Source organism: Porites lutea, chromosome 4 (assembly GCF_958299795.1).
Source record: "Porites lutea chromosome 4, jaPorLute2.1, whole genome shotgun sequence".
NCBI classification, from domain to species: Eukaryota; Metazoa; Cnidaria; class Anthozoa; order Scleractinia; family Poritidae; genus Porites; species Porites lutea.
The window spans coordinates 33,926,274-33,998,362 of NC_133204.1; the positions used below are offsets into that span (position 1 = coordinate 33,926,274).

The 72,089-nt window shown below is 39.6% G+C and overlaps 4 protein-coding genes and 1 long non-coding RNA gene across 5 annotated transcripts in view; 2 read left to right on the plus strand and 3 right to left on the minus strand.

Moving 5' to 3' along the window:
* Nucleotides 1-4,165: 4,165 nt before the first annotated feature.
* On the plus strand, nt 4,166-7,859 carry LOC140934562 (uncharacterized). Its single transcript, XM_073384167.1, has 5 exons — nt 4,166-4,906; nt 5,039-5,150; nt 5,261-5,522; nt 5,793-6,069; nt 6,498-7,859. Exons 4-5 carry the CDS (start codon nt 5,956-5,958, stop codon nt 7,857-7,859), a joined length of 1,476 nt encoding a protein of 491 aa, XP_073240268.1. The 5' UTR covers nt 4,166-4,906; nt 5,039-5,150; nt 5,261-5,522; nt 5,793-5,955.
* A 23,088-nt stretch (nt 7,860-30,947) lies between these two features.
* LOC140934563 (uncharacterized) lies at nt 30,948-32,285 on the minus strand. The gene has a single exon (XM_073384168.1). The coding sequence runs from the start codon at nt 32,283-32,285 to the stop codon at nt 30,948-30,950; it is 1,338 nt and encodes a 445-aa protein (XP_073240269.1).
* A 16,019-nt stretch (nt 32,286-48,304) lies between these two features.
* Nucleotides 48,305-51,988, minus strand: LOC140934564 (prolactin-releasing peptide receptor-like). Its single transcript, XM_073384169.1, has 4 exons — nt 51,916-51,988; nt 51,444-51,477; nt 50,176-50,407; nt 48,305-49,195 (listed from the first exon to the last, which is right to left on the minus strand). The coding sequence occupies exons 1-4, from the start codon at nt 51,986-51,988 to the stop codon at nt 48,305-48,307; spliced, it is 1,230 nt and encodes a 409-aa protein (XP_073240270.1).
* A 4,563-nt stretch (nt 51,989-56,551) lies between these two features.
* LOC140934565 (tachykinin-like peptides receptor 99D) lies at nt 56,552-57,412 on the minus strand. The gene has a single exon (XM_073384170.1). The coding sequence runs from the start codon at nt 57,410-57,412 to the stop codon at nt 56,552-56,554; it is 861 nt and encodes a 286-aa protein (XP_073240271.1).
* An 8,285-nt stretch (nt 57,413-65,697) lies between these two features.
* LOC140933369 (uncharacterized) overlaps nt 65,698-72,089 on the plus strand; it is an 8,580-nt gene continuing 2,188 nt past the window's right edge. The window contains exon 1 of the long non-coding RNA XR_012165042.1: nt 65,698-66,209. This is a non-coding gene — a long non-coding RNA (uncharacterized lncRNA). The remainder of the gene's footprint in view (nt 66,210-72,089) is intronic.

The window sequence follows — 72,089 nt, forward strand, 5'->3', positions numbered from 1 at the left end:
TATTGAAACTGTAGAAGAATCAATATTTTCAAGGCTTGATAATTAATAAACAATGAAGAAGTACAAAAAACAAAGTGAAAGAAATACAACTAAGGCAGATTTTAACAGAAAAAGCGTTTAGCGAGTTTTCTTGAGTCTGAGTTTTAAGAGTGCATCCACGATACGACCAGGCAGGGGCGGCACAAGCCATCTAACCGATTTCGATGAAACTTGGCCAGTTTGAAGGGGTCCACCCAAAACTACTTCACTCCAAGTTTAAGGAAATTTGGTCGAAACCGGGGGGAGTTGACCACCCCCCCTTGTTTTTTTTTTTAAAAAATGACCAAAAAACACCTAAAAATTGGTCAAAAGTATTAAAGCTCTACTGCTAAAAGAATTCCATCAAATCTTTTCATATTTTCAGTGAATGTTATCCTATCCAAAGACAATTTATTGTAACTGTTTCGTTCTTCTACGACAAGTTCCTATGACACAAGTCATCTCAGCCAAGACCCCCCCTCTCACCCAATATTCAAAACTGTTGAAATATCAAAAGTTTAGCCCAAAATATCTCCAATGCCGGAGCTTGCTTCAGAAAACGGAGCATACCGTCTAGAAGACGGGACTTCATACTAACAATATCTGCAAAAAAATCTTTGGGCACTCATTTAATTATTCCACAGGAGGACTGCAAACACGTCGTCCACCACAGGGTACCAGTGTCAATTTTGTTTTCATTATAACGCGCTAATTCGGTAATTATCGCACAAGAACGGACAGACAATGCCACAAAATGGTTACACGCCATACACTTTAATGAAATAGAACCATTTCTATGTAACTGCCTAAATAAAAAAAGGGCCCACCACAGGGTACCCACGTCAATCTTTTTTTTTTCCTTTCATTATAGCGCGCTAATTCGGTAATGATAACGTAGCAACAGACAGAAAATGCCTCAAAATGGTTACACACTATAAACGTTAATGAAATTGAACCAATTCAAAAGCTTTAGTTTGTCCTAAGCCATGAAAATAAGAATCGGCGGCCTTATGATGACCTCTATTATTGTATAAGTGAACTTCGTGACGAAATTTACTCTTCGCTAAGTCAAACACCTGAGTCACAGAACACTATCAAAATTACATTGTCTGTATTTGAACTTTAGAATGATTGTATAATAAAATTTGCTTTTGTTCGTCTGGTAAAGGAATAGTACAATTGCTTGAATCTTGCACGCCACATTGCATCTTGATACAGAAAACGTTATCCAAAAGAATTCCCTTTTCTGAAAATAAATTGATTTGCTTGCGACTCAAGTCGGTTGCCTAATACGCCTGAAAAGGAGAAAAAAAGGAGAAAAGCGTTTGGCTGCTTCTTTTTTTCTAATCCCTGGAAATTACTTCCTGGCAAGCGCATACATCTCTGTAATTTAATAGCTTGATTCGATTTTCCATAATAACTACAAACAGAACAAACGTTCGCTGTAAAAATACAAATTGACGCGAACGAATTGAGTTGTTTTGTTTTCTTCTTTAAAAACGGAGTTTTTACATGTATAAAGGTTTGGCGATCGTAAATGTTGAATTCGGGCTTAGGATATGTAATAGACCTAACAGCCCAGTGTTGAGATTCACACGCTTTCTATAAATAGACCGTTGATTGGAAAAAGCGTGCACGCGCATGGATATTTCAAAGTGTTCCTCACATGTGCCGATCGGTTAGAGGTATAGGATGTAGAGGTGAAAAGGTCTCTCGTTAAAAACGATGTCGCAGTTTTCGTGCTCTTTTGCCGTGCACTGTACCAGTGAGTGTGACGTATCAACTAGATACCCCGATCGTACACAGTTTTTTCCTTTGAATTCTTGCGTCAGTGATGTAAAGGCGCACTTGAGAGAATTGCAAACAACACAATCATGTGTAGCCTCTGAGAGAGAGCTGATACTTGCTCGTGTCGGTTTGTTTGACGAGGAGGGTAAGGATATGGTTATTTGCCCAAAGCATCGCGTTTTACTTGGAGCAAAGTATTGTCCTTCAAGAAAATGCCAGCATCCGCGTCATGGTCGCCGTAAGGGTAAAGTGTCCAGAGGGGTGAACTTGAAAATGTCGAAAGAGATAAAGGAAACGTGGGACGTTTTGGTTCCCGTAGGCTCAGGTAAGCGTGATCACTGAAGGTAAATACGGTACTTATACATGCTTTGGTTTCTTGATGATTAAGCCTCATGTAAGGGAATCAAGACAGGATTCCAATCACTGTATTCCAGTATTTGTCAGGGGACTTGGGTTCTTTTTCAATCATTAGTGGGATTCCGGATTCCACTAGCAAAATTTTCTAGGATTCCGGAATCCGGATTCCCTTACATGGGGCAAATGATTGACTAATACACAAGCTCAGTCAATTGTTTTATTAATACATACACAAGTGGAAAGGAGTTTTTTTGTCTTTCTTTTTTTTTTGGCGGAGGTGGGGGGAAGGATGGAAGATCTTGTAAGAAATTAATTATGAGTTATAGGGTATGATATTTATTTCGCAAAAGAATAACAAACAAACAAACAAATAAGCGATTGTGTGGTGAATTTTGATCTACAAGAGTTTAAATCTATTTTTAAATTTACCAGTTCAATTTGCCCTTCCGTTGTTTTCCTTTCTGTATCTTAGCTAGTTACGTTCTAACGGTAGCCCATAGTTTTAGGTTCCTGCTTCTAATCGGTCATTTTTCTCCAGGAGGGGCGGGGGATAGGGCAATTCTCTCAAAAGCTACAGTGATTATACAGATTTTTTTGGGCGAAACCTCAGGGCCAGGCCTTTTAATATAGAGCCCGGTGTCAATTAAGAATGAGTGTTCTAGAACGGGGCGTGAAAATAAGCGCCTCACTGAAAAATTATCAGATTTTTGTTTAAAATCCGCACTGGAATTGCCGCTAATTATACATTTACTGATGGCCTACGCTGGCCTACCACATCGCGCGGACTTCTAGTATTTTCTACAGCACTAATCACTAATACTTCCAACAGGGGCCCTCTTTTGACTAGGAATGGCGGCACAAACCTATTTAGAATCTAGCTTGGTAAAATCTCTCCCTCTAGGAAATATTAGAATGCCTAAATGGATGCAGGCAAGCCGTTTATTGCTTGGGAAAAGTTCCAAACAGGTTTGTTCTATTCAGCCTGTTACCACAAACTAAAAAACCATAATGCTACCAAAACTCATTTCAGTTTTATTCTTGTACGCAGGGGTTTGTAGACAATGCCGTGGTGACCATCTAAGAACTCTAGGTTCTACTGACGCGGATTCTGAAGTACAAGATCCCGGACTGGCGTCCACGTCTCACCCAGAGCCTCAGATTCACGAACCTTCATGTTCTACGGAGTCTGCAGAGGAAATAGTAGAGCCACCACAGTTACTACCGCCTGCTACAGAAGAATCAGAACAATTGTCTGCTACCCCTGTCCTTCACGTAAGATTCCAAGAAGATCTCATTAGTGAGGTAAGTTCTTCTTCGGCAGTGTGTGAATGAGTTTACTGATTTCAAAGGGGCGGGACGTTTGCGTCACTTGCTTTGTAATTGTTGTCATAATCCACTGATCTTTAGAACAAATCAGGAAAGGAGGGAGAGGGGTCGTTGTTGCTTGATGCATTGGGCGTAATGTTGGTTCTCACACTAATTTGCATAGACTTTGAATAAAATCGGAATAGTTCGTTAAAATTGGTTGTTATACTGAGAGTCACTATATGGTTGAGTCATAAAATTTTCTCCTTTCAAAGAATGCCTGTCTTCGAGTATGCTTTGCGGTCGTGGTTTCGAATGTTGCTCACTCTTATTTATCGAACTTCCTTTGAAGCATAAAGCGCGAAATTTAACAAAATATAATCATCAATAACTCGTAACAATTACTATTCAAAGCTCATTCTACTCCTGTTATTAATCTTACAGAGGTTTGAGCAGATTCATATAGCGTTCAGAAACAAAGCCAACCGGCGCAAAGCATACCGGCCAACAGGAATTCTTTAATGTAAAACTTGTGCACGCTGACTATACGGTAATGATGCCAAACTGATGGAATAATTAGATACTTCCTAGATACAGCTTTTTTCTCTTCCAGCATAGCGATCGCGACTCAGACCCCAGCGATCGCCATTCAGATGCTTTGTCGCGGACGTCTTCTGGATCCCAGGAATCTCTTGGCGCAGCAGAGACGTCGGCAGAATGGCAGCCCACCCCTCAAATACAGCACCGCCTTTATTACCTTAATAATTTCCTCAGAATGGCTACTGAAGGCAGGGTCAGCCCGGTGAGGTCACAGTGCCAATGTGACGTTCTTACTATGTCATCCAGAACCCAGCGCTACTACCGGAAAAAAGCGGAGCAGGCTATCGAAGGCGTGCTTGAATCCATTGCCCCTGGCAACGCCTCCTGGCTCTACCACCAAGTCATGCAACGGCGGATTCGTTTACAAGCGGCCGAGGGTATAGTCGAAGACACGCTGGTTGCCAGACTGGTGATTCTGTATGAGGAAGCCGCCAATTGGTACACGAGACAACAGATCCTGTCGCTTTTCGTGAACGACTACTCGAAGAGCGAGCTATTGGCTTTGATTCCGGGTCTCTCAAAATGGAGAATCGACGAGGCAAGGAAGCACGCTTTCCAAACTAAGCCCGGGCAACCCATTGACCCACCAAGGATCACCAGATGCCGTTTGGATGCTGTGAAAGTTGACCACTTTCTTGACTTCTTGTCCAGTCCATCAGTTCTTCAAGATGTGGCATATGGCACCAGAACTCTTAAACTGGAGAGTGGAGAGAGCTTAGAGATCCCGAACATGGTGCGCACACTTATATCCTCCCACCTAGTGCGCATGTACCTGAACTTTTGTGTAGAGTCCAATTTTGAGCCTCTCGGACGCTCCACGCTCTTCAATATAATCAAGGTACGGATTATAAAACGTTCGTAAAGGACGAATTTTGATCAGGGTTAATTGTAGTTGTAGTAGTGGTGTAGTAGTAGTAATGGTTTGCATTTAGAAATTAGTTTGAAACGAAAGCATTTTGTTTCTCTTCAGGTTTGTGGGGCTTCACTAAAGAAATCGTTAGCCGGTCTTGATAGCACTCAGACAGATGGGGTACAGGCGCTCGCCACTCTTGAAGACATCACTCATCAACTCAAACAAGCCGGTAAGATACAAACACCTTCCATTATTACTGTAGGTGCACGAGTTGTCACAACTTTTAATAAGCTGACGGAGTATCAATATTTATTATTGTGTGTATTTTTTCTATCACAGGACTGGATAGCACAATGGCCGATAACATTCTAATGCGACTCAAAGCAGGTCGGTAGTATCTGAAGACGGATTTCAAGATCCACACAGCCAGCGAATCCCCGTGCGCAGATCACTGCAGAGTGTTCGCCCTCAGTAGGACAGAGAAAGAGTACAACGGTCAGTGCCAACATCAGCATACCATAACCTGTGACCGGTGCGAAGACCTAAAGAATGCTGTCTCAGATCTGCAACTAGCGTTGGATTCAGGTGAAGTACATCTAAGGTAAGAACATCTTTGTGACAGAAAAGCAGAGTTTAGCATTTATTGTCAACTAACAACCTAATCCCCAGGGCGCTTTATATGAGTTTCAGTTAGAAATTTTAAATTGCTTTGTGTGGTTCTAAACCTAATGAACATATATGTTTTAAATGAAACGCAGTTTACGAAAAAAGTGAGATAGTCATCATTGTTTTTTGATAAAACGGCTCCAAAGAAAAATTTCTGACGCTATCGCGCCGTGATGTTGACAAGCTCTACTCTTTCCCTTTTTAGTCCTGATAAGCGAGAGGAGTTACAGCATGATTTGAGCTGCGCTGCGCCGAGCATAGAAGATTGGAAGTCGCACGTTCTCCGTTCAGTTCACCAGGATGCGGCCAAGAGCGAAATTGTTGATAGCCTGAAACCATCACAGGTTCTGCTAATAATAGACTGGGCGATGAAGTTTATTCCCACCAGCTTTCGCGAAACGCAGCGCGACTGGTTTGGAAAGAAGGGGAAGTCCTGGCATCTCTCGGTGGCCATCACTAAAGCAGAAGATGGAACAATTGAGGTAGAAATCATGTGCCTACTCTTCTGTCTTTATCGCTCACTGACCACTATAAACTAGTTTCTCGTGAGCGCGGTCTTTGTTGCGCTAACCGATTGCAAAATTGGATAACTGATAAGAATGCCAGGCCGAGAAAAGACGCGAAAGCTTAAATTCCTAATCGTGAATTTCAACATTTCATTGCTTTCGACACTTATATCAAGATAAAACGTTGGCGACGCACGTAAGCGCGCGCAAAAGCGCATGGGACGGAGTACATTTTTAATCCAAATAAAAGGCCATAAACATTCTCGAAAAAAGCAGACCTTCCCGGGTGTTATCTCTGTTTCAAGTCAAAATGCGCAGGTTAATACTCCATTAGCCCTTGACTGTGACCAGGTCCCTTGGCGCACTATTCATGGTAAAAAATGCTTTACTATTATGATTTTCAGACACGTACATATATCCACTTATTTGATGAATGCAATCAAAACTGGTTCAGCGTTGCCTCCATCATCGAAGATTCACTAACCACCATGAAGCGACAGAAACCTAGACTGAATGAAGCTTTCCTAAGATCTGACAACGCAGGCTGTTATCACTGCGCATTTCTTCTTCTCAGTCTTCCAAGCCTTGGACAGCGGGTTGGTGTCCGCATAGCTCGTTATGACTTCAGTGAGGCCCAAGCTGGGAAAGACATATGTGACCGCCGAGCCGCCGCATTGAAGAGCCACATTAGGCGCTACATTAATGAAGGCAATGACGTCAAGACAGCAAGTGACATGAAAGCTGCTATTGACTCGCATGGGGGCGTCAAAGGCTGCTACTCAGTGGTGTGCAAGGTTGACGAAAGGTCCCAAAACATGACCAAGCACTCGCTGAGTGGCATACAGTCTTTGAACAACTTCGTGTTCACTGAAAGTGGAGAGATGATCGCTTGGCGGGCCTACAATGTCGGACCCGGAAAGGTCTTTTCCGCGGCGTCGCTAGCGCGTCTCGGTACCCCTCAAGGCCCGACAAACTTACAAGTTCTCCAGGCATTCAATAGTCCTGACATACTGACTGGTGTCTTCCGTGCATCTTCCAGCACGCAAGAACAGCAGCCCGCAGCACCTCCAACGGACCCTATAGCCGTAGAACGGATTCAGCTTGAAGAAGAAGAGCGTGTGGCCTTTAGCTGCCCAGAGGAGGGTTGCATAAAAGTTTACCAAAGTCACAGCAACCTTCAGCGTCACCTCGATGCCGGGAAACACCTTCTCGCGTTAGAGAGAGAGTCTACGTACGACGTGATAAAGAAAAAGTGGGCAGAGACCTGCAAGTCAATTTCTGGTAGCTACGTGGAAGCAGCTCAGCCGCCCACATCTGCATCCGCCTCAGTTTCCCACAGCCAGTCGGAAGACCCGCTGCCAACAGCTTACATGGGCTGGGCATTAAAAAAGACCAAGAAGTCTGTTCATTTCACCACTAAAGTGCGCCAATTTTTGCGTGAAGTCTTCCTTCAAGGAGAGGACACCGGGAATAAAGCAGCGGCTGAGGATGTAGCAGCACGAATGAGGTCCGTGCGAACCGCTGAGGGAACGAAGGTATTTACCAAAGACGAGTGGCTGACATCTACCCAGATCTCCGGATATTTCAGAAGAATGGCCGCATTAAAGAGGAGTGGGGGTCTTCATAGAAGAGAGGAGGTGAGGCCAGCGCCAACAGAACCGGTACCCGAGGGAGGAGAAAGCGAAGATGAGGAGGAAGACCCATATGAGGCTGAAGCTCCCCTTATCAGAACACGGCTTCAAATCAGGAGGGAGCTAGAACTGTAACTTTACTTTCGATGAGAGTGTTTGTCTGTTTGATTATATCTATTTTGACTTTTGTCTTTGATAGTTCTTACAAAGGACAGTTCTTTAGGGCACAAGTCACAAAAACACGAAGTTGATTTTGTTTTCAGTATAGCAAGGTCTTTCTGATAAAGTTTTCTGCATCAAGATGCAATGTGGCGTGCAAGTTTCAAGCAAATGTATTATTCCTTTATTAGATGAACAAAAGTCAGTTTCATTATACGATCATTCTAACCTTCAAATACAGACAATGTAAGCATTGTGATAGAGTTCTGTGACTCTCGTGTTTCACTTAGCGATGAGTAAGTTCCGTCACGAAGTTCACTTATACAATAATAGAGGTCATCATTAAGCCGTCGATTGTCTCTTTCATGGCTTAAGACAAACAAAAGCTTTTGAAATGGTTCAATTTCATTAAATTTTATAGTGTGTAACCATTTTGCTGCATTTTGTACCTGTTGCTGTCTTTATTACCGAATTAGCGAGTTATGATGAAAAAAAAAATGAAGTGGGTATCCTGTGGTGGGCCGAGTTTTTTTTATTTTAGCTATTAGATAGAAATGGTTCTATTTCATCAAGGTGTATGGTGTGCAACCATTTTGTGTCATTATTTGTCTGTTGCTGTGCCATAATTACCGAAGTAGCGCGTTATAATGGAAAAAATTGACGCGGGTACCCTGTGGTGGACGACGTGTTTGCAGTCTTCCTGTGGAATAATTAAATGAGTGCCCAAATATTTTTTTGTAGATATTGTTAGTATGAAGTCCCGCCTTCTAGACGGTGTGCTCCGTTTTTGGAAGCATGCTCCGGCATTGGAGATATTTTGGCCTAAACTTTGGATATTTCAACAGTTTTGACTATTGGGTGAGAGTGGGGGTCTTGGCTGAGATGACTTGTGTCATAGGAACTTGTCGTAGAAGAACGAAACAGTTACAATAAATTGTCTTTGGGTAGGATAACATTCATTAAAAATATGAAAAGGTTTGGTGGAATTCTTTTAGCAGTAGAGCTTTATACTTTTGACCAATTTTTAGGTGTTTTTTGGTCATTTTTTAAAAAAAAACAAGCGGGGGTGGTCAACTTCCCCCGGTTTCGACCAAATTTCCTTAAACTTAGAGGGAAGTAGTTTTGGGCGGACCCCTTCAAATTGGCCAAGTTTTATCGAAATCGGTTAGATGGCTTGTGCCGCCCCTGCCTGGTCCTTTCGTGGATGCACTCTTAAACAAGAGCGTGGGATTGCTGTAGGGGTAACCTACGGTGTGGGCGTTTTCTTCGAGCACGCAAATGTTTTTCCTCGCGAAAGTGCCATGACAGCTGTCCAACCCAACATAAACAAGCAGCTTTCGCACGCCTAAAATACGCCTCCACTGCATGCTAGGCTGATTGTGATTGCATCAGGGTTTGATGGTTATTTGCCACTTTTATGGCTTCCATACATTTCAATTGCAGGGGAATTACTGTGATAGTACCACAGTAATGCTCCAGTAAAATTACGGTGTTTTTATGGGGTAAAAAATACGATCGTAAGTTTTGTAGGAAATACTAAATAAAGGTCAATGAAACTTACTCTGCAGTTAGTTGTTTTTGTCCTAAGTGATCAAACGAAGTTTCATGATAACATGCCATACAATAATTATAATACACAAGGTAGGAGGCACGAGATGGCATCTCGGCTGACAGTTTCGAAACCTATTTTACAAGGCAAAATATAGCATCTAGGAAAAACTCTCAAGATTTTTTAGCGTCGCAGGTTTCCGTTTTGAGGAGAAATAAGGCCACCAACTCCATTACTTCTAACCGTCCATTTTTCGGCTGCACTGAAAGCCTTTGTGCTTGGTAATTTATTCAAGCTTTTTAGACTTGACATCACATTCGCACGGGAAGTTTGCCACTTGGGGATAAAGATGAAGAAAATATGACAATCCTCTTATTCTTTTCATTATCCCCAATGACAAACTGCTCGTGCGAATGTGATGGCAAATCTAACATGTTTGGATAAGTTACTTAATACAACGGTTTTCATTGCAGCTGAAAATGGATCGGTTGAGGAACTGGGGTTGGTGGCTTTATTTCTGCTCAAGACGGGAACCTTTGGTGCTAAAAATTGGCAGGAGATTTCCGAAGATGCTATATCTTGCTTTGTTGAGATTTTTCATTCGAAAATTATAAAGAGAAGGGCAAATACACGGTAACTTTGATAAATGGGTGTTCATTAATCTTGCTTCAGCATTAATCTTGCTTCAGCATAAAGTTGTTCTTCTTGTATTGCGAACTCTATTCGCCGTAGGTTTATGGTTACTCAGTTTCTTGCAATAATAAAGCTTTGGCTTAGAATACCCTTGCAGACACGGCAGTTTTTCTCTATTTGTGCGTCAAATTTCACAAATGTGTTAGCGTTGCATTTTAAGGTTAAATTTGACCAGCTATTTGTGCAGCGAGTTCTACGGTCACGATAGACTTCACACTTGCAGATATAAAACTAGAGAGCTCAAAGGCTTATTTGCTGAAGTTAGAGAAAAATCTGTCTTAGGGTTTCGTAGTTACTGATATTTTTTGTAAAAGTGTGGTTTTAAACAGATGCCGATATCTCAAACGTTTTTATAGCTACAAGAAAATAAATAACAGTTTCTTGAAGTTTGACCATTCTTTATTGACGATCCCAAAACTCATAGAAATCAGCATTCCTGCCGAAAAACCCAAAAACATAACTAACGCGCAAATAAGTAGGTCCGGGCCGCCTTAAGAAGTAATTAAGATACGGAAGACTGACTTTGTATGATTTGATGATTTGCATAATTTACACCTATACAGGAGCCTTGCCGCTTGCACCTTGCACCTATCCCGTAGTCATGGCGACCGTTGGAGCGCCACTGACTTACAAACACTTAGCATTAAGGTGCGGTAAAACGGGCATAAAAAAACATGCAGCTTGTTCTGCAACGTTGCTGCCAAACGAGTTGAATAGCGATGTTGGGCGTTTTACCACCCTCATCAAACCTGCCTTGCAATGAGTCACCGAAGTTGTTAACAGGTATGAACGAGGGTGGTAAAAGATCGCTTTTTAACTCGGCGTTTTGCAGCAATATTGGAAAACAAGTTGCATGTTTTTGCTGCCCGTTTTACCGAAGCTTCAATACTCTTGGCACCTTTGGCGTTTAGTTTTAAGAAATATTCCTATCTGGTATCAAAACCGCCAACTGTGCATGTAAAAGCAAATGTAGTTGTATGGATATGTTTAGACAGCTATCTAAATTTATTTGACCTTTCCCAGCCACATTAATCCTGTTAATCTGCCGAATTTGCCAAGGAACAGGCAAATGCAGACGGGAACTCAACATCGATTAAGGTAAGCAATTATACTTTCCTTGGAAACTGCCTACCTATCCTTACCCTAAATGAGAAGTAAGTGTTAATGTTGGCTTAGGGGAGGGGTCGGTGGGCAGTTTCCCAGAAACGTGTAATGATCCGCATGTCTTAGATTGTTTTTAAAGTATGGATTATTTTGAACGAATGTTCAATAAAACGGTTATTGAAGGCAGCTTTTGTATGCCCTGAAGAATTATCAGATCTCAAACTGTGTTAGCGACCTTGGCCGTCGGCCCATCGATCTGCATAATTCTTAAGGTTATACTCAGGCTCATCCAGTAATTGCTACTTATGATAGGAAAGGGGAATGCAATTATTGCTTTATTATCCATATAAGATATTCAGGCAATCATTTTCGTCTGAGTGACTGACATCTATTATGGTGTAATGTATCTTTCAAATTTGGTGAGCGTCAGCAGGTTATGAATAATAAATGATTCTGAATATTAACCCGCGGATAAATATTTTAAATCGATCATACAATTATAATTATTTCTACGCTCTGCTACGGTAACGTTTTTAGGCTACTGCTGTAACTCTATTTTCTAACCACTTGACCATCATTGATTCAAATACAGGAGGGACACATTCGATCACATCGTATATTTGTTGTTGTTCTTTTATAAATATGATTTACTTTGTCGATGCGTGGAATTTGTTTTCTTTGGCGGCCATTTTGTCGGTAGGACCTGGAACCAAGAATAATTTGAATAATCTGCGAACGGATCTGAGAAAGTCGGAAAACTATCGGAAGGTCCGATGCTATGAGTGGCTCCAAAGATTTTTCGGTTCCAGACCTCGCACCAGCTGACCGCAAAATTCAAAATGACCGCCAAAGAAAACAAATTCCACTCTTCGGTAAAGTACGTTATCTTTTTTTTAAATATTAATTTAATCGGATGTGAGAGCCGCAGTGTGTTAAAATTTACCGGCCGGGAGGAGCACCTAGTTAACAAAACATCTTTAATGAAGCCGATACTGATGCAATCACGCAGCGATTTAGAACTTGGTATCCAGACCTTCTCCTTGAAACTCTGCAAGTTCGTTAACGAATGCAACTCTTGTACATGTATTATCAATGTTTGATCGGACAAGAGAAGGAGAGGTTACATCTAACTCTATTACGTCCTTGTCTTGTTCGGCTACGCAGGCGGTCCCTCAACAGGTCGAACTTGTTCCTACACTTTCCACTGATGTCCTCTCCCGACTACTTCCCATTACCTCAAGAAATCTGCTTCTCATAGAACGACAGGACTTACCGCAAACGTTGAAGAAGTAAATAAAAGGGTTAAAGACTGAGTTTGATATGCCCAGTCCATAGGTTATGAGACTCACCGGATCCATAACGTTTGGAAATTCCCTGAGATGCTGCACCAGTAGCCCAAAGTAGACAGCGAAAGGCAACCAGCAGACGACAAAACAAACAACTACAATCACCAACACGCGAAGAACTCTCTTTCTGGACCTTTCCAGCAACTTGGCATTTGTGATTGTGGGATTGGATATATCCCCTACAGTCGCAGAAAGTCTGCGATTCCTGGTCGATATCACTTTTATAATTCTGCGATATGATATAGTTAAGACTGCTAAAGGTATCACGAACCCAAGTAAGACTGAGGCAACGAGGTAAATCGTCCCAACAAGAGACTGGCCGTGTGTAGTACTGCAGTAGTAAATGGTGCTGTTATTATAATCAAGAGGAATGAAATTGCTTGTATAAAAAATCGGAAGGCATTGAACTGTACCGTATACCCAAGCAAAGAAGATCAACCAGGCCGGCCTGAGATACCAAGATCTATTGATGCACGTTAGTTCCTGCTTCACAAATGTCATGTATCGATCAACACTTATTGCTGTCATCAGGCTGACTGAGATTACAGGGTTAAGGTGCTACGGAAAAGGAATAAAGTAAATATGCAATACTGTGGATATGGTTTGACTACAGGTGAAGAAGATACGAAAAGTTGTATATTATTACCATATTTCGTACTGTAAAATAACAGGCAAAGTTTGCACTGGAGGCCAGTGGTTTTCGCATTTATAAGTGTTTTCACATTGAATATATTCAGGGTATTTGGATTCTCAAGCGTTCGCCTACATCGATAAATCCAGAGACATTCAAGCGGGAACTTTTACGCCCGTCATTTTCCTCTCAATTGGTTTTACCGCAAACTCATATGATCACTAGCGGAAAAGTATCCGGATTCGTTGGAAGAATTATTTACACTACAAAACGTTGTACAGTAATCACTGAACACGACATTCGGCTTTAGATTTCCGATTAAAAATCTCCTGACTTATAGACCAAACCAATCCCGGAGATAACAAAAGGACTTGCCCACATAATAATGAGCAACAAAATCGCACTTTTCTTGAAGACTGGAAAAGACGCGTTTATTAATTGTTACTGATGTTTCCTCAGTGGGCGCAGGAGAAAGTTCCGTTTGTTGTCTCTGATTGTTTAAACTATTTCTTTCCTTTGTCGGGGCATAAAAGTGGAAGTTTAAACAAAGCGTTTTGGTGACTCACGTCAAAGGAAAGTGAGGTGCGCTGCGGTTTTCCCTTTTAATTCTTGACGTTGCCGACGCTGAAATTTGTAATGTTTAGCTATAGTGTCTTGGCTCTTGTAGAGAGGACTTGCCAAAACATTTAGGCGAGACATTACTGCTAAATATTGCAAAAAGGCTTCTTCTAGTTGACGTGCGTCGCTTGGAAACGAATGAACTGGTGCCCTGGGAACATTATTCCCGCGAGATTAAAGAGCTTTGATCTTAACTGTTTTCATAGTCTGCTACACAGCCGTTTTTAGAGTCGTCACGCAACGCTCTTCCCCACTAATTGCGTGACGACACTAAAAACGGCTGTGTAGCAGACTGCTGTTTTCACTGAAACATTACTTTTAATTATTTTGCTTGATTAGTGGTGTGACGCCTATCAGTTCCACCAGGTCCTCTGAAATCGTGGCAGTTAAGAGCGAATGTCTGTAAAAATCGAGCAACCGGCGGCCACGGTCAAAAATTAAATGTCGCTCATTTCTTGTCCATACATACTTATTAGTAAGTAACTAAACGTGGTGTAGTTTGTTTTTCAAAAGGCCTCTTGGATTTGGAGAAAATCGACAAAATCAATTTTCGTGGTCGGCGACTTGAAAACAGCCAAAATTTGAGGCAAAATGAGGCGGTCTCAAAACTTCACTCGCACGCAAAAAGGAAGAAAGCGTGGTAAAATATTCCCCGATAAATCAATTTATAAAGGGTTTTAGCCCTAGTATGGCGGTTAATTCTTATCTTAACGATAATGTGGAAGGTAAACAATTTTATTTTAGTTTTGGTTCTTTTTCAACTCAACGAAGTTTAAATTTAGACCTAAAGTCGCGATTTAATTTTAGGCATGTGCTACACCTTGGTTTTTCCTGAAACTCAAGCTATAAGTTAGTTAAACATTGTACTAAAAGATATGTAAGAACTGGCTTGGGTAATTTAATTTGCGCTTCTGACGAACCTTCTGAACTTGAACAAATTTTGAGTGAAATATGATGTATTTGCATAATTCACCAACGGCTTGCTGTTGCCGAAAGGGATCATTGGCATTTCTTGAGAAGAAACCTGATGTACCTCTATAGTACGATAGTTAATTTGCTAACATGCAATAGGAATTAACTTAACTTTATAGTTTGGGACACTTCTTTTACTTTTTCTACTCTCGAGCTCAAAAATTCTGCCGGCGCTAAGGCATTTTGTAATTTGACCTCTAACGAGAGGTCATTGGAGATGGGCCAGGTTATTAAAATGTCACTCAAACCGAATGAGCGTTATGATCTAAATTCTTAAGGTGGTTGAACAAAATATTTCACAAGAAAAATATGTTTTTAAGACATTTTCGGCGATTTGAAAGATGTTCTTACCATTTAATAGAATCAGTTACAACGTACAGGGAGGAAGTGTGAGAAGACAAGGATTGGTGTTGTGTGACAACGAAAACCATCCTTCGAACAGAAAAAAAAATTGTTTATACATTTCTTTGATGCTTCCAAAGTTATTTGTTCAACTATACAACAACTGAAGGGTTGCATAGTCTGGCTGCCAACAGTACTTGATTTAAAAGTGTGAAGTGGTGGTCAGTTTTTCGGACACCTGCGCGTGTGATAAAAGCAATGACTATTAAGGAATTTGGAAAACATCAAAATCATACACCCTGCCAGTACATACGAACACTTAGTAGGTTTTAAACTTTGAACAACCTGGATAAATGATCTCGGAAGCGTTTTTTGTTTGGAGTGAAGAATCACAATAAAAAAGTCACGTTATTTCATATGTATATTTTGGGGAAGGATAGGTCTGAATCTTAGTTGGGTACTACCTAGTAAGACTCCGTTGGAAAGACCGTTGAGGGAATAGAAGAATCCGTCGAAAGGGTTACGCTGTAACTCTTGCTCAAGGATGGTAGGTAAGCAATTCGCTCTAAACCCTGTCTCCCCCTTTCAAATGCTTGCACAGGCTAACCAGCGTTAAAAACTTACCTTAGCACACGCAACTAAGAAAATATTGCAAAGTAATTGGGGAAATGCTATCCAGGCAGGGCGGCCTTGTGGAGTGGTAGATGACGTAGCACTATTTTTAAGTCTACAAACCTCTCCTTGAGTGTGAAGACTGAAGGCATGAGTTTGAGTTTCTAGTATCGAATATATGCAATGAAAGAAACCTGGGGTCTGGAACGCTGACCTGTTCGTCTCTCATTCCTTTACCAAAAGATATGTCAAAGTATATCAGACAATTTCAGTTGCTCCTTACAGCATGCTCGGCTACTCAAACAAGCTTTAAAATCTGACACCAAGAAGATATACCGCAGATACAGCAAGTTAGAAAGCTGGAATCAATCGTGTTTACCAATGGGTTAGGCCCTGACGTCTTCAAATTGACGTTAAAATGACACTGTTTACGCAAAAGCATTAAGTTTACTTTTCCAGTAAATTCCGTCTTGCGGCCTTTGACAACGGAGCAGGTTTCCCGTTTCTCGAAAGTCCCGGTAACTTTTCGGGCCCGAAATCAAATATTCAAATCGAAATATAAAGAATAAGAGCGCTGCTCCTGCCTAGAAAACTACTCCATTTTGTTTCATTAACTGATAGTTTTATCATGTTAGATGCAAAACTATTAAAACCTCGATCTTTAATGTAAAGGGAGACAGCTTACCGGGCCCGTTAATTATCGGGACTTTCGAGAAACAGGTCCCTGGGGCCCGTTTGTCTAATGTCCCTATAACTTTTCGGGCCCGAAATCAAATATTTAAATCGAAATAAAAGAAATAAGAGGAGCGCGGGTCCTGGCTAGCAAAATACTTCATTTTTTCATTAAGTGATAGTTTTATCACGTTAGATGCAAAACTATTGAAATTTCTATCTTGCATGTAAACAACAACAGCTTTAGGGGCCCGTTAATTATCGGGACTTTCGAGAAGTTTTAGTCTCAAGAACGGTACCAAAGCGCACACTCAGAAAATGGCAAATGACCGAGAGTAAAACTGAAAAAAAACTATGTGGGTAAAGAAAGCAGTGGTAGCGTTAGACGATAGTTGACAGGGGCACCCAACGACAGTTTCCTCTTAAATTTATTGAAAACCCTTTTAGGCTATCTAAATCACTAAGTTCTGTGCGCTGCCATATAATTATAACAACTGTTCGGTCATCCACAGGGCAACTTGAGTAGTCTTTTCGATCGAAATTACAAGGGCTTCAATATTATTTTTTTTTGAGAATTTTGAAATTTTTTCTGATTCCTTCTCCATTACAAGTTTTGTATCCGAAAGTTTTAATTCCCTTTATATGGAGAAAACCTGTCTCGTGTAGGTGAGTCACCCTCCTAGCCGAGAGAAAAAAAAACATTGACTCAACCGGCCTTCGCGCATGCTCTAATTGTCTCGCCTTGGCTATGCGAGCCCTTTACCGGTACGGATCGGATTTGGTCTAGACGGTCGGACCGAAATGTCTCCTTCCATTTGACAAAATTATTTTCCCTAGGACCAATGATCTGTATCCTGCTTACAAGCACGATAACCAAACTCGCGGTGGCTTTGGTTTGGTCTTTGCAACTGGAATGCACCTTCCACTGGGTACGTGGTTTTTCCGAAATTTCAAAGAGGAATTTTTGTTCAATGGAAAGCGCGTAAAGTGCCTACGGAGAAACGTTGGCCCAGCTAGGAGGCTGACCCTACCATTACAAAAGGGTGACTGGACAAAGTGGGTCACCCTTCTGGCCGAGCAAACTTTTTGTAATTTAAACGGTTCGCCATGTTTTCAGTAAGGAAATGTGTGAAACGTTGCCTCTTCCAGGGAAGCTGAGCCTGAGATCATGCCCTCTCCCTATTAAGGGAAGCACGGATAGGCAGGTGACCCTTCTGCTCGAGACAAATTTTCTTCATATAAGTGGGGCCTAAATTTTAATTCTTTACATTAATTTCAATTATTAATTATTATTATTATTATTATTATTATTATTATTATTATTATTATTATTATCAATTTCAATACAGTGGAACCCCGTTGATGCGACCAGCGTTGGGCCATAAAATCCTGGTCGTGATACCGAGGTGGTCGCATTAAAGAGGTCTTCAAAATAAAATGACTCGGAGATTTTCATGTCTGGGTGAAAGACTATGGGAGGTGAGCTGAGGCAAGAGGTGTTCGTATAAACGGAGTGGTCGCAATGCGGGGTTCCTCTGTATATAAACAGACTGAAACAAGAGTTTGACGATCGAATAACCATGTTCAGATTAGAAAAAATATATATACTGAAAGATAATTGCAGAATGTTTACGAAAACTGTTATCAAAAAAAATGGAACTTGCATATGTGAGAGGAAAGACAGCCGCCTGATAGGTAATAACGCGGTGAAATAGCTAGAGATTGAAGCCTGAAGTCAATCAAAGGCACATACAAGGCGACGGGGGAAAGTTGACGTGAAAAACGATGTTTTTGGACTTATTTAGTATTGTATGGAAGCACACTTTAAGAAAACTTAGGAAAAAAACAAAAAAAAAGCACGATTTTGATTGTTAGTAGCATAATATGCTACTTCTGGCAAGAACATTAAAAAAACGGCGTCGCTCAAATGGTTAGATTGGGAAGCCTGTGAATAGTGTCACGCAACACTTTTGACCAGACTTTTATGACAAAAGAGGTATCGGCAGCCCGAAAGTTTCACTATCAAAATCGCAGTTTTTGTGAGACCTAGAATTTTTAAATGGCAATGGATGTAAAAGTGTGACTGCGGAAAAGATAGGCCATGTTCTGTTTGAGGTTATTTTCACGCACCACGTTTCCTCGAGTTTTTGGATCTTCGGTTGATTAGCATGGGACAAGGCGCAATGCCAGTTGACAAGAACGGGAAAACGCATTTGAGGTAACAAAAATTATCGTTTTAGTACAATTGTCTTTAATACAAGTGCGATTGTGAGTTAAGTTTCGTTTGGAGAGCCCAGCCATCGTGACTTGTCGAGCAACAACCAACCGACTTTCTTGAAAAGTCTCATGTTTCAAGCAAAATTTATTCAACTTCAGAAGGTTCGTGTGAAGTACAAATTTAATTACCCAGGCCAATTCTTACATATGTTTTAGCACAATGTTTCAATAACAAATGACTTGAGTTTCAGGCCAAACCAAGGTGTAGCACATGCCTAAAATATGAAACGGAACTTTCAGCCTAAATTTAAATTTCGTTTAGTCGAAAAAAAACCTAAACTAAAATAACATTGTTTATCTTCCAGATTATCGTTAAGATAAGAATTCATCACCAACCGAGAAGTAGAGCCCTTTATAAATTGATTTATCGGGAAATATTTTACCCCGCTTTCTTCCTGTGTGCGTGCGAGGGAAGTTTTGAGACCGCCTCATTTTGCCTCAAATTTTGGTTGTTTTCAAGTCGCCGACCACGAAAATTGATTTTGTCGATTTTCTCCAAATCCAAGCGGCCTTTTGAAAAACAAACTACACCACGTTTAGTTGCTTACTTATGCCTATCTATGGACAAGATATGAGCGAAAATGATTTTTTGACTGTGGCAGCGAAATTTCAATTTTGCTCGATTTTTACAGACATTCGCTCTTAATACATTGTACATTAAAATCTTTACCTGCATAACTCGTGCCAGCTTGCAGAAACCAACATCTCTTTCGGCTATTTTATTTGGGTAATAAAAATTTATGAAGATGGTCAGGGGAATGCACAGCAAACACACCATCAGATCTGAGACGGCCAAGTTAACGAGGAAGAGCTGAACGGACGTTTTGTGACCTCGCCGGCGCAAGTTTGAGATTACTGCTACCACGATACCATTGCCAAGAAGTCCAATGATCAGGATTAACCCTGTTGAAACAATGGTCCTTTGGCTTTAATTTTTTTTTTCTGCCTGTAGCCTCTGCCTCCCGCGAGCGAGCAAGATGAAACGAGCTTCTTGTTCTAATTACCTACCCTTGGCCAAGTGGCGAAGAAAAAGTTTTCTTTTTGGCCAAATAATTCATTCTTTATTCGGACCAAGCTTGTTTCGTCAGATGGCCGAATATTGGCCCGATTCATTTTTGCCTTTTATGGATCTAGACTTCTTCTCGGTCCGTAAAAACGCAAAACGAAGGAGGCCAATATCCAGCCATCTTGACCTTACGCTTATTAGTCATTGCTACTACTCTATGGGATGCTTGTCGTCTCGCTTTAGGTATTTGGGATGGAAAGTCACTATATTTACCCACTCAGGTATCGTTTAGTACCGTGCTTAAAAAAATTTACAAAAAATGCCCTGACACTGACCTAACAGAAATTTCCCTTAGGGGTCAGTTTAAGCTTGAGCCACACCCTCATTGGTCTCCCTTTGGGATTTAATTTGAATTTTCCGACGAGCATTCCCGTCAACAGTTTTATATGTAATTCTGTCCCCGGAGAAAGACATATATTTAAACAAATATATCTTTAGAGCAACGTAGTTTCCCCCAAGGCTTTGTATTCTGGGATTAAAGATCTTGTTTACGTACGATTATTAAGTTTTCGTGCCAAAATCTTGCAAAATAAATATCAATTGCTGTTCGTTTTAACCCTGCAGATTCAATGGTAGACATCCTAAAATTATATCCAGACTTCAAACATCCGTAAATATAGCATCGCAATGTCTCAGTATTAAGTAAAGTACATGAATTTTATTAATTACAAAATGGACTTTTTATGATTAAGTACGTTCTTCATAACTTCTAATTGTCCAGATTTTTCTAGAAAATCGCAACTGAGTTTTAGGTTCGCGAAATTTCCTTTCATAATTTTCGCGGAGTTTGTTTTCTACGTGGCGATCCGAAGATCATAGGTGATCCAAAAGCCTGTAATTAACGTTGAAAATAGGTTAAAGTTTAGCATAAAGCCGGTTAGAAGTATTTCTTCCAAAACGTTTATAGTTGGAGGAAACATGTTTTCGCTTAAAACAGGGAAGTTATTTCTGCTTTTTGTTTTGTTTTTATAAACACCCCAGTCACAATTCATTATATATTCATCTAACTAAAGACTTGAATAAATGATGCTTTGACTCTTATTCGTTATGCCACGAAGGGTACTGCTCAAGATCAATTGATCTCCCTCCTATATATATATATATATATATATAACTGTCCCAGACTAAGGACAAGTGTATTTTCAATTGGTTTTTAAGATTAAGATCTTTATATCGTTTTATCAAAATATTCACTGACAGTAATTTATCTTAAAATTCTGTGGAAGACACGAATGAATATAACAAGCTGCGTTTCCCATTCACGGCCGTAGTCCGCTTACCTAAACACACGGCAGAAACAGCAAAAATTCCATTGCGAACATCCCAGGGCTTTCTCTCCAACACAGGGTTCATGTTGCGATCACCTCTTTGCTAAATTGCTTAGGTTCTGATCGAGCCGTGGAAAATTCTCCTTGACGGTTCCAAGCAAGTGACGCGTTCTGTACACCGGTGAGCTGTATTTGAAGACTATATTCAAATTACTTTTAATTAGAAGTCAAACTTCAAATTACCTCTGATGATCTAAATTAGAACTTACTAATAAATAGACTAAATTTGTTATTGGCAATTTATCAAGAGGTAAAAACGATTTTCTGTTGTTTTTCGTTCTTTTCTCTCAAAACTAGTGTTCGGTGAAAAGTTTTAGTATAAGCACTTAACTATTACGAAATGGCATCACATCAGAATCAACATGAAATAGAATGTTAAAACACTTGAGATGAAATGATACGCGCCAAGTGTTTATGAGTAGTTTAATTTTAACTACTCATGTAGCTGATATATAATTTGTTTCTGAGTTATAACTGACCAGACCCTTCTTTTATATGTATACCATATGGCGACATGTGTCCTGAACTGAAAATGTATTTTTGGCCTTAAAACATTATGCTGGCTCACAATGTTTGAGGAAGAGTGCAAATTTAATTAAAGCCCCAAGGTTGACAGAATGAAAATAGATTTCCGCCAAATTATAACCCTGGAGATATTTTTTCATAGACCTTCTTGAGACAAGTACGTTATTCAAAGAAATGAATATAAATGATCGTAGTGACTGAATATTTCATAATATCTTGTGGTTAGAAGTCTGACATCGCGACAATAGTAACAATTTGCCAGTGAATATTGAAACTGTAGAAGAATCAATATTTTCAAGGCTTGATAATTAATAGAATGAAAAGCTTAACAATGAAGAAGTCGAAAAAAAAAATTGACAATAGCTTCAACTTACCAGGTAAAATCGCAAACTGAACAGGTCTGTATGCAGTCGGCTTTCTTAGCGAATCATAAAAATTGCGGCATCTAATTTGTTATTGGCAATAAAAGCAAGTTTTGTGCAGTGGTTATGTAACTCAATTTTGTTTAAATAAATAGTTTTATTATTCATTCAAATATTTCTCCGTTTCCGATTGGCTTCCACCCTTGGCAAATTCTTCAAAACCAGCTGTATTCAGACTAACGGTCGGCGGTGGACAACAACCTTCTCGAACGGCTGAATTGTGATAATTAACAATTATTCTTTGAAATCGAGGTGAATAGTGGCAAAATATTTACCGAGCCACGAAGTGGCGAGGTAAATATTCCTAAAGCCACTATTCACCGAGATTGAAAAGAATAATTGTTTTAGTATATACACACGAAGTGATTTCAACAAAATCAGAGAGGAAACCATTCAAAAGTACGATTTGATTGACAGATCAGGTCAGCTAGACACGCCACAGTTTAAAAATAGATCTTTGTAGAATTTTCAAACATGGCAATTCACAAGCTTATCACTTCTCAAACAACAGCGTAATGACTTAAATGGAACCGCTAAAAGTTTGAATTGTTTCCTTACCTGAGAAGAAAAGAAGAGCTTTGTTGTTTTCTGTTGACTTGCCCAGTTTATAGCCGAAAAGGTTTGTTGTGTCGTTCTTTGCATGAAGTGCTGACAAAAATGGCGATTCGGTTCCTCGAGGTAAGACGTCGTCTTCATGTAGCACTCTTTCTCGTGTTTACTTGAAACGTAGAATTTCTGCAAACATTTGCTTTCAAATTTGTTTGTCATAAGTAAACTTCGTTTTTGGGCCAAATTTTTCTTGTTAGGAAACGCTGAGTTCACGAAACGGCCTCTTCTAGGCGAATAAACGGGAGTTGTAAACAATCCATCGACCACAAAACTCAACAAAAGTAAATGGAAAAACGCCGTATTGAATCCTTCCAAGTCTTTTCTTGCCTGAAAAAAAAGTCAACCCTAGGATTTTGTCGACTTTTAAAAGATCTTTCTCTAAGAAAATGGGAAAAAAACCGAGCTCACACATTATCCACTCGCTAGGAGGTGAATATTGTTGAATAGTCCGAGATAGCGAACCAATCAGATTGCTTAAATCACGAAAATCACTGAGTGTGTATATACTAATTGCTAATATCATAACCAAAAATACGTTATCGCAAAAACCACGCGAAGCTATAGAGAGTCAGAAAAGAATAAGGGACACAAGGTATAGGGAAAAATATGATATGACAGTCACTGTTTTTAAGCCTTTGCCACGCCTATTTACCATTTATTGATGCATGCTTTTCGCGTGGGAAGTACAAAATATCTTATAAATAATATATCTTATATATAAAAGGTCTTTAAAGTTTTATAACAATTTCACTGGAGACCTATTGTCTACAACAAGTCAGAAACAGCTATGGAAAACAAAGCATTTTATTAAAAATGAATTATTATGTCCAGTTATTTCACACAAAATACAGACATTTTCTTCTTTTCTAAATGGACTTAAATAGTTTCCTTGAAAGCGATTGCTCGGAGAGTGCTCAGAGAACTCTGGAAACGAGTTCGCAGATCGAGTTACTTTTCTGTAAAAACGTGACAATCAGTAACAGAAAGCCTGGAGGTTTAAGTTAGGTACATAAAACAATCGCTCTAAGTACAAGTACAAATGGCAATGAAGTTAATCATCTATACTCGGCAATTGTGTCAGAAACGTTTTTTACTTAAATCACCCGTTTTGTTGACTTTGTAGACTACTATCGAAAGGTAAAACTCGGAATTGATTTAGACTCCATCCTTTTGTGTTGTTTCGAGAAAAAAAGTCGGTTTAATCGCTTTTTCTTGCGATATTCACTTCGATGAACCACGACGTTTCGATGCTTGACCATCAGGGTGTATTGTCGATTGTGAAGTGCTGTTCGGGATTATTTGGCAACAGATTTGGGTCGCTGATCTTGGTAATTGTTTCGATTTGGTCCTCACTATTCCAGCATTACTCATGTTACATGATTGTATAACTAACAATGGAAGTCGTTCACTCGATAGGCAGCTAAAGTACCAGCGATCGAATGTTGCGCGGGCATCAATACTACTAGGATATCAATTCCATCGGTCCTTTTGATGTAATGGAGTGAGGTTCTTATGTGGATCAGGTCACTGACGAACCGCCACTCTTTTCACTGTATTGATATCTTGATATCCTTCCCCCCTCCCCCTCTTTTCTTTTTTTTATTTTCCGTTAACTTGTTAACTTGAGTCGACCACCTACTGAGAACTGAAGCGGCCATTGGAAGGCGCCCTTCTTGAAACGGCCACTTATTGTTATTTGTAAGTTGAGTAGATATCAATTCTAAATCAATGGCGACTACTTGATACGTAAGGAAGTTGCAATTGGATAATCTGCTGAAGGCAATTGGCAAGGTTAAGGTGACGGTTGCATGGATCCTAGAGTTTACCAACGAGTCGGCCTTGCTAGCGCACTTGACTCGACTCTATCCCAGTGCATATTTCAGATATTTAGGTGAAAAGACTTGTTTATTAAAACGTAAGTTTAACGTCAGTTATGGCCATTCGTTTTAAGGTGTCATCCAGGGTAAAAAAAATCATCATTTTTAGATGATTAAGTAGAGCTCATCAAGAGCTTTCTTTGAAAAAAATTCCAGGAAAAAACGTTTTTCCTGTGCAGACTTATGGAGCGCAAAAGTTTTTCTATGCCAATCATTTTAATTGATCGTTGACAAGTCCTAGCTGTCATACTTGATACGCGCGCATGCCGCTGTCGAACCAAGCTGATCACGCAATGGTCTACAAGTATAGTTGCTCACTGTTTTTGCCTGGATTTTGGAAGTGAATGCCTCCAAAGAAGAAAAAAGAGCTTGTCCGTTTTCGTCCTCGACTCCAAGACGAAAGAAGACGACAAAATGGTTTTGCAACGTGTGGGCTTCGAAATTAGCAGAGTGACAAGGGCTCCTACTACAAACAAGAAAAATGACTAAAAGATGACAAAGCTTCTGAAAAACCCATTGAAACTACCGTCAAATCGAGTTTCACGAGTTTCTTAGCGAGCGGAGCGAGCTTTTTAGGCCGCGAAGCGGCCAAGCGAGCGACAAATTCGCGACAGGTCCCGCGCCATATATAAAATCGTACGAAGGACTTTTTTGAAAGTCTATTGTAGTGGGAGAGCAGCTTCAAGAAAAACTCAAGGAAGTGGTTTGTTTTCGATTTTTCCAAGGAAGTGTCGAACTTTTAGAAAATGTATCGAGTAACAGTTGGCTTGGCTCAAAATGAAAACTGCCCGTCGCAAATAACTAAAGAGGCTTTCTCGACAACAGAAGGATCGAACAGAGCAGATCCTTTGAAATAAATTGTTCATCTGTTGTCGGGTTTCGTTTGTAACCTTTTCCTGCTGTGTCACTATTGTTGTCCCTTTCCTGGTATGCATCAACATTGACAGCTTTGGTGTTATAATCTGTTATAAACTCGTCACGGGCAAGTTGAGGGTACGTTTTAAACTCCAAGTCGGCAACCCGTGAACCACTTTGGCTGAAATTTGGCCAACTTCCTGTCAGATAGTTTTTCTAAAAACCGTGTCTGCGAATTTTGATTTCTTTTTTCGTTTTCGAGTAAGAGTATATTTTCAAAGGTAGTGCTAATGATTTGCTATCCCTACCCTTACCAAATCCAACACTGTTTTGAATGTATTTTTAAGCCATCTTTGAAAACTGTTTTTAACCTGTTTTGTGAAATAGGTTTTAAATAGGGTGAAAAGTGTATTTTTAATGTATTTGTCGACTGCTTTTAAAGGTGTTTTAACCTGTTTAAAACGCTATTAAAAAAGAATTTTTTTTAAAATTCGATTAAAATATATAAAAAATTCCTGGGCTTTTGCAAGGCTCAAAACAGATCTAAAACAGTTTTTAAATACCTTATAAATCTGAATAAAAACAGAATGAAAACAGTTTCAGAAACATATTTTAATTTGCTATACTACTTTAAAACTATTTTTAATAGCAATTTTATATATTTTGAAAAAAAAAACAGGTTTAAAATAGGTACAAAAATATATTTTTAATATATTTTTCGACTGATTTTAAAGGTGTTTTAATCTGTTTAAGACGCTATTAAAATGTTATAATTCAAAATATATTTTAATAGCTGTTTTGACCGGTTTCGAAATTTAGTAAAATACTCGTATTTGCAAATACAATAAAAATACTTTGAAAATAGTATTAAAATACCACAGAAGAGGAAAAGCAATAGCACGCATATATTGTGAAAATACATCAAAAATAGGATGCAAAAATGCAAAAACAGTAGAAAACTGTATAACTTCAACTGCTTATAACAAAAGAACAAACCCACTTGACAAAAATCTGAGACACGACTTTTTAGTCCAACGTGTTAAGAAGCGAATGCGATCTTAATTGGCTTCTTCCGTTTACATTTGGCTGGCCTGGACTTAAATTTACAGTGACACCCACTTTCACAAAAAGCCTCTCATTTCTGAATCGCGTTAATATTTTGATTTTTTAAAAGAAATAAGCAATAATCTGGAACTATTAAGCTTTCAGAAAATGTAGGGTTTATGGGGGTATTTATTAAAAGCAAAAGCGCTAGCACCGATCAACGCGAGGAGGGTGCTTGAGGATGGATGATACCTTAAAGCCTTGCTATAGATAGCCTGCGAAAACATCCGTTTCTCCTCGCTCTTCGCCGCTGGGGACGTTTCGCGAGGAGGAACGTCTGCGACTCAGCGGCAGAAATTCCATACTGATGACGCAAACCAATGTTTACATAATAAATCCGGTAGTCATGGGGTTCCAAATACAAATTTGTCCAATTTTACTTGTCTTCTGGTCGATTTTGTTTAAGTGTCGTGTTTATCTGCCAACGAGCTCTAGCAAAACTCAAACGCTTCTTCTAGAAAAGAGTATATTCCACTAATATTGACTATTTTGCTCGAGATTCTTCGTGTTTACATTTGACCTTTGTGGCCTTTTGTCTTTTGTCTGTCATTCGTAAACAATAGCTAAAACAATATAACTACTCCGTCGACGAATCAGCGCTTCTGACCGGACTGTTCCGGACAGATTTTACGTCATCAGTATGGAATTTCTGTCGCTGAGTCGCAGATGTTCCTCCGCGCGAAACGTCCCCACCGGCGAAGAGCGAGGAGAAACGGATGTTTTCGCAGGCTATGCTATAGATGTCTTCTTGATTTTGCCTGACCCAGGAAGCACGTGAGAGGTCCAGCAGGGGGTTGAGTGGAGGATTCAGAGATGTAATTATGAAAGTCGGAGAGTACACTCATCCATTCCTTGCGCCACTGGATGATCCATGACCTAGTTGGAAGTGAAAGGGGTACTTATCTCAAGCTCTGCCGTGCATGAAGTGTTTTTGTTTGAGGCACTGTTGTGTCGATCGACTCCGACTTTACACCATTTGCGCGGCAGCCTCTAAGAAGTGCCTCTGTAGCCCCCCTTTCGGATTAACAAATTCAAATGAAATTGAATAAAATCGATGAAGTTTGAAACATTGCGAATTTACTTTTTAAGTGAATTTTCGGTTTGTTGTCAGCCCAAAATTTTGCTACCATGGCAACGTGACGCAAGGACTTCTCCTCTCTATTGAAAACATTTTAGAATTTTAACGCAAAAGGTATGCGAAACAATATATTAAGTAAAGGCGAAGTAATTTGGTTTAATACCCATATAAAGTACATATGTCATGCTAACAATGTCACAGCTAAAACGAACTCATTACTTCCAACGTTCCATGGCTTGTTAACGTGCGTGTTGACTAGATGGCTTTCTTTCGTATGATTCATTGTCTCATGAAACTTTGCTTCTAATTTTTTTTATAAGCAAAATTAAAGTTAGGACGTGAAAGTATCGGTTTCCACTTGAAGCTGTGTCTCTCAGCGAAATGACCCTGCGTTGTTTCGCACATTAAGGAACAACAAACTGAAATCGACTTCTGCTGGTTGGACGTTATTTTTAGACGGAACAATTCAACAGAACGCGTTTTAGGCTGTCTGACAGAGGTTTAAAAGTCCCCATGGGGTCAACATGGTCAATTACCAGTGCAAGGTTTACGTCAATGTATATGGACATCCCTGACTTGCATGCTAATTGCTTTTTTGCAATTAAGGTAGATTTTAACAGAAAAAGCGTTTCGTGAGTTTTCATTTTGCATCTGAGTGTCAAACAAGAGCGTGGGATTGCGGTTGGAGTAACCTGAGGTGTGGGCGTTTTCTTCGAGCGCGCAAATGTTTTTGCTCGCGAAAGTGCCATGACAGCTGTCGAACATAAACTTGCAGCTTTCGCACGTCCAAAGTACGCCTGCACTGCATGCTAGGCTGATTGTGATTGCATCATCGTTTGATGGCTATATTTGCCACTTTTATGGCCATTCCATGCATTTCAATTGCAGGAGAAACACAGGAAACCCAAACTTTGTGATAGTACCACAGTAATGTTCCAGTAAAATTACAGTGTTTTTATGGGGTAAAAATACGACTCTACATTTTGTAGGAAATACTAAATAAAGGTCAATGAAACTTACTCTGCAGTTAGTTGGTGTTGTCCTTAGTGCTCAAACGATGTTTCATGATAACATGCTCAATTTCACCTCCATACAATATAATACACAAGGTAGGAGGCACGAGATGGCATCTCGGCTGACAGTTTGGAAACCTATTTTAACAAGGCAAAACAATATAGCATCTAGGAAAAACTCTCACGAGTTTTTAGCGTCGCAGGTTTCCGTTTTGAGGAGAAATAAAGCCACCAACTCCAGCACTTCTAACCATCTATTTTTCGGCTGCACTGAAAGCCCTTGTACTTGGTAATTTATTCACGCTTTTTAGACTTGACATCACATTCGCACGGAAAATTTGCCACTTGGGGATAAAGATGAAGAAAATATGACAATCCTCTTATTCTTTTCATTATCCCCTGAATGACAAACTGCTTGTGCGAATGTGATCGCAAATCTAACATGCTTGAATAAATTACCTAATACAAGGGTTTTATTGCAGCTGAAAATGGATCGGTTGAGGAAAGGGAGTTAGTGGCTTTATTTCTCCTCAAGACGAGATTCTTCGGTGCTAAAATAATAATAATAATAATTAAAAATTTATAACGCGCCTTTTCCATGCAAATATGATCAAAAGCGCGTGACAACACGTAAATGTTAAAAGAAAATAAAAGCTAAACTGAGCAAAATAATTAAGGCTAAGAATAAACAACGCTAAAAATTAAATAAAAGATAAAAAACACTAAATATATTACATAGTGGGTTAAAAAATTACGTATCAAAAGCTAGTCTAAAAAGATGCGTTTTAAGTAAAGATTTAAAACGTTCAAAATTGTCTTCAAGACGGATGTGAAGGGGCAGATTGTTCCATAAATTAGGGGCAGCAGATGAAAAAGCACGATCCCCTAAAGTCTTTTTCAGTTTTAAACTAGGATACTTTAAGGTAAGACCGCTAGCTGAACGGAGATTATAGCGCGGCTGTTCTTTAATAACAATCAAATCGATCAAGTAACCAGGCGCGTGACCGTAGATAGCTTTGAAAGTAAAAAGAAGTATTTTAAAATCAATACGAAATTTGACAGAAAGCCAATGTAACGAACGTAGTACTGGTGTTGTGTGACTGTAGCGAGGGACATTAGATATAAGCCGAGCAGCTGCATTCTGCAAGCGTTGCAGTTTAAGTAGATGAACAGAGGGTAAACCAAACAGAAGGCTGTTGCAGTAATCTATACGACCAATGATAAAAGCATGGACCAAAGTTCGTGCAGACTCCTGGGACAGATATTTTCGCATACGCCGAATATTGTATAAATGGAAAACCCAGATTTACAAGTTTTGTGGATCTGTTCCTGGAGATTCAAGTTAGAATCGAACCATGTCCCTAAATTTCTTGCCACAGTGACAGGAGCAACGTCAATGCTTCCTACAGTAAGGAAATCAATATTTACTTGGGAAAGTTGTTGTTTTGTACCAATCAACATGAACTCAGTTTTTTCATCATTAAGTTTGAGCTTATCCGTAAGCATCCACGTACGAATGTCCGATATACAGCGTTCCATGGCAATGACCGCATCAGTCTAATTAGTTGCCGTGTCAGGACTAAACGACAGGTAAAGCTGAGTGTCATCGGCATAGGCATGAGCTTCAGGTAGATAGTATTTGATGACTTCAAACAGTTTGCTGGAATAAATGGTAAACAACAATGGCCCCAGACACGATCCTTGTGGAACGCCATAAGGAAGCGTAAAACTGTCAGATGTAAAGCCATTTAGCGAGACTCGTTGCGACCTGTTGTTAAGATAAGACGTAAACCAATTAAGGGCGGTGCCATTAATGCCGATACATGACTTAGGATGAGCAAGCAGGATATTGTGGTCAACAGTGTCAAACGCTGCGCTCAAATCTAGGAGAACTAGAAGAGTTACATGCCTGCGATTCATATTCATGAGAATGTCGTTTTGTACCTTCAGTAGCGCTGTTTCTGTGCTGTGACCCTTTCGGTAAGCGGATTGCGAGGTTGGATAAAGGGCGAATCGACTCATATGACTGTGAATTTGGTCGAAAACAGCGCGCTCAGTCAATTTTGATATTAAGTCCAAGTTACTGACAGGGCAAAGGTTATTCAACTGCGTCGGGTCTAAGCCAGGTTTCTTAAGGATCGGAGTAACCAGAGCTTCTTTTCATTCCTCAGAGAAATGGCCGCATGATAGCGAAAGATTTATGATTCGTGAAATAACAGGCAACAGCAGGTCAAGGCAGCTAACAACCAGAGAAGTTGGCATCGGGTCCAACGGGCAGGACTTCTTAGCAGACTTACGGATGAGCGCGGAGACGTCGTTTTCCGAGAGTGGTTGAAAGGAATGAAAAGCATGCGCAGCATCTACTTCCTGATCAAGAGGTAGCGCATTGCGCGCTTGGATCGATGTCTACGGCATCAATGTCAAAACGAATTCTATCTATCTTTCGAACGAAAAAACCCCCGATGTCATTGGCTAGTTTTGATTTGTCCTGATAATTAGGAAACGACAACTCCTCTTTCTTAGCAAGGAGTTGTTTGGTAGCTCTGAATAATATTTTATGGTCTGTGCTATTCTCATCAATAAAGTTAGTGTAAAATGCCTGCCTGGCCTGGTTTATGGGGTACGTCACGCGGTTTCTGTAAGACTTGAAAATATTCAAGTCAGACACAGATCTCGTTCTCCTCCAGGTTCTCTCAGCCTTGCGTCTCAAGCGTTTAGCGGCCTTTATCTCGTCGTTGTACCAAGGCACTGCAGGTCTAACTTTCACAGTCTTAGTCTTAAGTGGGGCGTGACAATCAATTAGTTTGGAAAGTGTAGTGTTGTATCTGCGTACAACAGCATCCAGGTCACGTGGATGTTCTGAGTGAAGATGCACTTGCAGATCCGGTGGATCACTACATAACAAGGAGTCAGATAAGTCTCGCTTAAGAGATTCAAGATCGACGGATTTCAGCTTTCTGTAGACAACGTTCTTAGTAGTCATGCAAGGTCTGTCGGGCTGAAGTGTACAATAAACAAATGTGTGGTCAGAGATAAAGCGATCAACTACAGGGACCTTATTGAAGATGTCATCGCTGGAACGGGTGATAACAAGATCAAGTGTGTGACCCTGAATTTGCGTAGTCTCAGTGATGTGTTGCTGGAGGCCAACAGACTGTAAAAGATCTAGTAGTTTGACTAAATCAGGATCATGGGGGACATCAACGTGGATATTAAAGTCACCAGCAATCACAAGATGCTCTTTGGAGAGAAGTATGGATTCTAGGTAGGTAAAGAACTCCGTGAAGAAATCATTAGTTGAGACTCTGTGATCAGCTGAATAAGGTGGACGATAAAGAAGGACAAGCCGAAGATTGAGCGAAGGTGATGAGATTGTCCATTCGGAGTATTCAAAGGATTCTTTCTCGCCAGCATCAATCCTTCTGACAGATAGCGAATCACGGTATATCAAGGCCACTCCGCCACCTCGACGGCCAGTACGTGGGCGATCAGAAATTTTGTATTCGACCGGACACAATTCAGCTCGCACAGCAGCGTCGTCAGTAGTCAGCCAAGTCTCAGTGATCGCAACAAGGCCACCCTTGCAGTCGCATATATAGTCAAAAAGTTTAGCAGTCTTATTTTTAACAGAACGAGCATTTAGCAAGCACAGCGACAAGTGTTTGTCTGCAACAAGCGGAGCCAAGGCAGAATAACGACGAACGCTCATTAAATTGCTAATACTCCGCGACGAAGATGATAGTTGAGTTTCATGGTTATGACTACTGCGAGTTGAAACAATCGCCGGGATTCCTTTGGGTCCAGGATTCAATTTAAATACCAAATCACCAATTAGCAATGGATGGAACGATGCCGATGAGTTGGATTAATATGCACAAGGACACCTGTAACGCCTGATCCTAGGCCTTCTGAAGAATATAGGATAACTAGCCGGTATATACACCAAACAAGCATTGCTATGATCAGAAGGTGCGATGGTGTTGTTCCAACACCAACAAGACAATGGGTAATCAACAGCAATTCCACAAACATTGTTCACAGGCTGGGCCAAGCAACGTAGATTTGTCAGAGTCGGCAATGTAGAGCAAGGTAAAACCGACCTTTTTTCTCCGAATTGCTTGAATCCAAACTCGAAATAACTCCTGCAGAGGCACCGAACTGTGACGAGTTGCTTTAGATATTCTCCATCAGGATAAAGACACTGAAGGGATAGTAGAAAGAGCAAAAAACCGCAGATGGAAACAACACGTCCGCCCTTCATTATATATTCTTCTTCTTAAAAACTGGTATGAGATTTCTGTAGATGCTATATCTTGCTTTGTTGAGATTTTGTTTCGAAAATTATCAAGAGAAGGGCAAATACACGGTAACTTTGATAAGTAGATGTTTTTTAATCTTGCTCCGCATTCAGCATAAAGTTGTTCTTCTTGTATTGCGAACTGTATTCACCATAGGTTTATGATTACTCAGTTTCTTGCAATAATAAAGCTTTGGCTAAGAATACCCTTGCAGACAGTGCAGTTTTCTCTATTTGTGCGTCAAATTCCACAAATGTGTTAGCGTTGCATTTTAAGGTTAAATTTGACCAGCTATTTGTGCAGCGAGTTCTACAGCCACGATAGACTTCAAACTTGCAGACATAAAACTAGAAAGCTCTGAGGCTCATTTGCTGAAGTTAGAGAAAAATCTGTCTTAGGGTTTCGCAGTTACTGACATTTTTTGTTAAAATGTCGTTTTAAACAGATGCCGATATCTCAAACGTTTTTATACCTACAAGAAAATAAATAACAGTTTCTTAAAGTTCGACCATACAATAAAACGATTTTTGAAGGCAGCTTTTGAATGCCCTGGAGAATTATGCAGATCTTAGACTGTGTTAGCGACCTTGGCCGTCGGCCCATCGATCTGCATAATTCGCAAGGTCATACTCAGCCTCATCCAGTAATTGCTAATTATGATAGGAAAGTCTAATTCAATTATTGCATTATTATCCATATAAGATATTCAGGCGATCATTTTCGTCTGAGCGACTGGCGTCAATGATAGTATAATGTATCTTTCAAATTTGGTGAGCGTCAGCAGGTTAAGAATAATAAATGATTCTGAATATTAACCCGCGGATAAATGCCAATCAGAAACGGATAAATATTTTAAATCGATGATACAATTATAATTATTTTTACGCTCTGTTACGGTAACGTTTTTAGGCTTCTGCTGTAATTCTATTTTCTAACCACTTGACCATCATTGATTTAAAATACAGGAGGCACACATTCGATCACATCATAAATTTGTTGTTGTTGTTTCATAAATATGACTTACTTTGTCGATGCGTGGAATTTGTTTTCTTTGGTGGCCATTTTGTCGATCGGGCCTGAAACCAAGAATAATTTGAATAATCTGCGAACGGATCTAAGAAAGTCGGAAACTGTCGGAAGGTTCGATGCTATGAGTGGCTCCGAAGATTTTTCGGTTCCAGACCTCGCATCAGCTGACCACAAAATTCAAAATGACCGCCAAAGAAAACAAATTCGACGCTTCGGTAAAGTACGTTATCATTTTTTTTAATATTATGCAATTCAATCGGATGTGAGAGCCGCACTGTGTCAAAATGTACAGGCCGGGAGGAGCACCTAGTTAACAAAACATCTTTAATGAAGCCGATACTGATGCAATCACGCAGTGATTTAGAACTTGGTATCCAGACCTTCTCCTTGAAACTCTGCAAGTTCGTTAACGAATGCAACTCTTGTACATGTATTATCGATGTCTGATCGGACAGGAGAAGGAGAGTTTACATCTAACTCTATTACGTCCTTGTCTTGTTCGGCTACGCAGGCGGTTCTTGAACAGTTCGAACTTGTTCCTACACTTTTCAGTGATGTCCTCTCCCCGCTACTTCCCATTACCTCAAGAAATCTACTTCGCATAGAACTACAGGACTTACCGCAAACGTTGAAGAAGTAAATAAAAGGGTTAAAGACCGAGTTTGATATGCCCAGTCCATAGGTTATGAGACTCACCGGATCCATAACGTTCGGAAACTCCTTGAGATGCTGCACCAGTAGCCCAAAGTAGAGAGCGAAAGGCAACCAACAGACGACAAAAAAAATAACAACAATCACCAACACGCGAAGAACTCTCTTTCTGGACTTTTCCAGCAACTTGGCATTTGTGATTGTGGGATTGGATATACTCCCTACAGTGGCGGAAAGTCTGCGATTCCTGGTCGATATCACTTTTATAATTTTGCGATATGATATAGTTAAGACTGCTAAAGGTATCACGAACCCAAGTAAGACTGAGGCAACGAGGTAAATCGTCCCAACAAGAGACTGGCCGTGTGTAGTGCTGCAGTAGTAGATGGTGCTGTTATTATAATCAAGAGGAATGAAATTGCTTGTATAAAAAATCGGAAGGCATTGAACTGTACCGTATACCCAAGCAAAGAAGATCAACCAGGCTGGCCTGAGATACCAAGCTCTATTGATGCACGTTAGTTCCTGCTTCACAAATGTCATGTACCGATCAATACTTATTGCTGTCATCAGGCTGACTGAGATCACTGGGTTAAGGTGCTACGGAAAATTAATAAGTAAATATTGAATACTGTGGATATGGTTTGACTACAGGTGAAGAAGGTACGAAAAGTCGTATATATATTTTTACCATATTCCGTACAGTAAAATAACAGGCAAGGTTTGCACTGGAGGCCAGTGGTTTTCGCATTCATAAGTGTTTACTCATTGAGTATATTCAGGGTATTTTAGTGGATTCTCCAGCGTTTGCCGACATCGATAAATCCAGAGACATTCAAGCGGGAACTTTTACGCCCATAATTTTCCTTTCAATTGGTTTTACCGCAAACTCATATGATCACTAGCGGAAAACTTTATCCGGATTCGTTGGAAGAATTACTTACACTACAAAACGTTGAACAGTAATCTCTGAACAAAACATTCGGCTTTAGATTTCCGATTCAAAATCTCCTGACTTATTGACCAAACCAATCCGATACCAAAACGTTTCGGATTCGTCAGGAATAATCCAGCAAAATATCATCTACTGTAAACCTTGCATCAAGGACATGTCCACATATTAATAAGGACCAAAATCGCACTTTTCTTGAAGACAGGAACAGACACGTTTATTGTTACTGATGTTTCCTCAGTGGGCGCAGGAGAAAGTCCCGTTTGTTGTCTCTGATTGGTTCAACTATTTATTTCCTTCGTCGGGGCATAATACTGGAAATTTAAACAAAGCGTTTTGGTGACTTACGTCAAAGGCAAGTGAGGTGCACTGCGGTTTTCCCTTTTAATTCTTGACGTTGCTGACGCTGAAATTTGTAATGTTTAGTGTCTTGGCTCTAATAGGGAGGACCTGCCAAAACATTTAGGCGAGACATTACTGCTGAATATTGCAAAAAGGCCAGTTCTGGCTGACGTGCGTCGCTAGGAGACAAATGAACTGGTACCCTGGGAACATTATTCCCGCGACATTAAAGAGCTTTGATCTTAACTGTTTTCACTGAAACATTACTTTTAATTTTTTTGTTTGATTAGTGGTGTCAACGCCTATCAGTTCCACCAGGTCCTCTGAAATGGTTATAGTTAATATAATGTACATTAAAATCTATACCTGCATAACTCGTGCCAGCTTGCAGAAACCAACATCTCTTTCATTTATTTTATTTGGGTAATAAAAATTTACGAAGATAGTCAGGGGAATGCACAGCAAACACACCATCAGATCTGAGACGGTCAAGTTAACGAGGAAGAGCTGAACGGACGTTTTGTGACCTCGCCGGCGCAAGTTTGAGATTACTGCTACCACGATTCCATTGCCAAGAAGTCCAATGATGAGGATTAAGCCTGTTGAAACAATGGTTCTTTGGCTTTAATTTTTTTTTCTGCCTGTAGCCTCTGCCTCCCGCGAGCGGGCAAGATGAAACGAGTTTCTTGTTCTAATTGACTACCCAAGTGGCCAAGATGGGCCTTCCTTGCCCGCTCGGATTTCCCGCGTTGGTCCCGCAAGAAAAAAGTTTTTTTTTTGGCCAAATAATTCATTCTTTATTCGGACCAAACTTGTTTCGTTAGATGGCCGAATATTGGCCCGATTCATATTTGCTTTTTAGGGGTCTCGACTTTGTCTCGGTCCGTAAAAACGCAAAACGAAGGAGGCCAATATCCAGCCATTTTGACCTTACGCTTAGTCACTGCTACTACGCTACCTTAAAGATATCCCTGAGGGAACTCCCGTATGGGATGCTCATCGTCTCGCTTTGGGTGTTTGGGATGGAAATTCACTATATTTACCCACCCAGGTATCGTTCAATAGCGTGCATAAAAAAAATTACAAAAAATGCCCTGATACTGACCAAACAGAAATCTCCCTTAGGGGTCAGTTAAAGCTTGAGCCACACCCTCATTTGTCTCCCTTTGGGATTTAAATTGAATTTTCCAACGAGCATCCCCGACACTTTTATATGGGATTCCGCCCCCTGAGAAAGATATATCTTTGGAACAAATAGATCTCTAGACCAACGTAGTTTTCCCAAGTCTTTGTATTCTGGGATTAAAGATCTTGTTTACGTACGATTATTAAGTTTTCGTGCCAAAATCTTGCAAAATAAATATCATTTGCTGTTCGTTTTAACCCTGTAGATTCAATGGTAGACGTCCAAAAATTAAATCCAGACTTCAAACATCTGTAAATATAGCATCGCAATGTCTGAGTATTAAGTAAAGGACATGAATTTTATTAATTCCAAAATTCCAAAAGTAAGAACGTTCTTCATAACTTCTAATTGTCAAGATTTTTCTAGAAAATCGCAATTCAGTTAGGTTGTTGAAATTTCCTTTTATAATTTTCGCGGAGTTTGTTTTCTACGTAGCGATCGGAAGATCAGACGTGATCCAAAAGCCTGTAATTAATGTCGAAAATAGGTTAAAGTTTAGCATAAAGCCGGTTAGGAATATCTCTTGCAAAACGTTTACAATTGGAGGAAACATGTTTTCGTTTAAAACAGGAAAATTATGTCTGCTTTTTGTTTTGTTTTTATAAATCGCCAAGTCACAATTCATTATACATTCATCTAACTAAAGACTTGCATAAATGATGCTTTGACTCTTATTCGTTATGCCACGAAGGATACTGTTCAAGATCAACTAATCTCCCTCCTTTATATATAAAAACTGTCCCAGACTAAGAACAAGTGTATTTTCAACTGGTTTTTAAGATTAAGATCTTCATTTCGTTTTATCAAAATATATACTGACAGTAATTTATCTTAAAATTCTGTGGAAGACACGAATGAATATAACAAGCTGCCTTTCCCGTTCACGGCCGTAGTCCGCTTACCTAGACACACAGCAGAAACAGCAAAAATTCCACTGCGAACATCCCAGGGCTTTTTCTCCAACACAGGGTTCATGTTGCGATCACCTCTTTGCTAAATAGTTTAGGTTCTGCTTGAGCCGTGGAAAATTCTCCTTGAAAGTGCCAAGCAAGTGACGCGTTCTGTACCCCGGTGAGTTGTATTTGAATACTATATTCAAATTACTTTAAAAGTCAAACTTCAAATTACCTCTGATGATCAAAATTAGAACTTACTAATAAATAGACTTAATTTTTTATTGCCAATTTATCAAGAGGTAAAAACGATTTTCTGTTGTTTTTCGTTCTTTTCTCGAATCTCAAAACTAATATTCGGTGAAAAGTTTTAAATATAAGCACTTAACTATTACGGAATGGCATCACACCAGAATCAACATGAAAAAGAAAGTTAAAAGCATTTCAGATGAATAGAAATGCGCCAGGTGTTTATCAGTAGCTTCATTTTAACTACTCATGTAGCTGATATATAATTTGTTTCAGAGTTATAACTGACCAGATCCTTCTTTTATATGTATACCATATGGCAACATGTTTCCTGAACTGAATATATATTTTTGGCCTTAAAACATTATACGCGCTCACAATTTTTGGGGAAGAGTGCAAATTTAATTAAAGCCCCAAGGTTGACAGAATGAGAATAGATTTCGGCCAAATTATACCCCTGGAGATATTTTTCACAGACCTTCTTAAGACACGTACGTTATTCAAACAAATAAATCTAAATGATCGTAGTGACTGAATAGTTTACAATATCTTGTAGTTAGAAGTCTGAGATCGCGACAATAGTAATAATTTGCCAGTGAATATTGAAACTGTGGAAGAATCAATATTTTCAAGGCTTGATAATTAATAGAATGGAAAGTTCAACAATGAAGAAGTACAAAAAACCAAGGGGAAAGAAATAAAACTAAGGCAGATTTTAACAGAAAAAACGTTTAGCGAGTTTTCTTGAGTCTGAGTTTTAAACAAGAGCGTGGGATTGCTGTAGGGGTAACCTGCGGTGTGGGCGTTTTCTTCGAGCACGCAAATGTTTTTCCTCGCGAAAGTGCCATGACAGCTGTCCAACCCAACATAAACAAGCAGCTTTCGCACGCCCAAAATACGTCTCCACTGCATGCTAGGCTGATTGTGATTGCATCAGGGTTTGATGGTTATTTGCCACTTTTATGGCTTCCATGCATTTCAATTGCAGGGGAAGCACAGGTAACCCAGACTTTGTGATAGTACCACAGTAATGTTCCAGTAAAATTACGGTGTTTTTGTGGGGTAAAAAATACGATCCTAAATTTTGTAGGAAATACTAAATAAAGGTCAATGAAACTTACTCTGCAGTTAGTTGTTTTTGTCCTAAGTGATCAAACGAAGTTTTATGATAACATGCCCAATTTCACCTCCATACAATAATTGTAATACACAAGGTAGGAGGCACGAGATGGCATCTCGGCTGACAGTTTCGAAACCTATTTTAACAAGGCAAAATATAGCATCTAGGAAAAACTCTCAAGAGTTTTTAGCGTCGCAGGCTTCCGTTTTGAGGAGAAATAAGGCCACCAACTCCAGTACTTCTAACCGTCCATTTTTCGGCTGCACTGAAAGCCTTTGTACTTGGTAATTTATTCAAGCTTTTTAGGCTTGACATCACATTCGTACGGGAAGTTTGCCACTTGGGGATAAAGATGAAGAAAATATGACAATCCTCTTATTCTTTTCATTATCCCCAATGACAAACTGCTCGTGCGAATGTGATGGCAAATCTAACATGTTTGAATAAATTACTTAATACAAGGGTTTTTATTGCAGCTGAAAATGGATCGGTTGAGGAACTGGGGTTGGTGGCTTTATTTCTCCTCAAGACGGGAACCTTCGGTGCTAAAAATTGGTAGGAGATTTCCGAAGATGCTATATCTTGCTTTGCTGAGATTTTTCATTCGAAAATTATAAAGAGAAGGGCAAATACACGGTAACTTTGATAAATGGGTGTTCATTAATCTTGCTTCAGCATAAAGTTGTTCTTCTTGTATTGCGAACTGTATTCGCCGTGGGTTTATGATTACTCAGTTTCTTGCAATAATAAAGCTTTGGCTTAGAATACCCTTGCAGACACGGCAGTTTTTCTCTGTTTGTGCGTCAAATTTCACAAATGTGTTAGCGTTGTATTTTAAGGTTAAATTTGACCAGCTATTTGTGCAGCGAGTTCTACGTTCACGATAGACTTCGCACTTGCAGATATAAAACTGGAGAGCTCAAAGGCTTATTTGCTGAAGTTAGAGAAAAATCTCTCTTAGGGTTTCGTAGTTACTGATATTTTTTGTAAAAGTGTGGTTTTAAACAGATGCCGATATCTCAAACGTTTTTATAGCTACAAGAAAATAAATAACAGTTTCTTGAAGTTTGACCATTCTTTATTGACGATCCCAAAACTCATAGAAATCAGCATTCCTGCCGAAAAACCCAAAAACATAACTAATGCGCAAATAAATAGGTCCGGGCCGCCTTAAGAAGTCATTAAGATACGGAAGACTGACTTTGTATGATTTGATGACTTGCATAATTTACACCTATACAGGAGCCTTGCCGCTTGCACCTTGCACCTATCCCGTAGGCATGGCGACCGTTGGAGCGCCACTGACTTACAAACACTTAGCATTAAGGTGCGGTAAAACGGGCATAAAAAAACATGCAGCTTGTTCTTCAACGTTGCTGCCAAACGAGTTGAATAGCGATGTTGGGCGTTTTACCACCCTCATCAACCCTGCCTTGCAATGAGTCACCGAAGTTGTTAACAGGTATGAACGAGGGTGGTAAAAGATCGCTGTTCCACTCGGCCTTTTGCTGCAATATTGGAAAACAAGTCGCATGTTTTTGCTGCCCGTTTTACCGAAGCTTCAATACTCTTGGCACCTTTGGCGTTTAGTTTTAAGAAATATTGCTATCTGGTATCATAACCGCAAACTGTGCATGTAAAAAGAAATGTAGTTGTATGGATATGTTTAGACAGCTATCTAAATTTATTTGACCTTGCCCAGCCACATTAATCCTGTTAATCTGCCGAATTTGCCAAGGAACAGGCAAATGCAGACGGGAACTCAACATCCATTAAGGTAAGCAATTATACTTTTCTTGGAAACTGCCCACCTATCCCTACCCTAAGTGAGAAGTAAGTGTTAATGTTGGCTTAGGGGAGGGGTCAGTGGGCAGTTTCCCAGAAACGTGTAATGATCCGCATGTCTTAGATTGTTTTTAAAGTGTGGATTATTTTGAACGAATATTCAATAAAACGATTATTGAAGGCAGCTTTTGTATGCCCTGAGGAATTATCAGATCTCAAACTGTGTTAGCGACCTTGGCCGTCGGCCCATCGATCTGCATAATTCTTAAGGTTATACTCAGGCTCATCCAGTAATTGCTAATTATGATAGGAAAGCGGAATGCAATTATTGTTTTATTATCCATACAAGATATTCAGGCAATCATTTTCGTCTGAGTGACTGACATCTATTATGGTATAATGTATATTTCAAATTTGGTGAGCGTCAGCAGGTTATGAATAATAAATGATTCTGAATATTAACCAGCGGACAAATGCCAATCAGAAACGGATAAATATTTTAAATCGATCATACAATTGTAATTATTTCTATGCTCTGCTACGGTAACGTTTTTAGGCCACTGCTGTAACTATTTTCTAACCACTTGAACATCATTGATTTAAAATACAGGAGGCACACATTCGATCACATCGTATATTTGTTGTTGTTCTTTTATAAATATGCTTTACTTTGTCGATGCGTGGAATTTGTTTTCTTTGGCGGCCATTTTGTCGGTCGAACCTGAAACCAAGAATAATTTGAATAATCTCCGAACGGATCTGAGAAAGTCGGAAAACTGTCGGAAGGTCCGATGCTATGAGTGGCCCCGAAGACTTTAAGGTTCCAGACCTCGCACCAGCTGACCGCAAAATTCAAAATGACCGCCAAAGAAAACAAATTCCACGCTTCGGTAAAGTACGTTATCTTTTTTTTAAATATTATGCAATTCAATCGGATGTAAGAGCCGCACTGTGTTCAAATTAGCAGGCCGGGAGGAGCACCTACTACCCTGCGAGCAGTGGTTTCTCCAGGTAGGACGGTACGCTTCGATGGGAAAGAAACCAGTGCGAGCAACCGTTTGCTTTTCCATCGAGCATGCGCGTCTACGTGATTACTACGAATATCAAACGAGAAGACGGCAACGAGAACTTCAACAAAACAATAGTTTAATAAGCAAAACAACAACTTTGCACGTGCATCACGCTTTTATTTTTGCATTTCTTTGCCATTTTTGCACGACTACAACGTGAAGATGCCCAATTTCGCGTTTTATGGATATTCACAGCAGGCTCGCGTTAAGGCAGCAATTGTAAGCGTAAGCAAATGCGCGAGAGCCTAAACTTGCTTTCAAACAGGATTTACATGTTTAAAGTTAATTTATTCGTCCATAGCGCTGGACGGCGGCTCGATAAAAGAAGCAGACGGATGCTCGCAGTGGTTTCTCTCCCTTCGTAGCGTAGCGTCCGGCCTGGAGAAACCACTGTTTGCAGGGTAAGCACCTACAATCATGGAAAAAAGTCTTGGGATAGATATATAGTTCGAACGCTTTCAGTTTAACACACGCGAAATTGAATCCGCGCGCTTCTAACACTGTACGTCAATACCCCCTCCCCCCACCCCACAGACAGTGTTGAAACCGTCAAGGCACAATTCCTTTGATCTTTCAACATTGGTTTGGGTGGAGAGGGGGAGGGGCATGGATTTGTAAAAAGACAGCACTGCTTTTTGCGACAACTTGTGAAACGCATAGAATTGAAGTTACGTTCTGACTTTCCCAACGACTTTTGTCCATAATTGTAGTTAACAAAACATCTTTAATGAAGTCGATACTGATGCAATCACGCAGTGATTTAGAACTTTTTTTTTTCTTTTTTTTATTGCAAGTAATACACACACAGAAAAGAAACAAAAATTACACAGAATAAATAAAGTAATAAAAAGAAAAAAAGTGATAAATAAAGTAACAAAAAAACAAAAAACAAATAGCGAATTTGCACACTTACATGGCAATATACTTACAAATATTAAAATACATTACAGCAATGGTAATTCCATATATTACTCTACTTAGTATAATCTATAATTAATTTTTACATTTTTGTTTTTTTCTTTCTTTGTGGTGGAAGTAATATAAATACTCATAGTAGGTGCACTAATTTATGTTTTTGGAGTTAGGAGACAAGACCCAGCGAGGAAAAGAAAGGTTTCCATTTTTTTGTATTGCGCGGTGTCTTATTTTCTAATTGGTATATATGTCTCAGATGAAACAAGAAATTGTTGTGAATTGGGAAACATTCTTTCGATCTGCATATCCAGATAAAGTTTTTAGCTATAAGACAACAGAAGTTTATATGGAGCTTAAAGGAAGAGCTGTCTGGCGTTAGGCCCAAAGCGGTAGTCATGTCTAAGTAACTGCCCGGTTGGAGGATCTGGCACGACTGAAGCCATATCGAGAAATTATCCCAAAAATTTTTGGTTTTTTGGCATTTCCAAAATAGATGCATCAAATCCTCTTTCTCGTCATGGCAAAAAGTACATTTTCCGTTCTCTTTAACTCCTATTTTTTGCAGATAGCTGTTAGTTGGTAAACGTCTGTGTAAAAATCTGAAATTAAAATCAATAAGTTTTGAGCTCGTTGTACAAGTGTTTGCTGCTTGAAAAACGTTTCTCCAGTCAGCATTTTTATCGGTTGAAGAGTGGATGTCTTTATGCCATTTGTCTATACAAGATGTGGGTTTTTCACTTTTATTTGCTATTAGTTGCTTGTAAGCAATTCTAGATGATTTTTGGCCTTTGAGAAATGTGTTAAGAGGACTTTCATACTGCTGATGTGTTCTCGGGATTTGTCGTTGTAAAGATTTCACGGCTGAGACGATTCCGAAAAACATTAGTGGTTTTACTCGAATGTTATATCTGTTCTGAAAATGGTCGAGGGAAAAAAAGTTGAGAGAATTCTCGTCCATTAGATGTTTAACTTTTGTTATACCCTTGTTAAGCCAATTATTGCAGAAAACTGGTGCGTTATTTATTCTTATTAATGAATTTTGTAACAGAGGTAGAGATAGAAAATGATCTTTTGATACTATTTTCCTCTCGAAGAAAGTGTCAGACCAAATTTCTACAATTTCTTTGATAAAAGGGTCTTCTATCTTTAGCTTATCAATATCCTTTCTGTTAAGATTTCCTAATTCGAAAAAAAGACTTCCCCCGTATTTTCCCAGCGCCAGATTAAAGAAGTTTTTCCATTTGCCACGGTTTCCTGAATCTAGATACTTTTTAATCCACGTAACCTTGAGAGATTTGTTAAAAGAGGCAATATCAATCATTTTAAGTCCTCCTTCAGGGTAGTCATTGATCATGATCGAGCGTTTAATTTTATCCTTTTTGCCGTTCCATAAGAAATTGAAAAAAAGCTTGTTGATCTCTTTTATCGCTTGGTGATTCGTTTGCAAAGGTGTGAGTATATAGACCAATTGGGATGCTACAAGGCTTTTTAGTACTGTTATTTTCCCTATTAAGCTAAGTCTTCTAAATTTCCAGCATCCCAGGATAGTTTGGATTTTTGCCAATTTCTCGTTGTAATTGAGAGAGATTGTTAACTGTTGATCTGTAGACAGCCACACGCCTAGTGCTTTGACCTTTCCCTTTTGCCATTTAAAAATTTTTTCCGGACAGAGTTTCAGGTTGCAGTTTCTTTTAGAACCTATCCACAAGGCCTCTGTTTTCTCATTGTTCAGCCTTAGGCCAGATATGTTCCCAAATGCTTCTATCAGTAACAGTGACGCTCTTACTGATTCCTCAGTTCCATCTAAAATGAGTGTCGTGTCATCCGCATATTGACTTACTTTAACTTCGGTATTATAGATTTTGATGCCCTTTATTTCTTTCTTATTGCGAATAGCTTCAGCGAGTATTTCTACGGACAGTATGAAGAGGTAAGGCGATAGGGGGCAGCCTTGTCTAACACCTCTACTTAACTCAAAGAAATTGCTTGCCCATCCATTGTTTAGTATACAGCTTTCGGTATTGCAGTAAAATAGTTCAACCCAGTTTAACAGTGAGGGGCCAAACCCAAAGTGCCGTAACGTTTGGTTTATGAATGACCACTCTAACGTGTCAAAAGCTTTTTCAAAATCGAGGAAAAGAAGTAAACCGGGTAAACCTTTGTTTTCTGCATACTTAATAGCACTATCTAATGTGCGTATATTGTCACTGATACATCTGTTTTTAATAAAGCCTGACTGATCTTCTGATATAAGTTCCGGTAAAACTGTTTTGATTCGATTTGCAATAGCCTTTGATGCAATCTTATAATCGCAGTTTAATAGTGTCAATGGGCGCCAGTTTTTAATCAGGTTGGGATCTGCGTCCTTCTTCGGTATAAGCTTGACAATTCCTCGCCTTTGTGATACAGCGAGTTTTCCTGTTTGGTAAGAAAAGTTTAGGGCCTCTGTTAGTGTTTCGCCTACGTCTTTCCAAAAAACTTTATAAAATTCACACGGCAGGCCATCAGTACCAGGTGTTTTTTCCGTGGCCATACCGTTTAATGCTTCCAAACACTCTTTAGAAGTTAAAAGACCCTCACAATGCTGTTTTTTTTCTTCACTTAATACTTCTCGTGCAGATGGAAAGAAAACTTCCGGGTAATCGTTAACTTGTACTTTTGAACTGTAGAGATTTTTATAAAAGGTCTCGCACTCGTGTAAGATTTCCCTGTCGGATTGGATTAAATCTTTGTCATTAACTTTCAGTTGGGTAATTGTTCCTTGTTTGCAGTGTCTCTTCTCTAAGTTTAGAAAGTATTTAGTGTTTTTTTCGCCCTCATTGTACCATCGCGATTTAGATCTTAGAATAGCCCCTTTTGTCTGGTATTCGATTATGGTTTCAAGTTCCCGTCTTTTCTTTTCTAACTCTGACCATACATTTTGGCAGTCAGTGGCATCAATGTTGGCGGTCTGCTCCTCCAGAATTTTTATTGTCTTTTCTATATCATCTTGTTTTTGAAACATTTTTCTCTTATTTATTCTGCCAAACTCAATTGATGTCTTTCTAATTTTCATTTTTATCATTTCCCACAGTAAGTTTGGATCGACAGTATTATCCAGTGCATATTCATCTTTAGTTTGAGTTATAATGGATTGTATTTTCTTTATATATTCTTCGTCCTTTAGGAATGAGGTATTTAGTTTCCAGAAGCCCCGTCCTCTCATGTTATTATGCGTCGAAATTTGCAACGTGACCAATGAATGATCTGTCTTATAACCAGGGACTATATCTGTGTTGATTGAGTTGCAAGATGTGCATTGACTTACGAGAAAAAAGTCAAGTCTGCATTGTATTTCGGGGTTCTTTTGTCTCCATGTAAATCGTCGTTGTTCAGGGTTTTGTATTCTCCAGACATCAATAAGGTCTAAGTCTTCGGAATAGCTATTTATGACTTCCAACGATTTTTTGTGGGTTTTTGCAAGGCCACCTTTTTTATCTTTCTCAACATCCAAAACTAAATTATAGTCCCCGCCAATTATTACCTCATCGCACTTAAAATCTGCTAACCGCTCAAAGACCGAGGTAAAAAAATTTGGGTCGTCGTTGTTTGGAGCATATATATTTGCCAAGGTTAAGTGTTTCCCATTTGTAATCAAGTCACAGATTATATAGCGTCCCCCAGGGTCGCAGTATGTTCGCGAAATTTGAAAGGTGAAAGTGTTGTTAAACAATATGATAACGCCTGCCTTTTTGCTAGAGCAGCAACTGAAAAGGGCCTGATAACCCCATTCAGCTCGCCAGTCATGCATATTATTTTCGGTACAATGAGCTTCTTGAATAAAATATATGGCCATTTGTTTTTTCCGCAGCCAATTAAAGAATTCCCGTCGCTTGCTTCTGTCTCCTAATCCCCTAGCATTAATTGAACCAATTGTAAGTTCCATTTCTTTTGTTGCTGTGAAGAAAGAAGAAACTGATAATTTTCACCCAAAGAAGAATAGCATGAGAGATTATTCTGATTTGTGCAAATGAGATATAGAGTGTCGGTTTCGTACAGAAAGGTCTAAGAAAAAGATATTTCAAAGCACTGAAAGTAAAACAAAACAGAAAAAATCGAAAAAAAACATAAAGACAAAGTTAAAATGTTTTCTTGCTGGGTGGTCGCTTTGCATCTCTAAGGGGTGACTAGCCGCAAGAAAAAAAGAATAGTAAATTTGTCCCCGTAATACAATTATGAAACAGTCTCAGGATTAATGATCAGTTTTTTTCCTACAGGCCACACTCGACCTCTAATAAATAACTTATCTGGTTCCGATAGACTGAAGAATGCAGGAATGTTGTTTCTTCTGGCCTCTTGGAAGGTCTTCATCTGCTCTTTGCGTCTTCTGACAATTTCTGCAGGATAGTCGCGGAACATTTGGAAATCGGTTTCTTTTAATCGGTGCCCGAGTGAAAATATTTTCTGGACATCCTTGTATCTCAGAAAACGAGCCAGTATTGGCCGGGGCTTTCCATTCTTGCTTTTTCCACTTCGATGAACTCTTTGGATTTCCACGCTTCTTGCGTCGTGGAAGCCCAGTTCGCGTTCTAAGAAATCTCTTAGGGTTTCTTCGACATCTTCGGGTTCATCGGAGGAGCCATCTTTTATGTTCATAAACCTGATGTTCTCTCTTCTGGAGTAAGCTTCTAGGTAGAGATTTTTTGCTGTAAGTTCGTTTAATAACTCTTTACTCGCCTCTGCCTTTTGTGTTAAATCAGTGATTGCAGCTTGGTGATTTTTTAGCTCAGTCGATATTTCAGATAACTGTGAGCTCGTGAAATTTCCATTTTCTTTAAGATCGTTAATGTCTTTCTCCGTAGTTTGTCTGAAATTTTCCAATACTGCTGTACGCTCTTCTAGGCAGTTGAGCTTTGTCTCGATGCTTTTAACAGATGATTCTATCACGTCGAGCTTTTTTAAACGCTCAAGGATTTCTTCAAGCTTTTTTGCCATGTTCGCTGTCATATCTAGCGCGGTTAGGATTGTGTCTTCTTCGGCTATTTCTCCGTCGGTCGAGATGGATTTTCGAGATTTTTTGTTGTCAGGTGAAGAGGTTGAGTCGTCTGAACTGGTAGATATCCTGTTTCTCCTTTTTCCTAGTAGTTCAGATAAGAATTCGGCCATTTGCCGTTACGGGGACCTCGGATATCAGAAGAAATTGCGGACAGCCCCAATAGGCGTCTTTACGCCGCCATTGCTCGTCCCAGTTCCAGTGATTTAGAACTTGGTATCCAGACCTTCTTCTTGAAACTCTGCAAGTTCGTTCACGAATGCAACTCTTGTACATGCATTATCGATGTTTGATCGGACAGGAGAAGGAGAGTTTACATCTAACTCTACTACGTCCTTGTCTTGTTCGGCTACGCAGGCGGTCCTTGAACAGGTCGAACTTGTTCCTACACTTTCCAGTGATGTCCTCTCCCGGCTACTTCCCATTACCTCAAGAAATCTTCTTCTCATAGAACGACAGGACTTACCGCAAACGTTGAAGAAGTAAATAAAAGGGTTAAAGGCTAAGTTTGATATGCCCAGTCCATAGGTTATGAGACTCACCGGATCCATAACGTTTGGAAATTCCCTGAGATGCTGCACCAGTAGCCCAAAGTAGAGAGCGAAAGGCAACCAGCAGACGACAAAGCAGATGACAACAATTACCAACACGCGAAGAACCCTTCTTCTGGACTTTTCCAGCAACTTGGCATTTGTAATTGTGGGATTGGATATACTCCCTACAGTGGCGGAAAGTCTGCGATTCCTGGTCGATATCACTTTTATAATTTTGCGATATGATATAGTTAAGACTGCTAAAGGTATTATGAACCCAAGTAAGACTGAGGCAACGAGGTAAATCGTTCCTTCAAGAGACTGGCCTTGCGTAGTGCTGCAGTAGTAGATGGTGCTGTTATTATAATCAAGAGGAATGAAATTGCTTGTATAAAAAATCGGAAGGCCTTGAACTGTACCGTATACCCAGGCAAAGACGATCAACCAGGCTGGCCTGAGATACCAAGATCTATTGATGCACGTTAATTCCTGCTTTACAAATGTCATGTATCGATCAATACTTATTGCTGTCATCAGGCTGACTGAGATTATTGGATTGAGGTACTGCGGAAAAGGAATAAAGTAGATGTTGAATACTGTGGATATGGTTTGACTACAGGTGAAGAAGATACGAAAATTAAGTCGTATATATATTATTACCATATTTCGTACAGTAAAATAACAGGCAAAGTTTGCACTGGAGGCTAGTGGTTTTCGCATTTATAAGTATTTCAGTGGATTGTCCAGCATTTGCTGACATCGATAAATCCAGGACATTCAAGCGCGAACTTTTACACCTGTCATTTTCCTCTCAATTTCATATGATCACTAGCGGAAACAAAGTATCCGGATTAGTTGGAAGAATTATTTACACTACAAAACGTTGGACAGTAATCACTGGACACAACATTCGGCTTTGGATTCCCGATTCAAAATCTCCTGTCTTATTGACCAAACCAATCCGATACCAAAACGTCCATATATATATATATATGTCCACATATTAAGTAGCAACAAAATCGCACTTTTCTTGAAGACAGGAAAAGACACGTTTATTGTTACTGATGTTTCCTCAGCGGGCGCAGGAGAAAGTTCCGTTTGTTGTCTCTGATTGTTTCAACTACTTATTTCCTTTGTCTGGGCATAATTGTGGAAGTTTAAACAAAGCGTTTTGGTGACTCACGTCAAAGGAAAGTAAGGTGCACTGCCGTGTTCCCTGTTAATTCTTGACGTTGCTGACGCTGAAATTTGTAATGTTTAGTGTCTTTTCTCTTGTAGAGAGGACGTGCCAAAACATTTTTGGCGAAACTGTACTGTTAAATATTGCAAAAAGGCCAATTCTGGTTGACGTGCGTCGCTAGGAGACAAATGAACTGGTGCCCTGGGAACATTATTCCTGCGAGATTAAAGAGCTTTGATCTTAACTGTTTTCACTGAAACATTACTTTTAATTTTTTTGTTTGATTAGTGGTGTCAACGCCTATCAGTTCCACCAGGTCCTCTGGAATCGTTACAGTTGATATATTGTACATTAAAATCTTTACCTGCATAACTCGTGCCAGCTTGCAGAAACCAACATCTCTTTCGGCTATTTTATTTGGGTAATAAAAATTTACGAAGATGGTCAGGGGAATGCACAGCAAACACACCATCAGATCTGAGACGGCCAAGTTAACGAGGAAAAGCTGAACGGACGTTTTGTGACCTCGCCGGCGCAAGTTTGAGATTACTGCTACCACGATTCCATTGCCAAGAAATCCAATGATCAAGATAAGCCTGTTGAAACAATGGTCCTTTGGCTTTAATTTTTTTTTCTGCCTGTAGCCTCTGCCTCCCACGAACGGGCAAGATGAAACGAGTTTCTTGTTCTAATTGTCTACCCAAGTGGCCAAGATGGGCCTTCCTTGCCCGCTCGGATTTCCCGCGTTGGTCCCGCAAGAGAAAGTTTTCTTTTTGGCCAAATAATTCATTCTTCATTCGGACCAATCTTAGCTTATCTTGTTTCGTCAGATGGCCGAATATTGGCACGATTCATATTTGCTTTTTATGGGTCTCGACTTCGTCTCGGTCCGTAAAAAAGCAAAACGAAGGAGCCAATATCCAGCCATTTTGACCTTACGCTTAGTCATTGCTACTACGCTACCTTAAAGATATCCCTGAGGGAATTCCCGTATGGGATGCTCATCGTCTCGCTTTGGGCGTTTGGGATGGAAAGTCACTATATTTACCCACCCAGGTATCGTTTAGTACCGTGCATAAAAAAAAAAAATTACAAAAAATGCCCTGACACTGACCAAACAGAAATCTCCCTTAGGGGTCAGTTTAAGCTTCAGCCACACCCTCATTTGTCTCCCTTTGGGATTTAATTTGAATTTTCCAACGAGCATCCCCGACACTTTTATATGGGATTCCGCCCCCTGAGAAAGATATATCTTTGGAACAAATAGATCTCTAGAGCAACGTAGTTTCCCCAAGTCTTTGTATTCTGGGATTAAAGATCTTGTTTACGTACGATTATTAAGTTTTCGTGCCAAAATCTTGCAAAATAAATATCATTTGCTGTTCTTTTTAATGCTGTACGTTCAATGGTAGACATCCCAAAATTAAATCCAGACTTCAAACATCTGTAAATAGATTATCGCAATGTCCGAGTATTAAGTAAAGTACATGAATTTTATTAATTCCAAAATGGACTCTTTATAAGTAAGAACGTTCTTCATAACTTCTAATTGTCAAGATTTTTCTAGAAAATCGCAATTCAGTTAGGTTGTCGAAATTTCCTTGTATAATTTTCGCGGAGTTTGTTTTCTACGTAGCGATCGGAAGATCAGACGTGATCCAAAAGCCTGTAATTAATATTGAAAATAGGTTAAAGTTTAGCATAAAGCCGGTTAGAAATATCTCTTGCAAAACGTTTACAATTGGAGGAAACATGTTTTCGTTTAAAATAGGAAAGTCATGTCTGCTTTTTGTTTTGTTTTTATAAACACCCCAGTCACAATTCATTATACATTCATCTAACTAAAGACTTGCATAAATCATGCTTTGACTCTTATTCGTTATGCCACGAAGGATACTGTTCAAGATCAACTGATCTCCCTCCTTTATATATAAAAAACTGTCCCAGACTAAGAACAAGTGTATTTTCAACTGGTTTTTAAGATTAAGATCTTCATTTCGTTTTATCAAAATATATACTGACAGTAATTTATCTTAAAATTCTGTGGAAGACACGAATGAATATAACAAGCTGCCTTTCCCGTTCACGGCCGTAGTCCGCTTACCTAGACACACGGCAGAAACAGCAAAAATTCCACTGCGAACATCCCAGGGCTTTTTCTCCAACACAGGGTTCATGTTGCGATCACCTCTTTGCTAAATAGTTTAGGTTCTGCTTGAGCCGTGGAAAATTCTCCTTGAAAGTGCCAAGCAAGTGACGCGTTCTGTACCCCGGTGAGTTGTATTTGAATACTATATTCAAATTACTTTAAAAGTCAAACTTCAAATTACCTCTGATGATCAAAATTAGAACTTACTAATAAATAGACTTAATTTTTTATTGCCAATTTATCAAGAGGTAAAAACGATTTTCTGTTGTTTTTCGTTCTTTTCTCGAATCTCAAAACTAATATTCGGTGAAAAGTTTTAAATATAAGCACTTAACTATTACGGAATGGCATCACACCAGAATCAACATGAAAAAGAAAGTCAAAAGCATTTCAGATGAATAGAAATGCGTCAGGTGTTTATCAGTAACTTCATTTTAACTACTCATGTAGCTGATATATAATTTGTTTCAGAGTTATAACTGACCAGATCCTTCTTTTATATGTATACCATATGGCAACATGTTTCCTGAACTGAATATATATTTTTGGCCTTAAAACGTTATACTGGCTCACAATTTTTGGGGAAGAGTGTAAATTTAATTAAAGCCCCAAGGTTGACAGAATGAGAATAGATTTCGGCCAAATTATACCCCTGGAGATATTTTTCACAGACCTTCTTAAGATAAGTACGTTATTCAAACAAATAAATCTAAATGATCGTAGTGACTGAATAGTTTACAATATCTTGTAGTTAGAAGTCTGACATCGCGACAATAGTAATAATTTGCCAGTGAATATTGAAACTGTAGAAGAATCAATATTTTGAAGGCTTGATAATTAATAGAATGGAAAGTTCAACAATGAAGAAGTACAAAAAACAAAGTGAACGAAATACAACTAAGGCAGATTTTAACAGAAAAAGCGTTTAGCGAGTTTTCTTGAGTCTGAGTTTTAAACAAGAGCGTGGGATTGCTGTAGGGGTAACCTGCGGTGTGGGCGTTTTCTTCGAGCACGCAAATGTTTTTCCTCGCGAAAGTGCCATGACAGCTGTCCAACCCAACATAAACAAGCAGCTTTCGCACGCCCAAAATACGTCTCCATTGCATGCTAGGCTGATTGTGATTGCATTGGTTTGATGGTTATTTGCCACTTCTATGGCTTCCATGCATTTCAATTGCAGGGGAAGCACAGGTAACCCAGACTTTGTGATAGTACCACAGTAATGTTCCAGTAAAATTACGGTGTTTTTATGGGGTAAAAAATACGATCCTAAATTTTGTAGGAAATACTAAATAACAACCAATGACAAACTGCTCGTGCGAATGTGATGGCAAATCTAACATGTTTGAATAAATTACTTAATACAAGGGTTTTTATTGCAGCTGAAAATGGATCGGTTGAGGAACTGGGGTTGGTGGCTTTATTTCTCCTCAAGACGGGAACCTTCGGTGCTAAAAATTGGTAGGAGATTTCCGAAGATGCTATATCTTACTTTGCTGAGATTTTTCATTCGAAAATTATAAAGAGAAGGGCAAATACACGGTAACTTTGATAAATGGGTGTTCATTAATCTTGCTTCAGCATGAAGTTGTTCTTTTTGTATTGCGAACTGTATTCGCCGTGGGTTTATGATTACTCGATCAGTTTCTTGCAATATAAAGCTTTGGCTTAGAATACCCTTGCAGACACGGCAGTTTTTCTCTGTTTGTGCGTCAAATTTCACAAATGTGTTAGCGTTGCATTTTAAGGTTAAATTTGACCAGCTATTTGTGCAGCGAGTTCTACGTTCACGATAGACTTCACACTTGCAGATATAAAACTGGAGAGCTCAAAGGCTTATTTGCTGAAGTTAGAAAAAAATATCTCTTAGGGTTTCGTAGTTACTGATATTTTTTGTAAAAGTGTGGTTTTAAACAGATGCCGATATCTCAAACGTTTTTATAGCTACAAGAAAATAAATAACAGTTTCTTGAAGTTTGACCATTCTTTATTGACGATCCCAAAACTCATAGAAATCAGCATTCCTGCCGAAAAACCCAAAAACATAACTAATGCGCAAATAAATAGGTCCGGGCCGCCTTAAGAAGTCTTTAAGATACGGAAGACTGACTTTGTATGATTTGATGATTTGCATAATTTACACCTATACAGGAGCCTTGCCGCTTGCACCTTGCACCTATCCCGTAGTCATGGCGACCGTTGGAGCGCCACTGACTTACAAACACTTAGCATTAAGGTGCGGTAAAACGGGCATAAAAAAACATGCAGCTTGTTCTGCAACGTTGCTGCCAAACGAGTTGAATAGCGATGTTGGGCGTTTTACCACCCTCATCAACCCTGCCTTGCAATGAGTCACCGAAGTTGTTAACAGGTATGAACGAGGGTGGTAAAAGATCGCTTTTCAACTCGGCGTTTTGCAGCAATATTGGAAAACAAGTTGCATGTTTTTGCTGCCCGTTTTACCGAAGCTTCAATACTCTTGGCACCTTTGGCGTTTAGTTTTAAGAAATATTCCTATCTGGTATCAAAACCGCCAACTGTGCATGTAAAAGCAAATGTAGTTGTATGGATATGTTTAGACAGCTATCTAAATTTATTTGACCTTTCCCAGCCACATTAATCCTGTTAATCTGCCGAGTTTGCCAAGGAACAGGCAAATGCAGACGGGAACTCAACATCGATTAAGGTAAGCAATTATACTTTCCTTGGAAACTGCCTACCTATCCTTACCCTAAATAAGAAGTAAGTGTTAATGTTGGCTTAGGGGAGGGGTCGGTGGGCAGTTTCCCAGAAACGTGTAATGATCCGCATGTCTTAGATTGTTTTTAAAGTATGGATTATTTTGAACGAATGTTCAATAAAACGGTTATTGAAGGCAGCTTTTGTATGCCCTGAGGAATTATCAGATCTCAAACTGTGTTAGCGACCTTGGCCGTCGGCCCATCGATCTGCATAATTCTTAAGGTTATACTCAGGCTCATCCAGTAATTGCTACTTATGATAGGAAAGCGGAATTCAATTATTGCTTTATTATCCATATAAGATATTCAGGCAATCATTTTCGTCTGAGTGACTGACGTCAATGATGGTATAGTGTATCTTTCAAATTTGGTGAGCGTCAGCAGGTTATGAATAATAAATGATTCTGAATATTAACCCGCGGATAAATATTTTAAATCGATCATACAATTATAATTATTTCTATGCTCTGCTACGGTAACGTTTTTAGGCTACTGCTGTAACTCTATTTTCTAACCACTTGACCATCATTGATTTAAATACAGGAGGCACAGATTCGATCACATCGTATATTTGTTGTTGTTCTTTTATAAATATGATTTACTTTGTCGATGCGTGGAATTTGTTTTCTTTGGCGGCCATTTTGTCGGTAGGACCTGAAACCAAGAATAATTTGAATAATCTGCGAACGGATCTGAGAAAGTCGGAAAACTGTCGGAAGGTCCGATGCTATGAGTGGCCTCGGTTGCAGACCTCGCACCAGCTGACCGCAAAATTCAAAATGACCCGCCAAAGAAAACAAATTCCAAGCTTGGGTAAAGTACGTTATCTTTTTTTAAATATTATGCAATTCAATCGGATGTGAGAGCCGCACTGTGTTAAAATTAGCAGGCCGGGAGGAGCACCTACTACCCTGCGAGCAGTGGTTTCTCCAGGCCGGACGCTACGCTTCGATGGGAAAGAAACCAGTGCGAGCAACCGTTTGCTTTTCCATCAAGCATGCGCGTCCACGTGATTACTACGAATATCCAACGAGAAGACGGCAACGAGAACTTCAACAAAACAATAGTTTAATAAGCAAAACAACAACTTTGCACGTGCATCACGCTTTTATTTTTGCATTTCTTTGCCATTTGTGCACGACTTCAACGTGAAGATGCCTAATTTCGCGTTTTATGGATAACGTGAACAAGCAACGACGAAATTTATTCTCCTTTTCGCACTTGAACTTGGATATGGTCCCTTGGAATTCAACTCCATTTGGGTTCGCCTACATTTGACAAAGTAAGTAGATAGGAATAAATAATCCAAAGAAATACTGAATATTCGCAGCAAGCTCGCGTTAAGGCAGCAATTGTAAGCGTAAGCAAATGCGCGAGAGCCTAAACTTGCTTTCAAACAGGATTTACATGTTTAAAGTTAATTTATTCGTCCATAGCGCTGGACGGCGGCTCGATAAAGAAGCAGACGGATGTTCGCAGTGGTTTCTCTCCCTTCGTAGCGTCCGCCTGGAGAAACCGCTACTTGCAGGGTAAGCACCTTAAAAGTCTTGGGATAGATGTATAATTCGAACGCTTTCAGTTTAACAGACGCGAAATTGAATCCGCGCGCTTCTAACACTGTACATCCCTACCCCCTCCCCCCACCCCACAGACAGTGTTGAAACCGTCATGGCACAATCCCTTTGATCTTTCAACATTGGTTTGGGTGGGGATGGGGAGGGGCATGGATTTGTAAAAAGACAGCACTCCTTTTTGCGACAACGTTCTGACTTTCCGAAGGACTTTTGTCCATAATTGTGGTTAACAAAACATCTTTAATGAAGTCGATACTGATGCAATCACGCAGTGATTTAGAACTTGGTATCCAGACCTTCTCCTTGAAACTCTGTAAGTTCGTTCACGAATGCAACTCTTGTACATGCATTATCGATGTTTGATCGGACAGGAGAAGGAGAGTTTACATCTAACTCTACTACGTCCTTGTCTTGTTCGGCTACACAGACGGTCCTTGAACAGGTCGAACTTGTTCCTACACTTTCCAGTGATGTCCTCTCCCGGCTACTTCCCAACACCTCAAGAAATCTACTTCTCATAGAACGACAGGACTTACCGCAAACGTTGAAGAAGTAAATAAAAGGGTTAAAGACCGAGTTTGATATGCCCAGTCCATAGGTTATGAGACTCACCGGATCCATAACGTTCGGAAATTCCCTGAGATGCTGCACCAGTAGCCCAAAGTAGAGAGCGAAAGGCAACCAGCAGACGACAAAGCAGATGACAACAATTACCAACACGCGAAGAACCCTTCTTCTGGACTTTTCCAGCAACTTGGCATTTGTGATTGTGGGATTGGATATACTCCCTACAGTAGCGGAAAGTCTGCGATTCCTGGTCGATATCACTTTTATAATTCTGCGATATGATATAGTTAAGACTGCTAAAGGTATCACGAACCCAAGTAAGACTGAGGCAATGAGATAAATCGTCCCAACAATGGACTGGCCGTGTGTAGTACTGCAGTAGTAGATGGTGCTGTTATTATAATCAAGAGGAATGAAATTGCTTGTATAAAAAATCGGAAGGCATTGAACTGTACCGTATACCCAAGCAAAGAAGATCAACCAGGCCGGCCTGAGATACCAAGCTCTATTGATGCACGTTAGTTCCTGCTTCACAAATGTCATGTACCGATCAATACTTATTGCTGTCATTAGGCTGACTGAGATTACTGGGTTAAGGTGCTACGGAAAAGGAATAAAGTAAATATTGAATACTGTGGATATGGTTTGACTACAGGTGAAGAAGATACGAAAAGTTGTATATTTTACCATATTTCGAACAGTAAAATAACAGGCAAGGCTTGCACTGGAGGCCAGTGGTTTTCACATCCATAAGTGTTTTCACATTGTATATATTCAGGGTATTTCAGTGGATTCTCAAGCGTTTGTGGACATCGATAAATCCAGGACATTCAAGCGGGAACTTTTACGCCTGTCATTTTCCTCAAAATTGGTTTTACCGCAAACTCATATGATTACTAAAACTGTATCCGTATTGGTTGGAAGAATTACTTACACTACAAAACGTTGAACAGTAATCACTGAACACAACATTCGGCTTTAGATTTCCGATTCAAAATCTCCTGACTTATCGACGAAACCAATCCGATACTAAAACGTTTCGGATTCGTCAGGAATAATCCAGCAAAATATCTTCTTCTAGTCTAAACCTTGCATCAAGGACATGTCCACATATTAAGTAGCAACAAAATCGCACTTTTCTTGAAGACAGGTAAAGACACGTTTATTGTTACTGATGTTTCCTCAGCAGGCGCGGGAGAAAGTTCCGTTTGTTGTCTCTGATTGGTTCAACTACTTAATATTTCCTTTGTCTGGGCATAATTGTGGAAGTTTAAACAAAGCGTTTTGGTGACTCACGTCAAAGGGAAGTGAGGTGCGCTGCGGTTTTCCCTTTTAATTCTTGACGTTGCTGACGCTGAAATTTGTAATGTTTAGTGTCTTGGCTCTTGTAGAGAGGACCTGCCAAAACATTTAGGCGACACAGTACTGTTAAATATTGCAAAAAGGCCAGTTCTGGCTGACGTGCGTCGCTAGGAGACAAATGAACTGGTGCCCTGGTAACATTATTCCTGCGAGATTAAAGAGCTTTGATCTTAACTGCTTTCACTGAAACATTACTTTTAATTATTTTGTTTGATTAGTGGTGTCGACGCCTATCAGTTCCACCAGGTCCTCTGGAATCGTTTCAGTTGATATATTGTACATTAAAATCTTTACCTGCATGACTCGTGCTAGCTTGCAGAAACCAACATCTCTTTCGGATATTTTATTTGGGTAATAAAAATTTACGAAGATGGTCAGGGGAATGCACAGCAAACACACCATCAGATCTGAGACGGCCAAGTTAACGAGGAAGAGCTGAACGGACGTTTTGTGACCTCGCCGGCGCAAGTTTGAGATTACTGCTACCACGATTCCATTGCCAAGAAGTCCAATGATCAGGATTAAGCCTGTTGAAACAATGGTCCTTTGGCTTTAATTTTTTTTCCTGCCTGTAGCCTCTGCCTCCCACGAGCGGGCAAGATGAAACGAGTTTCTTGTTCTGATTATAGCTACCCAAGTGGCCAAGATGGGCCTTCGGGCTTGCCCGCTCGGATTTCCCGCGTTGGTCCCGCAAGAGAAAGTTTTCTTTTTGGCCAAATAATTCATTCTTTATTCGGACCAAGCTTGTTTCGTCAGATGGCCGAATATTGGCCTGATTTATTTTTGCTTTTTATGGGTCTCGACTTTGTATCGGTCCGTAAAAACGCAAAACAAACAAGGCCAATATCCAGCAATCTTGACCTTACGCTTAGTGATTGCTACTTCGCTACCCAGCAAGAAGCCACACTTTCGCTATGGAAAAAATTAGTTCCCCGAGAGAGTGGCGGAAATGGAGCCGAGGTCTTGGTCAACACCTAAAAGGCGCTTCGCCTAACGTGCGTACGGAGTCACACTAGCCGGGAAATAAAAAACGTAACCATAACTGAGTTTAGCATCTCCCTTAAAAGTAGCAAATCTAGGGAACAGTTTCTTTTACGGTTAACTCTTTTTTAACTCTATTTACGGCTAACAGTTAATTTTTTTTTAATTTTTACGGCTATCGACTAAGTTTTTGGCCGTTTTACGCCTATCTGTTAACCCCATTGAGACCCTCGAGATATATCTTTTGAACAAATATATCTTTAGAGCAACGTAGTTTCCCCCAAGTCTTTGTATTCTGGGATTAAAGATCTTGTTTGTTACGATTATTAAGTTTTCGTGCCAAAATCTTGCAAAATAAATATCATTTGCTATTCGTTTTGACCCTGTAGATTCAATGGTAAATTATATCCAGACTTCAAAATTCTGTAAATATAGCATCGCAATGTCTGAGTATTAAGTAAAGTACATGAATTTTATTTTTTCCAAAATGGACTTTTTATAATTAAGTACGTTCCTCATAACTTCTAATGGTCAAGATTTTTCTAGAAAATCGCAGTTCAGTTAGGTTGTCGAAATTTCCTTTCTTTCTTTTCGCGGAGTTTGTTTTCTACGTAGCGATCGGAAGATCAGACGTGATCCAAAAGCCTGTAATTATTAAACGTCGAAAATAGGTTAGAGTTTAGCATAAAGCTGGTTAGAAGTATCTCTTGCAAAACGTTTACAGTTGGAGGAAACATGTTTTCGTTTAAAACAGAAAATTATTTCTGCTTTGGTGTTTTGTTTTTATAAACACCCCAGTCACAATTCATTATACATTCATCTAACTAAAGACTTGCATAAATGATGCTTTGACTCTTATTCTTTATGCCACGAAGGATACTGCTTAAGATCAATTGATATCCCTCCTATATATAAATAAAAAACTGTCCCAGACTAAGAACAAGTGTATTTTCAATTGGTTTTTAAGATTAAGATCTTCATATCGTTTTATCAAAATATTCACTGACAGTAATTTATCTTAAATTTCTGTGGAAGACACGAATGAATATAACAAGCTGCCTTTCCCGTTCACGGCCGTAGTCCGCTTACCTAGACACACGGCAGAAACAGCAAAAATTCCACTATGAACATCCCAGGGCTTTCTCTCCAACACAGGGTTCATGTTGCGATCACCTCTTTGCTAAATTGCTTAGGTTCTGATTGGGCCGCGGAAAGTTCTTCTTGACGGTTCCAAGCAAGTGACGCGTTCTGTACCCTGGTGAGCTGTATTTGAAGACTTTATTCAAATTACTTTAGAAGTCAAACTTTAAATTACCTCTGATGATCAAAATTAGAACTTACTAGTAAATAGACGTAATTTGTTATTGGCAATTTATCAAGAGGAAAAACGATTTTCTGTTGTTTTTCGTTCTTTTCTCTCAAAACTAGTGTTCGGTGAAAAGTTTTAAGTATAAGCACTCAACTATTACGGAATGACATCACATCAGAATCAACATGAAATAGAATGTTAAAAGCATTTGAGATGAAAATATACGCGCCAGGTGTTTATCAGTAGTTTCATTTTAACTACTCATGTAGCTGATATATAATTTTTTTCAGAGTTATAACTGACCAGACCCTTCTTTTATATGTATACCACATGGCAACATGTGTCCTGAACTGAATATATATTTTCGGCCTTAAAACATTATGCCGGCTCACAATTTTTGTCGAAGAGTGCAAATTTAATTAAAGGTTGACAGAATGAAAATAGATTTCGGCCAAATTATACCCCTGGAGATATTTTTCACAGACCTTCCTAAGACAAATACGTTATTCAAACAAATGAATGTAAATGATCGTAGTGAGTGAATATTTTATTGAATATCTTGTGGTTAGAAGGCTGAGATCGCGACAATAGTACTAATTTGCCAGTGAATATTGAAACTGTAGAAGAATCAATATTTTCAAGGCTTCATAATTAATATAATTGAAAGTTTAAGAAAAAAGAAGTCGAAAAACAAATCGACAACTGCTTCAATCGCGAACTGAACAGGTCTGTATGCAGTCGGCTTCCTTAGCGAAATCGTAAAAATTGCGGCATCTAATTTGTTATTGGCAGTAAAAACATGTTTTGTGCAGTGGTTATGTAACTCAATTTTGTTTATATAAACAGTTTTATTATTCATTCAAATATTTCTCCGTTTCCGATTGGCTTTGTCCCTTGGCAAATTTTCTAAAACCAGCTGTCTTCAGATTAACGGTCGGTGGTGGACAACAACCTTCTAAAACGGCTGAATTGCGATAATTGTTAATATCATAACCAGAAATACGTTATCGTAAAAACTTCGCGAAGTTATAGTGGGTCAGAAAAGAATAAGGGAACGCTTTTTTTTAAGCCTTTGCCACGTCTATTCACCATTTACAGATGCATGCTTTTCGCGTGGGAAATACAAAATATCTTTTAAAACTTTTATAACAATTTCACTGGAGACGTATTGTCTACAACAAGTCAGAAACAGCTATGAAAAACAAAACATTTAATTAAAAATGGATTATTATGTCCAGTTTTTTCACACAAAATACAGACATTTTCTTCCCTTAAATAGACTTAAATAGTTTCCTTGAAAGCGATTGCTCAGAGAGTGCTCAGAGAACTCTGGAAACGAGTTTGCCGAGTTACCTTTCTGTAAAAGCGTAACAATGAGTATTAGTAACAGTAAGCCTGGAGATTTAATTTAAGTTAGGGAGATGAAACAATCGCTCTTAGTACAAGTGCAACTGGCACTGACATTAATCCGTCTGTACTCGACAATTGTGCCATAAAGGAACGTTTTTACTTAAATCGCCATTTTTGTAGACTTTGTAGACTACTATCGACAGGTAAAACTCGGAATTGATTTAGATTCCATCTTTCTGTTGTTGTTTCGAGAAAAAAAGTCGGTTCAATCATTTTTTCTTGCGATAACCACTTCGATGAACCACGACGTTTCGATGCATTTCTCCGACCGTCAGGATGTATTGTCGATTGTGTCGTGGCTGTTCTAGTCTGCTTCACAGCCGTTGTTAGTGTCGTTACGCAACGCTCCTCCCCACTAACGGCTGCTGAAAATCGAACCACATTCCTTTCCCACGATTAGCCAATTAGAATTCAGCTCCCATTTTCTGGAAGGTGTTCGCGCGACGTTTGCGGTATGGTGACTCCTCCAGTCACAGCTTTGCTTTTATCGTTGCCCCATGTGTGAATGATAGAACAATCAAAATCGTCGCGTGAAAACAGGCAACCAACAAGGGCAGTGTTGTCGGAATCAATTCCTTTCAAAATTTTTGAGATAAGCAGTAACAGCAAGCAAGTCGAGCAAATATGATGCACAGCATGGATGTGCTCAAAGTTGTCGGGTATAGTTTCGGGAAATCGCTCATCGATAATTTATAAGATTGCTTTTGTTTGAATCAATACCCCTGAGAGCTTAGTCTTCACAGTCTTCACATGTACAACAACACAATGAACACATCCGGCACATGAAATTCATCATACATATGCACGTTAAAAAGAACCAACCGATCCTGGTAAGAGTCTTGTAGGCCTATCAAACCATTTTTTTTTCGCTTGGAATTGCAAACAACCTTTTCGTTGCTGGCAGACACAGAGTCCATCAAATTTCAGCGACGATTGATTGATTTGTCGAAAACTGAGAAGAGTGTTCTCTACTAGTGCCCTGCGGCGCACGTATTGCCAAGTTTCTTATATATGATTGGTTTGCTCGTTAGACTACAAACACAAAGGGAAAGGAATGTGGTTCGATTTTCAGCTAGACTGCTAGCAGTCTCTGTTTTTCTTCAGATTTAGTAAAGGGAGTGCACGCGCGCGCGAGCGTTGAGCAGCGAAGCCGCGAGACGCGAGAAACGAGGGCTCGCTCATTTGCGTGTCTCGGGCGTTTTGCTCGACGGACCAAGAAAAAAGAGAGACTGCTCGTAGTCTAATTTTCAGCAGCCGTTAGTGGGGAGTAGCGTTAAGTGGCGACAGGCTAAAAACGGCTGTGTAGTATACTATAGCTGTTCGGGATTGTTGGAAACAGTCTTGGGTCGCTGCTCTTGGTAATTGTTTGGATGTGGTCCTCACTATTCCAGCATTACTTATGTTACATGATTGTATAACTAACAATATATGGAAGTCGTTTACTCGGTAGGCAGCTAACGTACTAGCGATCGAATGTTGCGTGGGCATCAAAACTATTAGGATATCAATTCCATCGGTCCTTTTCATGTCATGGGGTGAGGTTCTTATGAGGATCAGGGCCCGTTTCTCGCAAGTCCGGGATGCTATTCGGGCCCGAAATCAAATATTCAAATCGAAATATAAAGAATAAGAGCGAGGGTCCTGGCTAGCAAACCACTCCGTTTTGTTTCATCAACTGATAGTTTTATCATGTTAAATGTAAAACAATCTTTATTCATCCAGGTTCAATTCATCAGCCAAAAAATTACAATTCAAGTAAGACAACATTATAAACTATCTACATTATAAAACATATTAAATAAAAAGCTGATTTCCACGAATACCGTGCCCTAGCATACTTGTTGAAGAAGACATCTGAATTTCGTAAGGGACTCTTCTTGCGTCACATTACACGGGAGTTTGTTCCATAGGATGGCGCCACTCAGGGGCGGATCCAGGATTTTTCTTAGGAGGGGGTGCACCACTAACTGACTGATGACGTAAAAAAATTTTAAAGCGAATACGAAGAAGAGGGCTTTTGACTAGGAAATAACATAATGTAAACTGCTGAGAATACATATCAAACGATAGAGCAGATTTTGTATGTCTGTCAAGCTACTGCACAGTGTTAATTAGAAAGCGGCCGCAGGTCATTCCAGGGGGGGGGGTGCGCACCCCCTGCACCCTCCCCCTGGATCCGCCCCTGCCACTTACTAGCTAAAGCTATTGTTTTAATAATTTGTCCGTGGTAAAGGGATGCAAAGTTTATTCTCAGAGTCTCCAAGGTTATATGCCGTTTCTCGTATTGCAAACCTAGAACATAAATATTCTGGAGCCAACCCGTGTAAAGACTTATAAACCATCGTGGCTTTTTCAATTTCATGCTGGCGCGCTAGATTTTTCCATTCTAGGGGTTCAAACAGGTAAGCAGCGTCTTCATCGTGGTCTGAAAATGTCAAAACACGGGCTGCTCTATTTTATAGTTTTTGAAGTTTGTTCCTTAAGGTTATCCCACAGTTTCCCCAAACAGTATGGCAATAATTGAAGTGAGGGTGAATAAGAGCTTGGTAAATTAGTTGTAAGGTGACTTGGGGGACAAGATGCCTTACTCGCTTTATGGCCCCGATGCCAGAAGATACTTTCTTTATTTTCTTCTCCATGAGGCTACCCCAATCGGGATTTTCATCGATGGTCACTCCAAGAGATTTAGCAGTGTAGCGACTTGGGTAACTCGAAAATCATTAATTGCAAGTGTTGGGGAAACTGTTACAGTACATAGCCTCTGCCTAGATCCAATTAACATGAACTCGGTTTAAGTCATATTTAGAGTGAGTTTGTTTGCTCTTAGCCAATTGTGAACACTTTCTAAGTCTTCGTTTTAACTTGTCTGAATATTGTGAATATTGTTGTTCGCGTATGTAATTATGATGGGTATCATAAGCATACATCCGAGGCTCGCAATTTGACAGGCAGTTGAGATCGTTAATATATAACACGGCACAAAATCTCCTGTTTTCTGGTGATTTTACCAAACGGTTAATGTATTGAAAATGCCACGTTCACGATCCGTTTTCTCATTTCGGAATTCGCAAGGAAAACTCGGCGTTCACAATCCGTTAACACCAGGAAAATATGCTGTTTACTTCACGTTTTCCAGCACACGGAAAACGTGGTTGAACAGTGCGCTTTCTCTCGTTAACCGGACATTTTACCAAACGGTTAATGTAAGGAAAATATCGCGTTCGTGACTCGTTTTCCAACTTCGGAAAAGACAAGGACAACTTGGCATTCACCATCACTTAACAGAGGGAAAATATGCTGTTCATGTCACATTATCCAGCACATGGAAAACGGGGTTGAACAGCTCGTTTTCTCTCGTTAACCGGAAATTTTACCAAACGGTTAATGTCGTGAAAATATCACGTTCCTAAATCCTTTTCCGACTTCGGGTAACACAAGGAAAACTCCCGGGAAAACTCAACATTCACCGGCGGTAACTGACCAGGAAAACATGCCGTTCATTTCACGTTTTCTAGCACCTGGCAAACGCGATTCAATAGTGCGTTTTGCAACTCATTTTACCATCGTTATCAGTAACGTGTAAACAGGCCGTTGACCGCCGTGTTTTATTTGGGTCCAAACATTTCCTGCCAAGAATTCCCTCAGCTTTATTTTGATTATCTTACCAGCAACAACTTTGTCAAGAAACCGGTGTCTGTGAATATTACAACGGAAATTGACTTCTCAGTAATCTCAGTTCAGCAGATTCTGAATACGATAAGACTTATTGGAGGTCTGTCGTAATCGTCGTTGTTTTTGAAACAAACTCAAGGCATGCAAAATGCATTCAGAGGCTTCTCTTATTTCTGCCGCGAGGCAGCTAAAGATCCTAGAGAAAACGCAATGGAACAGACCATTTCTGTTTCCCTAGTAACCGGGCTCGTAGCCTCGACATCATGAGTGACACAAAAGAACAAGATCACATGACCTCAAAGTCCGCGTTTCTTTCGTGTGAAAAAATATTTTGTCACATTTCGAAGAAGGCGGCGGGAATTTCGAGTTTTTGTTGTTTTGCTGCCATGTCCGCGGTCGATCTTGGCCAAGAAATCTCTCTTTCGGACCGTTACTTCTTGTTATTACAAGCCACGATTAAGGGAAGCAAGGTTTTGAGGGCGCAAGTGGCCGAGAGAACGGAGAAAGAAGAGGACGTCAACAGACTTACCGTTAAGCTGTAGACGAGCTGTGTGAAAAGTTTTCGACCGAAGAAGCGTCTAGAAAGAGGAAAAGGAGCGCCAGTTCTTAATTGACGGTTTCAAGACAATTAGGGTAAGATCTTTAACTTCTTTTAGCATGTATTGTAAGGAATTGATCTCGAAATTGAATGCAAGTCGAGGATTTGTTAGTAAGCTACGTATACAGTGAGGAATCTGGAATAGTGAAATTCGGAATCCGGAATACAACTGTACCTAAGGAAACTTTCTTGGAAGGGACAAGAGAACAGCTCTGGACGGTCATGTTGAAACGCAGACCATGCAGACTGCAGACTGCAGACTGTGCAGACTGAGTGTTATTTTTTTTACTTGTACCTTAATTTTCTAGTAAAATTTTTACTATAGTTTCCCGCTTCCTCTCATTATGTGCACTGTGCATCACTATCATATGTGCACCGATGTGTACCTGCAAGGGTCATGGCTAAGAAATGAGAAAATCGTGGGCTCATGTTTACCGGAAGATGTAAAGGCAGTTTCGCGCGCTTTTAGCTGGGCCGCTTTCATGCAGGAGCGAGCACGATGGAGGAAGGTAAGCAGATTCTTTCTGTAATTGTATTATATTGCCACGATTATTTAAATCTTTTTTAGTAGAAGAAGTTTTTTCAGGTTAAGTGACTTAAAATAAAACCCTTCCTACAATGGCTACGAGAGAGACATTTCCTCAATTTCGTTGATTGTTGATGATCGCCTTGTTTGGTTTCACTCTGTAATTCAAACCGGTGACTTGCCGCCATTTCTTCAAATCTTACAGATACCGATGTTGTCGTTGTTAGCTCGGAATATCAAACCGAGACGTTTGAGAGATGGGCCTTGCTTTAAAATGTGTAAATAAATCAACAGTATATCTACCTTAGAAATATTCTGATTTCCTTGTATTTGGCGGTTCCGTAAGCGTCAGAATTAAGAGGAGAAGGGCAGCGACTTTAACTTCTCACTGATAATATTCAATGAAAATTAAGACAAAATATGCCTAAAATACACGGTGCATTCAAGCCCCCTCCACATCTTCGAGTTGTACAAATAATACATTTGTTACTAATGAACTATTTAGTTTTGGAACTGCATAAACAAGAACCATGATACTCGGACAAGATTGTCGGTTTCAAACCACTACCACTTATTGGCGTGAATGCCTGGAGCAAATACAATTGTCGATCCCCGAGTGAAAACCAGCCAAGAAGGACACTCTTGGGAATCGAATAAAAAATATACATAAACAAAAGTCTTAGCCGAATCTTCCGAGCTAACAATGATAACATCGGTATCTGTACTGGATTTGAAGAAATCGCCCCATGTAAGGGAATCCGGATTCCGGAATGCACGAATTTTTTGCTTGTGGAATCCGGAATCCAGCACTAAGAATCCGGAATCCTACTAAAGATTGGAATCCGGAATCCAACTTACTAAAGATCCACTCCAGATTAAATTGAGCTACTCGCCCGAAAGAAAAACCTTCAGTCTATGGAAAGCCTCCCTAGGGTATAGACCTGAACGTGACGACATAATATTGGCATATCTGGTGTCAAAACAATAGTTCACGAGCTCCATATGAAAGGTCGAGGTCACGGTCACATGATTAAAATTCTATAATAGCGAGGGAACCCTTGCTGTGCTTATGAGCGGCTGGGAGGATCACAAAATTCAGGGTTTTCAAGGGAACACAGCGCAGCCTTTTTAGATATAAATTGAATAGTTATGAATAACTTCGACCTCTGGCTATGTTTGATTCTCTGTTGTTGACTCGTTTCGCTGAATTTTAAAAAATCAAAAGCGATTTTATGCGAGCTTTTTGACCTGGCATAGGACTGGAAAAGGTGCACCTGGGGTGAACCTTTTCTTGAACCTTCCTGGTTCACAAATGAAAATAAACGTCTACGTTCAACAGTTTACCAAAAAAAAAAAAAAATTCACAGTCTCTTAGTGCCTAATTTGGTCCTAGTAGTTTCGCTGAGAACAGTTTCATAGTTTCGATAATCTTTATTTGAGAAATAAGCCAGGAACTGTCAGAACCGTAACAATCAGCTGTCACTAAAGTAATTACGTGCAAGGACGCGGTGGGTGCCTTTTTCATTCATCCCCCGGCATTCGAGTGAAATCTCGCCTCCTCTTCGATCAGACCAGTTTGAAGTTTGTTGTTTGTTGGATTTTTCTTTTTTACTTTTTCTTTTTTAAAAAAGACGTTATTGGAAAGCGCAAGCAAAAACGAAAGGGTGAGAGAGAAAGGTACCTGTAATACTGTGTTGTGAAATTTTACACCAATTTTTAGCTGACTGCGATAGATCTAAACGTGCCAAAGGCAAAGCTGCATGATTTTTCGTTTGTGTCGATCTGTGGACTGTGCTGAACGTGGCGGCAAGCAAGTCAGAATCATGAACAAAAGAAACGTTTATTGTGTAGTTTTAAGCCCGCCGATTGATTTTTTTTCTAAGTCATAATTGAATGTAATATAAATTTTATGTCGTCCTTGGGGAAAATATCGTATATATGAGTGCTATATAGTTGTTAAAGGCTTAAAACGAGCCAACGCGTTAGAAACGCGCAAGTCAGTCTCTCGATCTCTCAGTCATCTCAGACTCGATCGAGGGTCAAACGGACTTTTCATGTTTTCTGGTTCTACAGTTGTAATTAGGCCTCGTTCACATTGAGGTCGCTTTTGGAAATTAGACCGATCTGAGATTGGTTTAGCCCGTATTTTTTTTCTTTGAAATGGATCCTAGAGCCTCCTAGAACGCACTAATATGAAATAAAACTCGCGGGGGATTTGATATTCTCATACTCAGATCTCTTACTTATTGATGAAGCCAAAAGTGAGATCTGGTCAAATCCGATTTTGTACCCGTGATTGCCTGTCAGGAATGTGACAGGCCATGAAAGAGCGCATGCTTGAAATTAATCCTCAATTTTTGACGTGTTAAACAACGAATTTGATAGAGCCGTGAAGTTTTTTCTATCGAAACGTGGTTATGCGCACATCTTAAGTATGAACCAATTAATTTTTGTGTTCTTTTTCATCTTTTTAACATCAAATTCAACGCGACAACTAGGGCCAGATCTCGCCTTTGGCTTCGTCAACAAGAGATCTGGGTACGAGATTAGGGATTTCATTGACCTCTAGGGCGAGGGGGGAGGGGTTGGTTTGCTCTCGCATGCTGTCCAGCAAGGATGCTTGCGTAGCGTAAGTCAATGAAGAACAAACAAGTTCAGCTCTACGGTTTTGACTGAACGCGGGCAAATCAGGCTATCTTTGACTACGTTTTGAGCCGTTTTGTCTACTAAGCCACTTTTTGAACTCGATTTAAATGGTTCAGCAACGACTAGACCAAATAACTGATAGTTCTGGGCTTGCAGACTGTCAAGAGTTAGTTAACTTTTTTTCTTTATTTTGACCAGTCAAAAACGTCGAGACGTGAAATCGTAAAAATATATTTGGTGGATCAACGTGGTCCGGCCACTGTCTGAATTTTTTTTGAGCCATGTTATCATTCTTAGACAATTATGTGACACAGTCAGTGCTCTTTTTAACTGTCAATCTTTTACTCAGTATATATGCTTATCCCATCGTAGGAGAAGTGTATTTTATTGTATTTGGCTAAAATTCGTGTCTTACGAGTCATATGCATGAGAAAGTGTGAAAGCAATTCATTTAAGAAGTGATATCTAATGCACGTGTTCTACAGCTTACTGTGTCTCTATAAATGAAAGTTTAACAAAAGAGGCAGTAACCGAATTTAGTTTTTTGCGCTATGACAATGATTCCAATAAAAAGTAGAAAGAGAAGGAAAAAAATGTCCAAAACCATGTTAAGAAACCAAGCTTTTCATCGTGATATTTTGGAGGTGATTTGCAATTGGCGGCTTTTAACGTTTTGTTCAGGCCCCGGTTGTTCAAACGCTGGATAGCGCTATCCACCGGATAAAAGTCTATCCAGTGGATAACGCAATTGGTTTCCCTAATACTTATCCACTGGATAGTGATTTATCCAGTGGATAGCGCTATCCAACGTTTGAACAACCGGGGCCAGTTCTATTACTTCGAAATACTGTTTTAATGTTCCAAAAGAATTTGCAAACATGTTTCGACGTAACCTGTTCCAGGCGTTCGGACAGGACAAGGAAAACAACAAATGTAACGACATACAAACAAAATTAACCTTCTATTATATTATTGGTGGATAGCAAAAGACTTGATTAACCTTCGCTGGAGTTACACAAGAACTTTGTTAGGCCGTTTTCTTGCAAATTGCAGCTCGATTTTCCCTGGCAATGAGTGTACCTCAGTTCCCAATACTTTATTATGCAGCAATCGAATGAATAAACGTGAATATTTAGGAATGATTTGCAAGAGTTCTTCTGTTTCTGCTAATTAGGCATTTTTCTATCTACATGACTGATAACAGAGTTCGCAAAAATAGAGTAAGTGAAAAATAGTCTTGAGGTCAGTCTCACTCTCTACTAATCACTAAACCAGCTCCGAGATCCTCGATCCCTAATCATATGGAGATTTGGACTTGATTAATCGAAGGACAAAATTTAAAATTGCGATGTCGGTGTTTCGCCACGTTTTTTTGCGGTGATGCCATGTTTGTTATTTTTTTCCGCGGTGTTGCGGTGTGGACAGTCCCCCAATGTCCCCCTCTTTATTATACCTTAAACCCTTGCGGAACAGTAAAACAAACTTGTTATGCACCAAAAACAACGTCTTTTAATATAGTAAGATTCGAACACGAAAAAGAAATGCGTCGAAAAGCATTAAAACAGAAAAAAAATTTGGAATCCAGCCCTTTTTGGAATCCGAAATCCACAGGGTGGAATCCAGAATCCAAGACTGTCATGGATTCCCTTACATGGGGCGAAAGAAATGACGGCAAATCACCGGTTTGAATTACAGAGTGAAACTAAAGACAATCATCAACAATCAAGGAAATTGAGGAAATGTCTCTCGTAGCCATTGTAGGAAGCCGAAAAGGGTTTTATTTTAAGTCACTTAACCTGAACTGAAAAGCTTCTTCTACTTAAAAAAATTAAATAATCGTGGCAATATAATACAGTTACAGAAAGAAACAGCTTACCTTCCTCCATCGTGCTCTCTCCTGCAGGAAACTATAGTAAACATTTTACTAGAAAATTAAGATACAAGTAAAAAATTTAACATTCAGTCTGCACAGTCTGCAGTCTGCATGGTCTGCGTTTCAACATGACCGGCTCTGGAAGATAGGCTAAAACTTACCATACCTTGTGGCACAAATTTTTTGTGGCAGTTTGTTTTTGCAGATGTAGCATGTATGTGAGGCAAGGAGTTTGGACATGATAATTTATTTTGTTATATGACAAAGTATTAATTTTTACAATCAATCCTGGCTGACCTGCAGCTAGTTAAGCTAACCGAGGCAGATCAGTCTCACAAGTTCTAAATATTACAGATAACCCGATGCTGCTGGTAAAAAGAGCAATTAAAGGGACACAGTCGCCTATTGGGCTATATATTAATATACAGAATCCAAGTTCAAGAGTTCAGTAAGAAGGTTGAACCTTTTTTATCTGAACTTATCATTGTGGGGTGCTATGAAAAAAAATTTGTGACGAGTTTGGAAGTGTGCCGACTTAAGTTGCCATTATTGTTCTGTTGTTTCTTGGTTAGATTAGGTAAGTCCAAATTTTGCTTGAGTACCTGTCTAAAAAAGATACTTTAAGAGAAGATAATAGATAAGAAATTTTCACTCCAAAGGTTCATTGTGGTTCTGGGGTGAAATTAGTCACCTATTTTCTGGTGGCCAATCACAAGGAAACAAGCAAACATTTCAAGTAGCCCACGTTATTTTGTGATGTACCAATGTTTATTTTTTGTTGTTGATCCCTCCTGTGGGCTTCATTCTCTTGTGATCTTGGCTGCATAAGGATTTTGAGAAATGCCAAAAATTATTTTACAAAATTATATA

Coding starts and splice junctions, on each gene's coding strand:
- LOC140934564 (XM_073384169.1), bottom strand. CDS start 51,988: ATGAACCCTGTGTTGGAGAAAAAGCCCTGGGATGTTCGCAGTGGAATT. Junction 51,478..51,915: donor TGTTTCTGCCGTGTGTCTAG/GTAAGCGGACTA, acceptor TATTAATTACAG/GCTTTTGGATCACGTCTGAT. Junction 50,408..51,443: donor TCTGATCTTCCGATCGCTAC/GTAGAAAACAAA, acceptor TTGTTTCAACAG/GCTTATCTTGATCATTGGAT.
- LOC140934563 (XM_073384168.1), bottom strand. CDS start 32,285: ATGAGCGTTCGTCGTTATTCTGCCTTGGCTCCGCTTGTTGCAGACAAA.
- LOC140934565 (XM_073384170.1), bottom strand. CDS start 57,412: ATGACAGCAATAAGTATTGATCGGTACATGACATTTGTGAAGCAGGAA.
- LOC140934562 (XM_073384167.1), top strand. CDS start 5,956: ATGAAGTTTATTCCCACCAGCTTTCGCGAAACGCAGCGCGACTGGTTT. Junction 6,070..6,497: donor CAGAAGATGGAACAATTGAG/GTAGAAATCATG, acceptor TATGATTTTCAG/ACACGTACATATATCCACTT.